This window comes from Euphorbia lathyris, chromosome 10 (genome assembly GCF_963576675.1).
Source record: "Euphorbia lathyris chromosome 10, ddEupLath1.1, whole genome shotgun sequence".
Taxonomy (NCBI): domain Eukaryota; kingdom Viridiplantae; phylum Streptophyta; class Magnoliopsida; order Malpighiales; family Euphorbiaceae; genus Euphorbia; species Euphorbia lathyris.
In genome coordinates, this window is record NC_088919.1 from 42,531,024 (window position 1) to 42,602,524 (window position 71,501).

Genomic DNA, 71,501 nt, shown 5'->3' on the forward strand with positions numbered 1-71,501 from the left:
CGACGACCCTCCTCGGCGGCAAGACGCCTCTCGGTCTCCACTCGCGTCATCTCCTCTGCGGCAAGGCGCCCCTCGGTCTCCACTCGCATCATCCCCGACCAATGAGCATCTCTCTCTCGATAGACATGCCTGACCCTAGCATCGGCATCCCGCTGCGACTCACTGAACCGCTGCTCGTTCGCATGAAGATCGCTCTGGAAAAAAAACATCAAAACGGACAACAACATAAGTCATACATACATATGTGCATCACACGCATACATTTCACTACACTAAAACAGAATAAGAATACTCACCAGGTGGCCGGCACAGCGCAGACTGAGCTGCTCTCTGAAATAACCAGACAATCCCATGTAATCAGTACACGTCTCCCTTGAAGTATGCAAGGCATCAGGAGGATCGAACAACATCCTCGAGGTGAAAACAGAAGGGGCGGTCTCAACGCTGGAGTAAGCTACGCCCGCCTCGCCATAATGAATCGTTGAGAAATCTCTCTCTGGGATCGGGAAGGGGGTGCCAAGGCGGAGCTGCTCTGGTCGGGCAGTGCCGAAGGACTCGCCCACATGATAAGAAGCCTCGCTCACGGATGGCCGGGCTCGGGTGCCATCGAAAAAGTCCGACGTCCGAACGCTCCTCAAGGAACCCTCCTGCAAATAAAGGGAAAATGAATACACCTAACTACCTCATAAACAAAGAATAAATAAGTCAGGCACTCACTGGAACCTCCTCTGATCCAAAGACTCCAGCAACGGCCGCTACCGAGAACACGTCATCCGTAGGGTCCACGTCCATCGCAACCTCGGGAGGATCCAACAGAGTCAACAATGTCGATAAATAATGGGCACGACCCCCCGCGTGGTCCCACACGTCCCGAGCCGCAAATCGACGAGTCATCTCACTGCGTATCTCCTGCAAGGACATGACCCTCACCGCAAACATGGACACATGAATCTCGCCGGGTGTCCAATGTGTGGCGCTAACCCCGGTAAAGCTTCGGCCGCCCAAATAGCATGCTCGCACGCACGGGCCAGTGAGAACACACTGCTGCCCCTGAATGCGGGTGACATAAGCATAATCGGGACCAAAGTTAAGGTCGTCCCATCTGAATGAAATCTGAAAAACAAAAGAAAAGTCAGACGAGATCAAACGAAAATCCAGCATAGCTATGAGACGTTCACCTGTCCCAAGCTCCGCGTGTCGATCCATGATAGGAGTCGTGCCACCGTCCGGCTCTTCTCGTCGCGCAGATTAAAGTCACTCCACCTCACCATAAGTGGAAGCCTAACCGCGCACGGCCTACTCCTGCGGGCGCTCGGAAGAATCCGCCTTTCATAGGCCCAAACCTGCTCGTAGAAACTGATGTCAGAAGCAGAAATCGTGAAAAGAATAAAGAGGCAAGCCAATGATAGAGGACGTACCAGGAGGGCAAAGGTGTAACTGCCGAAATCCTTGCGCTTCCGGCAAGTCAAGTCCAGGAACTTGTATAGAAAGGCCAAGCCAGCTCCCACCCAATCGTAGGACGACACGGCGTCCAAATCCCGGAAGGCCTGGATGAGACCTGCATGTATAGTTCCGCTCTTGGTGCGGAAGATCGTCTCACCTAAAGCATACAGAAGGAAGCTGCGAGTGGCCCGATCTGTGTCATCTCGGTCATAGAAATCCCTGCGGCTCAATAGCCCGAAGGTAGTAACAAAAATTTGCCGGGGTGGCCTTGACACCCGTGTAGGCTCCGGGTCCGATCAGATCAGATATCTCGGCACGGTCAACCCGAGGACGCACCATGTCAAAGCAAAGTGGGACCGAGGTGCCGCTACCCCGCAATCCGGTCAGCAGTGAGAAGTCGTGGGGCAAGATCGTCATCTCCCCAAACGAGAAGTGGAAGGTGTGGGTCGAGTCTACCCATCTCTCGCATAAGGCGCGCAAGCTGAACCGGTCACACACTCCGTTGGCGCGAGGCAACGCCAGGATGAAGGGCTCGAAGCCCAACTCTCGTACTCGGGCTTTAGCCGCCGGGCTAAGCATGACATGCCAAATATGAATATCCACGGTAGTCCCACTGATGCCAATAACCTGGAAGGAACAGTACGGGTAAGGCAAGAGGCCAAACTAAAGTCATTACTCCTCGAGAGCCTCACTTCTATGCGTATGTCTAATATAGAAATTTTGTTAACCTAGTTATTCTTTCGGTTATGTTTAAATCTAACATGGAAGTTCCTTTCAATTTGGATCGTTACTCTTTGAGATTTCATTCGTAGGATCATTTGTACAGGATTTGATTAATTCGTTATTCTTTGGTGTTCGACTCTCCCGCGTGCTTGCGAGGGGCTGAATCCAATTCTAACTTGGGTTAAAAGCGTTTAAGTTAATTATTTACGTTTTTTGTGCACTATTCACGTTTTTACTATTCACGTGCACTGTTCACATTTTTTGCGGTTAGCATGCATTATTCATGTTTCCTACTATTCACGTGCACTATTCACATTTTTACTATTCACGTTTTTTGCGGTTAGCATGCATTATTCATGTTTCCTACTATTCATGTGCACTATTCACGTTTTTACTATTCACGTGCACTATTCACGTTTTTACTGTGGGCATGCATTGTTCATATTTTTACTATTCACATGCATATAGTTTATATTCTTTCAACAAACAAAAAGCATAAAGCGTTGCTCACGTGCATAAAAATTCGCGTTTTCTAACTAAAAGTCTTCTAAGCAGCTTAAAGGTTAGCATGCAAATGACGTTCGAAGTGGGGCTGCTAAAGCCTAGAAGTCTTGTCAAAGGATAAAAAATAAGGGGGTACTTACCGGATGGATGTTGGTCCAGCTCAGATGAGAAGCAGGATTTTGAAAAGGAGCCACTCTAGTCAAGTCCTCAAAACCCGCCTCCATACCCTTCGTGCCATCGTATCTATCCGAACCCATCACGAGAATGCTCTAAGTTTAGTGCTAGAGAGAGAGAGAAGAGAGAGAAGGTGTGGGGTTGAAATTAAACCCCACCACTTTATATAGAAGAAGGGAATGACATTCCCGTAAATAGCGAAAAAGGTACGACGTGACATAAAGGTAAAAAGTAAATAATTAATTACCAGGTGCACAGATCTCCGATTTGCAGTCCGTTTCAGCCTGCGTTTCTTCCAGGCAATGACCAATACCCTAAGGATATGACTCCAAATGACAGTCGAAATTTTACAGAACAGTGGCGCCAGTCAAAATACAGACAACAGTCAACGGGAAAATAATTTTTAGTCTAAAATGTTCCCGATGAAGAGATAAGGATGTTCCTATCAACAAATCAAATACCCGAGACGATAGCTCCAGTCAAAATACAAACGACAGTGTTTTAAAATTTAGAACTGCTAGAGAGAGCCATTTTACCTACGGTCGATTTAGAGACCAGGGTTGCTATTGAGCCATTTTACCCACGGTCGTTGACCAGAGTTGCTATTGAGCCATTTTGCCTGCGGTCGATTTAGAGACCAGGGTCGCTTTTGAGCCATTTTACTCACGGTCGTTGACCAGAGTTACTATTGAGCCATTTTACCCGCGGTCGTGGACCAGGGTTGTTTTTGAGCCATTTTGCCTGCGGTCGATTTAGAGACCAGGGTTGCTTTTGAGCCATTTTACCCGCGGTCGTGGACCAGGGTTGCTTTTGAGCCATTTTGCCTGCGGTCGATTTAGAGACCATGGTTGCTTTTGAGCCATTTTACCCGCGGTCGTGGACCAGGGTTGCTATTGAGCCATTTTGCCTGCGGTCGATTTAGAGACCAGGGTTGCTTTTGAGCCATTTTACCCACGGTCGTGGACCAGGGTTGCTATTGAGCCATTTGGCCTGAGGTCGATTTAGAGACCAGAGTTGCTTTTGAGCCATTTTACCCGCGGTCGTGGACCAGGGTCGCTTTTGAGCCATTTTACCCGCGGTCGTGGACCAGGGTTGCTTTTGAGCCATTTTACCCGCGGTCGTAGACCAGGGTTGCTTTTGACCCATTTTTTCTGCGGTCGATTTAGAGACTAGGGTTGCTTTTGAGCCATTTTACCCGCGGTCGTGGACTAGGGTTGCTATTGACGGGACAGACAAGGCAAAGATCGAAGACAAGGCCGGAGCATGCGGCATGGAGATCAGGTATTCTTCCTCCTACTCTATACGTGTCTTTTACTTTAATATATTTACATTGCATGTGTTGCGTTAGCAAAAAACGTTTTCAAAACACACACATCACTGTCAAAATAGGAAAGTAGGGGCAACTATAGATACCGAGTCGGAGGACCTGCGACGAAAACCCATAACAAGACGGTTGAAGCGGTTGGTTCCGATAATTTAAAGAAAAAATAATAATAATAATCACGAGAGGATCTGCAGGGGTTGCGATCGTCAAGTGGACGGCTCGCGGGTGCTCAGCGGTATTAGGCGAGCGCCTAGCGGCAACCGGCGTGCGTCCGACGGCAGTTGGATGCGCGCCCGGCAGCGCGGGGCGCGCGCGCCCAACCTACGTTGGGCGAACACCCAACATTTGTTGGGCACACGCCCAACGTTAGTTGGGCGCGCGCCCAACAGAGGTTGGGCGTTCGCCCAACTGATGTTGGGCGTTCCCCCAACTGATGTTGGGCGTCCGCCCAACCATTTTGGGCGTAGGCCCAAAATTTTTGGGCGTAGCCCGACACCCGTCGGGCTATGCCCAAATTTTTTTTGGGATCCGTGCCTATAAAAAGGCATGGATCCCCATGCATTTAATGAGGGGAATTTTTGGAGACTCTCTCACTCTAAAACATTTTTTAGGGAGAGAAAGTAATTTTTTTGAGAAAAATATTTTTTTTCTTAAAAAATCCGAATTTCCTAAAAGTTAATTTTTTTACTAAAAACCCGAAAAACACAAAAAACGTAACTTGTGGAATCAACCGACTTCAGCTGTCAATACCGATCTTGAGCTATTATCCGAGGACTAGACTCGCTTTATGTATTTTATTTATTTATTTATTCATCATTTTAGTTATTTATTTAGTTAATTATTTATTTATCACATTTTATTTATTATTCCGTATTTATTTAATTTTCGTTTCATGTTAAACAAACGTTTGGTTTTGTTTTTGAAATAAAAAACCTCGTTTTAATATCCCAATACGAACCGTGCTCCGACTCAAAGGTAGTTCGGGATTAAAAAACGTTGTAATTATAAGTTTTGAATTTTTTTCTAAATAACGTTTAAAAATAAAACGTCGTTTTAGGAGTCTCCGTTATAGACTGTGATCCTATTTTGGTAGTTCGGATGTCCAAAATGATAGAATAGATCTAATCTAAAGCATTTGAATAAATCTGAAAAGTATAGGGACTGTTTCTGATATTCTGTCATTTCTGTCACTAACGGCAGATTAGCGACGGATTTTCCGTCGGTAATCTGATGAAATCCGAAAATCACCCTTTTAACCCACTTTTCTCAACTTTTTGATATTTATACTTGTGTACATATGTATTTAATTATGTAATATGTTTATAAAAATTATTTTTAAGTCCTATAATATTAATTATGTATTATATAGCTATTTATTTCATGTTGAAATTTAATTTGTTTGGATTTAATGTTATAAAGTAATATATGTGTATATATATATATAGTTTTTGGGTTGTTTGGGTTATATTAGCTATTATTAGGTGAAACCATTTTGGGATAAATGATATTCTCTTATTTTGGGATTTTTGCCCATTATTTTTACATAGCTTTAACTAGAATAAAAAATGTATTATATTTAGTATTCTTTCTCATTTTCTTTATTATATCATATAGTATTTCTTACTCATTTTTATCTATAGATATATCCTTATTTTTAGATAAAACTATGTATATATATGTATTTCTATTTTATTTTTGTATATATGTATATATTTTAAATATATTTGATTGGGTAAATTTGGCCTTGATTTGTTAATCATTGTAATGATGTTCAAGTAAGGGCTAATTGAGTGAAAAGGGGAAAATAAAAGACAAAAAAAAGATTTCAAGTTGTTTGTTTAAATTAAAGTTTTTCTAGATATTCTTCAAGTGCAAATAAAAGATTTTTGTCATTTTAAACCGCTTCCAAAATATCACGTGTTGAAAACTTAATTCGTTCCAACCGCGGATTAAGCGAACCTTGTAATTAAAATCGTCTTCTATTTGTAAATAATAGAGTTTTGAATCGTTTTCTTGTCTAAATGATTTTGTACAAAAATAAATGAACTTGTATGCTTAATCACGTTTTTTTTGTTAAAACTTCTTATCTCACATTTTCAAACGCTCGAGTCGTTCCAACGGCGATTCGGGTCGATGTCATGTAAATTAACAGGGTTTTGAAACGTACCTAAATCGTTCCAACGACGATTAAGGTACGAACCATGTAAACAAACTCGTTTTTGGGGAATGAGATTAGCTTTGAATTAGTGTATAGCCTAAAGCATAAAATCACACTGTGAATAAATCAATTCTTTCTTCTTCCCCTATCTCTCCTGTGTATTTTAAATTTATGCAAAATGGGTGATTCTTTACTAAAATGGCTTTTAATAACATGCTCAAAAATGGTTTTTAAAACGAGAAAGAAAAGGTTTCAAATGAATTTTAAACTTAAAGAAATATGCGATTAGTCCGTTAGCGCCTAACATGCTAAGTAGGAGGCCGGTGGTTCATAACCGGGCGATGTCGGGGTGCCTAGTAGCCTTTTTCCGGAAAGGAGCTAGCCTTCTCGGCTCGTACCTAAGTTTCCCGAACCCTTATCGGTCTCCCGCAAAGGATCGGTGTTCATTTCCCATTCGTGGGTGGCGACTCTTCCATACTCCAGGCTTCGGTCCTGCCGAGCAGCTTGATTCCGCGATTGGTTGCTTTCGGCGCCAATCACAGCATCTGTCATCAACGGTGTCCACCCCCCGGTCCGCTCGGGCGAGGCCGCGGCACCTACAACAGCCTTTTCATCTTTCTGGTAAACATAGCCATCTTTTCATCGTCTGTTGAGCTCCCATCAGTGGAGTCAGCTTTCATGACAAGAGACTTTTGCTTATTGTCTTCAGACTTTTCCTTCACCTCGAAATTCTTCATCGAGATCTCATGGGTCAGCAGTGAGCCAATGAGTTCATCATACTTATAGGTGGTTAAGTCTTGAGCTTCCTCAACAGCGGTCTTCTTTGCTTGCCAGCTTTTAGGAAGACTTCTAAGAATCTTCTTGACTTGTTCTTCCTCAGTGAAGATCTTTCCAAGTCTCTTGAGCTCGTTGATGATGTTTGTGAATCTTGCATTCATGTCTGAGATCCCTTCATCATCGTTCATTTTGAACAGCTCGTACAATCTCATATGCTGGTTCACCTTGGATTCTTTCACCTTGTTGGTTCCTTCGTAGGTGACCTCCAGCTTCTTCCAGATCTCCTACGCTGACTCACAACCTGAAATCTTGTTGTATTCTGCAGCATCTAGCGCACAGTGAAGCATGTTTATAGCCGAAGCATGATTTTGTAGCTTCTTGAGATCATCCTCTGTCCATCTGGTCTCAGATTTGACAACCGTTTGGCCATTAATAGTTTCAACAGGAACAAATGGACCTTGGACTATAGATAGCCATGCACTCATATTTGTAGCCTGAATGAAATCTTCATCCTATTCTTCCAGAAGGTATAGTTAGACCCGAAGAATAGGGGAGACCGAGTTATGGACAGACCCTCAGGTAGAATCTGAGTTGTCAGATTTCCTGAGAGAAACCGAGTGCTGTTTTCAGCCATAGTGGGGATCAGCTCAAGGTAGTTAAACCTTGCACAGTGAGCTTTTAGGCTCTGATACCACTTGTTGGTCCCTTATAACGTAACAAGTTAGTTCCAAGGGGGGGATAGGAACTATTTAAAATTTTGTACGTTGAGACTGACTTCTTTTTCTTAGAAAAAGGTTTACACAGCGCGCTGAGTGAACTTAAGACACTAGCTTAGTCAACTGGTGACTAAGTCAGCTTCTTTCTTTGAGTCAGGAGATAACACTTAAGTCTATTCCTGAACTCAGATACTCAATGCACACAACTCAGCGTGACCTCTTTACTTAGTCAGTTTTTAAGCAAGCAATATATATATCAAAGGAGTTTAAGGTTAGAAAGATGTTACTCAGCAGATTTATCCAGGTTCGGCCTCTATGCCTACGTCTTGTCCCCGGAACACGTTCCGAGCTTTCGAATTCTCTACTGAGCTCTTTAAAGGTAGAGCACCAAACCTTTTACAATTAGAAGCTGAGTATAACAAGAGTACCTTCCTCTATACCTGTACTCACTCCTATTCTACCGCTGAGTACTATAACCGAGTACTCAGCCTCTCCTTTCTATTTCTAGAATTGATAATAAGATTGTCCTAAACAACGATTGCTAAGACACTTTAGATGATTGGAAATCACTCTAGACTTTTACACAATAATCTGGAAATTGGTGTAAGGTATTTGCTTTGCTTTTCTCACAGAATCTTCGAGTGTGAATTTGGTCAGCGTAATGGTTAGTTGAAGATCTGCATCGAATGAAGCAACTGAAAGGCCTATTTATAGTGACACTTGAGGCATTTGGTGATTTCGAATTTCGAAATAACCGTTGGAGGGAAAACGGCTTCATTTCGTTGTCACTCAGTCTACTTCAGTCCCGTTGGCCAATCCGATTCTTGCATCTTCTATCTTTGGTCAGTGTAGAGCAGCTTTAGGTCAGTCCAGCAGAATGTCTCTCCTTTTATGGCAAAGTCAACCAGACAGCTTTCTGTGTCTTCTGAACTTTACCCTAAGTGGAAATACTTTGTCTGGAAGTTGCTCTTGCTCAGCTGCTGTCTTGTACTCTTTGTCGTTCAACTCAGCAGCTTCGTTCCGAAGTAGTCAAGGAAGGTCTTCTCGATCCTTCTCATGCTGAGCTGCGTTTTATCAACAACGACAGCTTTTTGCTTACACGGGCCGAGTGGTCTTGATCTGTTTTGACTTGGGCCTTTGAGTTTCTTTTGGGCCTTTAGCCTTTTAATATTTGTTACTTATAAACAAGTAACTTAACATTGAACAAACACATTAGTATAAAAAATCAAAGCATTTAAACTTAGTGTGTTTAGAATATTTTTTAATATACTTAAATAATTTTGTCAAATCAAAATCATGTGGAAAGGTGTTTCAACAGTAATCCTACTATTGAGTCTGTCTCCCTAGTCAGCGGACTCAAATATAACTTACTCAGCGTAGCTCAGCTATGTAACAATGGGAGAAAAGTTATATTTGATGACACTGGATGTAAAATATTCGAGGGTAAAACAAATGAGTTAATTTTAACTGCCCCTCGTATTGATAATGTCTTAATGCTGAACTTAGAAAAGAAGTTTTCAAAAACTGTATGCATAGTGTCAAAGGAAGAAAATTCCTGGCTATGGCACATGAGACTTGGTCATGTAAGCATGGACATCCTGGCCAAATTAGCAAGAAAGCAATTGGTTGAAGGTCTGCCTGAACTTAAATTTGAAAAAGATCAACTATGCCACGCTTGCCAAACTGGAAAACAAACCAAACAATCTTTTCATAGTAAAAACATTGTCTCAACTAAGCGTCCATTAGAGTTACTACACTTGGATCTCTTCGGTCCAGTCCAGCCGCTGAGCTTGGGTGGAAGAAGATTTTCCTTGGTCATTGTAGATGACTTTTCTCGGTACACTTGGATCATCTTGCTGAGTAGCAAGGATGAAACCTTTGAGACATTTTCAAATTTGGTAAGAAAACTTGAAAATGATAAAGACCTTAAGTTAGCTCACATCCGAAGTGATAATGGTGGAGAATTCAAGAACCAACAGTTTGTTGAATTCTGTGAAACCAACGACATTGACCATAATTTCTCTGCTCCTAGAACGCCTCAACAAAATGGGGTTGTTGAAAGGAAAAACAGAACCTTGGTTGAAATAGCCAGGACAATGCTGAGTGAGCATAGGCTTCCAAAGTACTTTTGGGGAGAAGCTGTCAACACAACGTGCTATATTCTTAATAGGGCTCTTGTTAGACCTATATTAAAGAAAACCCCATACGAACTTTGGAAAGGACGAAAGCCCAATATTGGATACTTTCGTGCCTTTGGCTGTAAATGTTTTATATTGAATACCAAAGATAGCCTAGCTAAGTTTGACTCAAAAGCTGATGAAGCTATCTTTTTAGGCTACTCAACAAATAGCAAAGCATACAGAGTTTTCAATAAACGAACTCAAGTTTTAGAAGAGTCAGTACATGTAGAGTTCGATGAAACTAACCCTGCAGGTAGATACCAGCCGCTGACCGAGGATGATCCACACTCAGCACCCGCTGACCAAGAAACAGCTACTGAGTTATTCCCTCAAGGGCTGACCAAAGGTAAAAGTGAAACTCAAATTACTTTCACTGACCAATCTACTCCTGTAGAGATTGTTGAAACACAGCCAGCGCAAAACATCAATCTACCAAAGGAGATTAGGATACCAAGAGGCCACTCAGAAAGTGCCATTGTTGATGCCGCTGGGAATACCCTAATGACAAGAAATCAACTCAGGAGATACCTCAGCAACGTAGCATTCGTCTCAATCCAAGAACCAAAGAATTTCGCTGAAGCTGAGTATGACGAATTCTGGATGAATGCAATGCAAGAAGAACTTGATCAGTTCAGACGAAATGAAGTATGGGATCTAGTGCCAAAACCAAGAAGCCAGAAGACCATAGGAACAAGATGGGTCTTCCGCAACAAGCTGGATGAACAAGGGAACGTGGTCAGAAACAAAGCAAGACTTGTAGCTCAGGGCTACAGTCAGCAAGAAGGTATTGACTACGGTGAGACCTTTCCCCAGTGGCAAGGCTAGAGGCTATTAGAATTTTATGTGCATATGCATCTTATATGAACTTTAAATTATTTCAAATGGATGTTAAGAGTGCATTTCTTAATGGAGTTATAAACGAGGAAGTCTATGTTAATCAGCCTCCAGGGTTTGAGGATCCTAAGTTCCCAAACCATGTTTATAAACTCAAAAAGGCTCTGTACGGCCTCAAGCAAGCACCACGTGCTTGGTATGAGAGGCTGACCAGTTTCCTGCTGACTAGAAATTACGTCAGAGGCAAAGCTGATACAACCTTATTCATTAAGAGGAAGGGTAAAGATACCCTGCTGGCTCAGATCTATGTGGATGACATTATTTTTGGTGCCACTAACGAGTCAATGTGCAAGGAATTTAGCAAGCAGATGCAAACTGAGTTTGAAATGTCAATGATGGGAGAACTCAATTTCTTCCTTGGACTTCAAATCAAACAAGGGAAAAATGGCATCTTCATAAGTCAAACTAAGTATGCAAATGAGATATTGAAGAAATATGAACTTGAAAATTATAAGCCAATATCTACTCCAATGGGCACTGACACTGTCCTCTGCGCTGATGAGAATGGTAAGTCGGTAGACAGCAGACTGTATCGAGGTATGATAGGCTCTCTACTTTACTTAACAGCAAGTAGACCGGACATTCAGTTCTCAGTATGTTATTGTGCTAGATATCAATCTAACCCTAAGGAATCTCATTACATAGCTGTAAAAAGAATCCTTAGATATTTGCAAGGCTCAGTGAATACAGGTTTATGGTATCCCAACACTTCAGATTTCACACTTCTTGGATACACTGACGTTGACTACGGACGAGACAAGCTTGAACGAAAAAGCACCTCAAGAGGATGCCACTTCCTTGGGAGCTGTCTTGTGTCCTGGTTCAGCAAGAAGCAGGCGTCGGTAGCCCTGTCAATCACTGAAGCTGAGTACATTGCTGCTGGAAGCTGTGTTGCTCAAGTCCTATGGATTAAGCAACAACTTGAAGATTATGGTGTTCAGACTAAAACAATTGAAGTCAAATGTGACAACAAAAGTGCAATTGATCTATCAAAGAACCCAATCCAGCACAGCAGGATGAAGCATGTCAGCATCAGACATCACTTCATTAGAGACCATGTACTCAAAGGTGAGATCAAGCTGGCCTATGTCCCAACTGATGAGCAGCTTGCTGATATCTTCACAAAGCCACTGGCTCGTGAGCAATTCAACATACTTAGAGAAGCCATTGGTATGTTTAATCCTCTTCAATAAATTCCAAGTATGATATGCATGCTGAGTGAGTTTCCATGATGAATGATTTGTGATATTGCATGCTGAGTAGATAAATATATATATGCTGAGTATTTACCTCAAGCTGAGCTTCTACACATTATATCTATTCCTCTGTATAACATTGACTACTCAGAATTTTAAACGCTTGAAATTCCTAACACTGAGTAAAGAGCCGTTGCAAAATTTAATGCAAAGCACACGAATTGAATAGCCACCTAGGATGATGTATAGGCTATAATTAGAAAACACACGCATCGTATATGTCATAAATGCCAGAATCCTTGTCGTTTGAGAATCTCGAGGTAAAACGAACAACCCAACGCCTTGGATTAACTCAACATCTCTATAAATAGTAGATGAATTCCCACTTTTAATTCTTTACGCTTAGAAATCTTTGGCATTTATACTCTCTCTCTCAAAAATTCCCAAAATTCCCAAAACTTCTCTGAGATTATGACAAGAGTTTCTCTAAACATCTCCGATGCCGGTGTTTCCCATAACCGCTCCGATGACAATCCCACGTCTCCTACCCAGCGAAGTCCCACTGGAGCTACTACGCCGAGCAAGAAAGCTCAAGCTGTCCCAGCTACCTCTTCCAAAGGGAAACATCAACAAAAGGATAAGGGTAAGCAAGTAGTATAGCGCAACTACACTCGGGTATTCACAAATGTAAGGGAGTGGAAGATTGACCACTCGAGGTGGTTCTCACAAGGATTTGTGGATGCCGAGCAGTCTTTCTGTGAGTGGATCAAGAACAATGGATGGACCGAGCTGTTCTCGGTACGGGATCCCACTTACCCTGAGTTGGTACGTGAATTTTACGCCAATCTGAAAGTCGCCACTGACAACAAGAACTACCTAGCAACTAATGTTCGAGGAAAGAACATCTCCATCACCCCAGCGTACCTAGCCTCACTGTTCAAGCTGAAAAACGAAGGGGCTATACTTCGTAAGTCAGGTGATCATGACAAAGTCACCTACGTTAAGACCTTCTGCAAACCTGGGGGTCATGTCGGTGAAATTTCAAGCACATCCATGGGTCAGCATCAAAAGATGGCCCATTACATACTGACAAATTTCCTCTACCCCAAAGTTAACTGCACCAACTCAGCAACCAACTTCGAGCAGTGCTTCATATGGCACATGCTGACCTACACGCCGAGTAACATGCCTGTTTTCATCATCGGTGGGTTTCTACGAAGTACCGGTACCTTTAGACTGGGCTCCTTCATCACGCGAATCCTTCTGGATCACAAAGTTGACACAGTTTCGGAAATTCGAGTTCAAGGAACCAAAATTACTGCTGCTGCCCTATTTGGATTGGCATACGTCTACCAATTGTGCCGAAGGAGGGAAAAGGGGAAGCTGTCCAGAACGCTGAAGGGACAGTGCCTAAGAAGGGCAGAACACAACGAAAGAGGAAAGTTGTGCAAAGCACCTCCAAAGGAGCTACCTCTACCCCGAAAAGGATCAAGGTTGTGTGTAAAGGAACAAACCCGCTAACTCAGCAAAGTCCGAGTGGATCTAAGTCAGCTTTGAAATGATCTAGGCAAGCTGTGCCTGAGACAGAGGAAAGAGAGGACATTGAAGAGCAACCTTTGAAGAAGAAGAATAAGAAGCTCAATTTTGAGTTAAGACATATTGAGGCCATGCCGACAGATATCGTTGTTCCTCCTAACTCACACTATGCACAGAGTTAAGGAATTGACGCTGAGCAACAGGCTGAGGAAGAACAAGATCAAGACCAAGTAGGTGGTCAGCTTGATGAGGAAGAGTTGGATGACCAGTTTGAAGAAGAAGAACTGGATGATAAGTTTGACGAAGAAGAAAGTGGTCAGGATGACACTGAGGACCCAACAGATGATGAGTATCTTAAACCAATCAACACTGAGTTGGTTGATGATGAAGAAGAACCTGAGCACCAAGAAAATGCTCCTGCTGTTCAAAGGGATGCCTCACCCACTGACTCCATTAAGTCCATTCCATTTGACCCTACTCCTCCGAAGCTTAGGAGATTGAGAAAGAAGAAAGCTTTCAAACCACCGGTCATTAACCTAATGGGAGACTCCCCGCTACGAGATGAAATCACTGACCTAACTGAGGTACATCTCAAATACTTCTCCAACCCTCCTGAGTCTGACCAAGGGCACTTAGAAAATCAAGCCTCTGTTTCTCCAAAGGAACATGCCGACTTAATGCCTCCGCAAATCCAAGCAATGCCGAGCAATTACTCGAAGATTCCGCTCCTCAAACTGTTGAGCAAGATAAGGAATTTCCTGCCCATGTGGATGCTGAACTTCCTCAAATTCCATCACCAAGTCAGCTTCAGCCTGACACCGTGCAAGGAACTCTTTCTGCCGATCATCCACTTCCCCAAGTAAATGTGCAGAATCAGCTTCAGTCAGCCTCAACTGACAATGTTGGGCCAACCAATGTCGAGCAGAACCAAACATTGCCCCTATTCGGTTCTACTCCACTTCCGGCATTTGGGCCAACACTGGACGGATCCTTTAATTACAACATTGCCTCTGAGTCTGGTAGACGAATTGTTGACTCAGCTCAAGCTCTCATCAAGGACCTCCGCTGAATCCAGTTTTGTTGAGACAACTTCATTCTCATCTATCACTCAGCTTCTCACCGAGATTAAAGGTATGAAGGACCTTCTGAGTGTTATAACTACACTGCAATCTCAACAGCCCCGGCAGGACTCTATACTGAAACTGGCCGAACTCCAGCTGACCATTGTAAACCATATGAATTCTCTACAACAGGAGTTTCATCAACTGTCAGCTGCGAACTCAGCATATGCCACTTCTGCCGAAGTCCAACATCTCTTTTGCCAACTTCACACTGAGCAAGAGAAAACAAATCACCAGCTTTCCACTTCCTCCCAATGCTCCATTGAGCAAATTTCTGAAGCTGTGCGTCTGCTGAACTTAAATAGGCAAGAGATGGCCACTGACGAGCTTAAAATGAACGAGATTCTGAAGTATTCTCGAGCAATCTACAGCGATGTGCGCAAAATCCAGGGTCAACGTGAGTATTATGATTCATCTCTGCTAAAAATGTTTCATCAAGCTTTTGCAGTACTCACTGACAACATGCACTGAATCGGCAAGTCTCAAGCCGCTGTTTTAAGCATGCTGAGTGCTACATCTATCGGTATTCCTCGAACCATTATCGATGATGGCGTTCCAATCTTCAACGGAATAAATGAAAGCATGAAAAAGCTAAAGGCATTTTCTCAGCGTCTTACTCAAGCTGCCAATGACTCAATCTTCATTCCCAAACCTGATGATGGCAAAACGGGGGAGAAAGAACAAGCCCCAAGAACTCAGCAAGCTTCAGTCAGTCAGCAACACAAGGGCAAGGGCAAACAAAAATAGCTTAACTTGTATCGTCTAGAATAGCTTTTGTTTTTTGAACCCTTTTTTTTATCTGTGTTCTTTTTGTATTGTGCTGACTTTAAACTTGAAACAAATTATATGCATCTTTATCATTTCACACTGACTACTCTTATGCGATGCCTACTTAAGTGTTTGATATAATTTGTTAAAACGCATCTTCATTAAATCAACTGTGCTTTACTGTCTATATCAATTGATGATATGTTTACTGTGTTGATCATGCATGTTGACCACTTCTTCTATGTCCATTTAACTAAAACTCATTGAACAAATTTTACTCAGCGCTCTCTGATATTTAAACATTCCGCGTAAAACTGAGTTAAATAGAATATGTTCCATGAGCTGACCTATCTCTGAAAACTGACCTTAGACTTACTCAATTAAACCTTGAAATGGTTAGAGTAAAACTAAGTCGGTAGCTCAACCCTTACGGGGGAGTTATTTGATAAAATAGGTCAACTATCATGGGGGAGCTCAACACTGAGTTCTTCGACTGAATATTTTTGCCAACATCAAAATGGGGGAGTTTGTTGAAACATCTTTCCACATGATTTTGATTTGACAAAATTATTTAAGTTATGATAAAAATATTTTAACACATTAAATTTATAATGCTTTGATTTATTTACACTAATGTGTTTGTTCAATGTTGAGTTTAATTGTGTATAAGACATTGAGATTAAAAAGCCCAAAGGCCCATAAAGTAGAAGTCAAGCCCAAGTCAACACATCAACACCATTCGGCTTAGAAGTTCAAAACGAAGCCGTATCAACTAAAATAACGACTCAACAAGAGAAGGATCGAGAAGCCTTCGTGGCAAAAGCTTCAAGACGAAGCTGCTGAGTTGGACGACAAAGTAGTCTGGACAGCGGCAGAGAATGTTCAACTTCCAGACAAAGTATTTCTACTTTGGGAAAGATTCAGAAGGCGCAGAAAGCTGTCCCGTGGACTTTTCCATAAATGGCGAAACATTCTGCCGAAGACTGACGAAGACAGAAGATGCAAGAATTCTATTGGCCAACGACGCTGAGCATGCCCAGAGTGATAACGATAGGAAGCCGTTTCCCTCCAACGGTTATTTCGAAATTCGAAATGACCAGGTGCCTTAAGTGTCACTATATAAAGGCCATCCATATGCTTTAATCAATACAGAACTTCAAGTTGTCAAAACGCTGACCAATTTTATACTCGAAGATTCTGTGAGAAAAGCAAAGCAAATACCTTACACCAATTTCCATATTTTGTGTAAAAGTCTAGAGTGATTTCCAATCATCTAAAGTGTCTTAGCAATCGTTGTTTAGGACAATCTTATTATCATTTCTAGAAGTATAGAAAGGAGAGGTTGAGTACTCGGTTATAGTACTCAGCAGTAGAATAGGAGTGAGTAGAGGTATAGAGGAAGGTACTCTTGTTATACTCGGCTTCTAATTGTAAAAGGTTTGGTGCTCTACCTTTAAAGAGCTCAGTAGAGAATTCGAAAGACCGGAACGTGTTCCGAGGATAGGACGTAGGCATAGAGGCCGAACCTGGATAAATCTGCTGAGTAATATCTTTCTAACCTTTAAACTCCTTTAATATATTTTGCTTGCTCGAAAACTGACTAAGTAAAGAGGTCACGCTGAGTTGTGTGCATTGAGTATCTGAGTTCAGGAATAGACTCAAGTGCTATCTCCTGACTCAAGGAAAGAAGCTGACTTAGTCACAAGTTGACTAAGCTAGTGTCTTAAATTCACTCAGCGCGCTGTGTAATCCTTTTCATTATAAAAGAAGTCAGCCTTAATGTACCAAAATTTTAAATAGTTCCTATCCCCCCCTTGGAACTAACTTGTTACGTTATAAGGGACCAACACGTTCATCCCCATTAATCATTTCAAGAGCATAACATTTTGCTCTGTAGCCCTTCATTCTCCCAACTGTCAACTGCATACTTCTTTGGACATGATCTATTAGTGCTTGAACCTTCCAGTCTTGGTCACTTCTAAAATCTTCCAAATATCTTTTGGCCAACCATTTTGATGTTAGGTGGAAGTTAGAATAGATCTTGCAGCATTCATGCACAAAATGCCCACTTTTCAGTAACATAGTGGGGTTGTCTGGGTCCTTGAAATCTACTTTTGATGCATATGCACGCCATGGATAGCTTACATCTGGACCGACTACACCCTTGCATACAACTTCAACCTTTTCACGCATGTTCTTTTTAAATATCAACTGGAATCTATTTCCAATGCCATGATTCCTGCAAGCATCCTTGAACTGTTTTGGATTATCGAACAACATCCCAATCTGGAATTGTGGATCATTCATATCCCTTTCAACATTAAACTCTGGATATTTTGGCCTTCCTCCCATATCTATCTCTGAATCACTATCAGTGTGCAATTCATCTGAATTTTCGTATTCTGTGTCCTTATCACCAATTTCAAAATCCATGGTATGATCTACTCCACTACTACCCACATAAACCCCAGTACCAAATGGTCTACCTCTAGTCTTAGGCCTCCCTGTCCTTGCATCATTAACTCCTTCAACTAAATCTTCATCATTTTCCTCCATCACATAATCAGGATCTACAAAGTCATCCTCATTATCCTGATTTGTAGGAGCTGCATTAACATCCCCTGCATTAACATCCCCTTCATTTACATCATTTTCATTAATATCCCCTTCATTAACACCCCCCTCATAAACACGTCCTTCGTAAGGGTTGTCATTGAATTCAACTCCAGCAACATTTGCAGTTTCACAAAATGCATGAAACCTGTGCACACCACCATGTTCACCTCCATCCCCAACCACATCTTCACCTCCAGGCCCACTATTCTCAACCTCAGCCCCAACCACATCTTCACCTCTAGGCCCACTATTCTCAACCTCAGCCCCGACCATATCTTCCTCAACTCTAGCCCCACCAGCCCCACCAGCCTCAAAACCAGCCCCACAAGCCTCATTATTAAATTCTAAGCGTTGGATACTCCCCCACATCTTAGGCTTACCCATTGCCTTCGTCTTCTTAAACCCTACAATTTCATTCCCTTCCCCAATCTCTTCTATCACTACACCACTCCTCCCAACATCCAATGCTTCTTCTATGTCTTCCATTGTCAGTGTCTTCACATATACATCAATTTCTGCACATTCAACTCCAGCCAATGCCATATGGTAGACATCCACGTCACTACCCAGGGGCTTCAACCACTCATCAGTAAATGGATCCGTATAACACTTCCAGAAATACTAGAGAGTTCCTTCACATCCCAAGCTCAACAATTTCGCATCTATTGCCACCAGGGATAGCCTATCCCAATGGCAATCTGTCCATAGGAAGGTGTCTTCATCCACATATGCGTATCCCTTCAACCTTCCATTATAATGGAGCATTATATCAAAGTACCCCTGTTCTGGGTCTACAATTATAGAAATAAATGAACATAGTTAACACAGTTGAAAAACAAAGCTTACATAAATGAAAACCAAAATAACAGAGCATACAATAACCAAAAAAACATGCATCTTCCATAAGTAATAACCAAGATAACAAAGCCTCCATGAATTAAAACCAACAACACAGGGCATCCATAACTAAACAAAGCTTCCCATTATAATAACTAAAAAAACAAAACATGATAAATAATAACCATAAAAACAAAGCTCCCATGAGTCGAAACCAACAAAACAGAGCATCAATGAACATTTCTTCTTAAAACAAAGCTCCCATTAATCGCAACCAAAAAAACAGAGCATCAATGAACAATAACCATAAAAACAAAGCTCCGATGAATCAAACCCACCAATGAACAATAACAAAAAAAAAAAAAAAACAGAGCCCCCTTATCAAAATACCCAACAAAACGAAGACTTTCAATCACATACAGTAAGATCAAAGCGTTAACTTACATGGGAAGTCCATATTTTCTTCAAACTTCACGAAATATACGATTCTGCATTTGATATCACGAAACGAATGAAAATCGCAACTTGAGCGAACAAACAATATAGCAAAAATGAACAACTAGAAAAATACAACCGATGAATACAAAAAGACCAGATAAAAAAAGCAAAAGCAAGTTAGGTCAGAAACTAAAATCGCAACTCCATCACCCATGCATACCTCTATCAATACGATCTTCCAAAAGTGTGTTCCTTCGTCATGCGCTTCACACCGCCTCTTTAATGGCTAATTTATGATATTCAGTACAAATTTTTACGAGTTTACATGGTGTTTGTGCTGGCCATATCAAATGGGTTTCGAATGGAAGAGAGCAAGAGAAGAAAGGAAGTTCGAATAGAAGAGAGAAAGAGAAGACTGTTGAATGACGTTTCGAGTGGACCGGGGAGAGAGAAGGTGCTCGAAATATGTGGGCAATTATGGAGGGAAATGAATAGGGGTGTTTTTGTCTTTTTACGTTCAACATATTAAGTGGGTCCCACTCTTTTTAAGTTAGTAATGGTCAAACAGACGTTGACCAGCGAAAACCGGCTAAACGCACATAATTGTCCAGTCACCCATACTTAGGGTATATTTTTGGGACGAAATGTAATCCAGGTACCAAAGTGTGAGTTGGGGTATAGTTCAGGTACGATTGGTGTAATTTACTCTTCTAAATTTAATAACATTTTAGGTATTGTTTGATTTTCCTCTCAATATATACATGTATTACATTACATTTATTCAGTATTGTTTATTGAATTGTTTTCTCAATGCATAAAAAATGTTTTCTCAATGCAAATATAAAGCTGAGATAGTAAAATCCAATCTAGACATCACAATAATGCATTGATGGAAGACACAAAATTTGTAGGCATGTATGTGCTTTTGAATGCTCTCCAGTCAGCATTAGGGCCGGTCGTGGATCTAGGTCCGGGTGCGTCGCCCTAGGGTCCAAAGCTAGAAGGGGTAAAAAAAAAATTTAACTTTATATTATATATGAAGTTTACTTTTTTTTTTTTTGATATAGAAAGTAATAAATATATAGAGCCTATTTTTTTAAAGCTCATTGATAAAAGAAATTAAAAGTCCTACTCAATTTTTAGACAGTAATTAGTAAATTTATTATAGACTTTTAGACTCTTAATTTTTTTTCCAAACGTTTGCTCTTCCTCCTGCTCGTGCAATCAGAACCACGATTTCTCCTTATTCTATTCCAACTCTTCCTTTTAGTTTCCGACAACCTGAATTCGCGAGTCGCTTGCTTTATCAATTCGTTTAGTTCGTTCATCAATTCGTTCAAACAAATTCCTTTCCTTTCCTGCTCATGCACAACACTCAGGTATTTCATTTTTTTTTCAATTATATATTGAGTATTTGATTTAGTTTTTATTATATTATTGCTTTTAGTTTTAGTTTTGATTGTATTTTTTTTGAATCAAATTTTATTACATACAAATTTTTTTATTATTAAAGGGGCCCTTTATTCTTTATTTTGCCTAGGACCCCTAAATTGTCAGGAGTGGCCTTGGTCAGCATTCAAGACAGGTTGCAAAAAACTCATATCGGTAGATAGTTGCTGGTTGAAAGGTTAGCATGAGGACAACTTTTATCTAGTATGATAATTGATCCAAATGATTGCATATTTCCCATAGCATATGCAATGGCGGAGACAAAAAGTAACAAAGTTTGGATTTGGTTTTTCGAACTACTAGTAGATGATTTAGAAATCAACAACATCAGCCAATGGACATTCATATCTGACAGACAAAAGGTAATTTATACATGATATTTATTAATGTTGTTTTATATTGTTTCTTAGTAGTTAATACATGATTTTTTGTGTCATTTTTGTTGCTTTCATAGGAATTGATTAGGATACTTGGCAATTAATTTGGAATGACTGAATAAGATACGAGAGATATCACTTGAATCCAATGAATGGTTAAGAAAGAGACCAAGTGAATATTGATCCAGGGCTTGTTTTTTTTTTATTGGGCTCAATGTGATATGCTACTGAACAACCTTTGTGAATGCTTCAACAAATACATACTTAATATAAGAGATAAAGGTATCATCACCTTGTTGGTAATTGTTAATTGCTAAATGTTATGTTACTGATCACTATAAGGATCAAACCAAAACAATTCAACTTCCAATGTTGCTAGAGTAGCACCAACTCAAGCCTCAAATGTTGCTGGAAATGTATCAACTCAAGCCTCAAATGTTGCTGGAAATTCTCAATGTAGTTATGCCACTAACAATGCACTAAGACGAAAACACAGGAATACTCGAGTAAGTAATGTGCATGGAAATACTCAAACAAGCAATGTGACTGATGGTGCACGAAGAAGAACATTCACAAGAAGTTCGCAAAGGCCATAACGTTGAGATTAGACTTGTTTTATGTGTACTTTTTGGGTTAGGAACATGTTTTTGTGCACCTTTTGGTGGTTATTAGATATACATTTTGGTTTACAGATTAGAACATTGGTATGCAGATTGTGCACATTTTGTGTGCTCTCTGTTGATTGTGCATGTGTTGTGTTGGGTTTTTTTGGTCTGTAAATCTTGACAACTTTTGCAACTATGAAATACAGAGCATATGTTCGAAATTACTCACTGTTATTCTTTTTTTTATTATGTTCCAATTTAGCACAAGTGTTGGTTTTATTTTATGTATGTTTAATATGTTTTTTTTTTTGTACATTTATATTGTTTGTAAATGTTGACATCTTTTGCAAACAAATGATGGTTTCATTTTGTGTACATTTCATAGAGATAAAGGTGATATAGATTACCTAAAGCCAAAAGCAATAGAAAACATATTTGGAAGCAACACAAAATATGTAGTAGATAACTTTTCTTTTGATTGAATATGTTGGAAATACTGATTACATAAAACTGGAATCAAATTTATCAAAACAATGATATGGCAAAACATACTTAAAGACAACTCATATTTTCTAACTCAATAAAATTTGGAAATACAATAACCAAGCACAACAAAACAGAATATTCTTAGCCAATTGCACAATCATCCTCCATTGCTTTCTTTGTCTTTGTTTTTTTTACAATGACCATTCCTTTTTTCTCTTTTTCTCTTTCGTTTTCCATTTCAAACTATGTACTTTCTCGTTCACACTCATCAATTTCTCACATTCTTTTTCAATTTTATCTACCTTCCTCAATAATCCAAGGATGACCATTTTTGCCATTTCATTCATAGGAGGGTCTATCCACTCAAAGAACTTGCATGCCTTTCGATTTTGGTACAGAGAGGAAAAAATTACAAAGAATTATAGACATAAGAAATCACTTACCTCATAGTGCCTACAGTTAAAATATCTTCTCTATGGGTTCGAATCACTCTAAGAATAGAGGTGTTTGAATTCTACAGTGGCAAATCCAATCTCCCCAAAGTTGTGGATATTTTACGTGGAAGAAGAAGAAGGCATCTTGCGTTTTTTTGGTTTTCGACCTCACGTTTCCGCAGTTCCTTTTTTTGATTTTTTAGATTAGGGTTTTCTAGGTTTTTTAGTTGTAGGGAAGATCGAATATGTAGAAGATGAAAGAAAAATAGAGGTGAGAGAAATATAAAGATGAAGCAGAAAATTTTGTATGAAAAATCGAATATCGTACACCAAAGTGTGAAATAGAATAAAAGTTGTACACTACGTATGTAATCAAATTGGATTTTGTAATTAAATACAAATTCAATGAACTGATTAATCACCACAACTTTTAATTTGTAAAAAATATGATGCCGAAACCATCTATAATAGGAGTGGTTCTGGCGGCCGGAGAATCTGTACCTTCCAAACCCACTCATATCTCTACCCTTGCTTTTCGTTGTCTAAATTCTTACCAGCTTTGTTTACATAACTTTATCATATGATAAAATTTTAAACTTTTATTAAAAAAAATAGTATCTAAAATATTAGAATTCGAGAACTAATTTAAGCGATTTGACACTTTTAACCATCCAAGCAAATCTAACCAATATTTAAGGGGATTTTATAGGGAGGTCAGGGTTTTCCAACTCTAAAAAATACCTTCCACTAAAAAACTGACACATGTATCCCACTTATCAGTTAAAAAACATTTTTATCTAATTAATTACAGGATCACAGCTCTCTTCTTCTTTCTTATTTCTTTGACGTACACCGGCGCCATTCTCCATCTCCTTCTTCAACTGAGCTCCGCCGCTGATCTTTGAGGTCGATTTTTGCCGCCGATCTCGAACATCATTAATGTGAAAGAATACAGCAAACATGGTGTCTCTATTATTGTCTCCCAAGCTTGAATACATAAACGAAATCATGATATTGATCAATGGCTTGTTTCATGATATTTTAAGCAATTAATATGTATTGGATATGGATCGTTCTTCACACCAATCATCAAGCTGTGCAAACTAAAAATAAACAAGAAGAACAAAGACTTGACGGCGGTGGAGATCAGATGCAGAAGAGCGTAGCAGGAAAAGAAATAACAAAGAAGAAGAGGGTTGTAATTCTGTAATTAATTAAATAAAAATGTTTGTATTCTTTCAAATTGATGCTGTCTGAGATCGGTGGCAAAATTCGACCTCAGAGATCAATGGCCAAGCTCGGTTGAAGAAGGGCGACAGGAGATGGAGAATGGCGCTGGCCGACGTCAAAGAAATAAGAAAGAAGAAGAGGGCTATGATCCTGTAATTAATTAAATAAAAATGTTTTTTAACTGATAAGTTGGATACATGTGTCAGTTTTTGAGTGGAAGGTATTTTTTAGAGTTGGAAGACCCCAACCTCAGTATAAAATCCCATATTTAAGACCCTTACTCAAGTTAAACTTAATTAAAAGATAAAAGAAAGTTGCCAACATTCTCACCTCCGCCTGAGTTGAATTGGATCCCATCAAGAATGACAATAACCGTCTCTCAAAAAAAATAAAAAAAAATAAAAAAAAATAAAAAAAATAAAATAAAAGAAGAAGACAATAATGCTTTCAGTAATGAAAATAAAAGAAAGTTAAGGAAGGAAGGTAAATACGTGGCATTTTAGAGAACATATTATCTTCTACGTCCACAAACTTCCACATGCCAAGCAGTTAGTGGTTGTTATGATCCACACATGCATACCCCTGATTCCACTTGGATAAGTTTGTGTTTCTCTCTGTATCCATTCCTTCTTCCTCCCACTATGAATCTTCACTTCTAATGGCAGTTTCAAGCTCCCCAGATTGGTCACTTGCTTCCATCCACTCTTACAAAAAGCCCCACAACTTCTTCACCAAATCATGGAAGTCCTTCCCTTTCTCCTCCTTCCCTTTCCCCACTCTTTCCCCTTTTCAGGCCGATTCTTCCACCAGCTGCACATCTCCAATTTTGGAAGATCATTCCACAAATTTTCCTCTCGTTCAATTGGATTTGAGAGTGGAAGATTCTCAACAATATCAGCAACCGGACTCCAAGCATTTGAACAAATTCTTATGTGGAATGCTTCAAGATCCAAGAACTGAAGCCATGGCTTATCAGTATTACAAGAAAGCTACTCAAAGGAAGGATTTTATACCAGAAAGTTCAATGTTAAAGCTGCTGCTTAGGTACCTTATAAAATCAAAGAATTGGGATATGATTTCATCAGTTTCTGATGATTTGCAGAACTACAATGTGTTTCCTGATAGTTTTACTTGTACAACACTTGTTAATTGTTGCATCAAAGCTAAGAAATTCAGAATTGTAGAATGTTTACTTGATAATGTCAAATCTAATAGTGAAATTGCTGTCCTGGCTTTTGAATCAGCAATGATAGGGTATAATAAGCTACATTTGTATGGTAGAACAATTTCTGTCTATGAGAAAATGAAATCAGCTGGTGTTTTAATGGATTCCCGGTGTTATTTCCAGATTATCAAGGCATACCAGAAAATTGGTGATGCAGATAAGGTTGTTGCATTGTTTGATGAATTTGAAAGGAGAAAATTCCAACATCCAACATCAATTTTAACCCAAATTTACAGGATATTATGTGAGTCACTAGGGAAATCAGGCCGAGCATTTGAAGCTCTTGAATACTTTGGTGACATGAGAAAGAAAGGGATTTCAGCGGATTCTCGAATTTACTCTTGTTTGATCTGCTCTTTTGCGAGCATTCGAGAGATAAAAATAGCTGAAGACCTATTAAAAGAAGCTGAAGGGAAGAAAATGTTGAGAGATCCCGAGATTTTCTTGAAGCTTGTGTTGATTTATGTGGATGAAGGGCAACTAGAGAAGACACTTGACATAGTTGAAGCAATGAAGAGAGTAAAACTGAAAGTATCTGACTGCATTTTCTGTGCTATTGTCAATGGCTTTTCGAGAAGGAGAGGGTTTCGCGCAGCAGTAAAGGTTTTCGAGGATTTGAGATTGCAGGGTTGTGAACCTGGACAGGTGACTTATGCATCAATTATAAATGCATATTATCGAACTGGATTGTACTCGAAAGCAGAAAACATGTTCTTAGAAATGCAAGAAAAAGGGTTTGATAAATGTGTGGTAGCATATTCTAGCATAATAGCAATGTATGGTAAAACGGGGAGACCGAAAGATGCAATGAGGCTAGTAGCAAAGATGAAAGTAAATGGATGTGAACCAAATGTGTGGATTTACAATGCTCTATTAGATATGCATGGAAGAGTGAAGAATTTGAGGCAAGTTGAGAAGTTATGGAAGGAAATGAAGAGAAGGAAAGTTGCAGCAGATAAGGTAACATATACTAGTGTAATTAACGCTTACAGTAAGGCGGAGGAGTTGGAGATTTGTGTGAAATACTATCATGAGTATAGAATGAATGGAGGTGAGATTGATAGAGCTATGGCAGGAATCATGGTCGGAGTTTTCTCGAAAATAGGTCGAGTTGATGAGTTGTTGAAACTTGTGCAGGATATGAAAACAGAAGGGACACAATTAGATCGAAGGCTCTACCATTCTGCTTACAATGCACTAAGGGATTCAGGGCTACAAATGCAAGCCAATTGGTTGCAGGAAAGCTTTGAGGCAATGTAATTCAACTCATTTTCTGCTGCTTTCAAGGTCAGATAAGTGTATATGTATCTGTTCTAACAATAGGTTTTCAATTCCGAATTCCACTGTTTAAGTAATTACTTGTCTGCTTTTCGCTCTTTTCTTATCCTCTCCTGCTAAAATTGGTTGGGGTTTTTCTTTTGGTCTTTCCTGAATGTAAATAAATGATATATGTACTATATGTGCATCAATAGTTACAGTATTATATGATGTATGAACTCCTTACAGATTATTAAGAATATGATGCAATGCTTGGGGCATTTTGACAATGAGGTTAGTGGCTAAATAGTGGTTGTCTATTCTGTTTATGGACAGAGAAAACTTCTAGGAGTGCCCAAAAATACGGGGCTGAAGTCTTTGAATCTGCAAACATTTTAATAAGCCTAAATCTAACGATTTGGTCATTCAAGACCTAGGTGAGCATTATTGATAAACAACAATACTTATGCTAGTTTCAGTGGAACATAGAGTGAGCTTCCTGATTATATCACAGAAACGGACACGGACACGAAATGCGAAAACGTTACTGAAGAGAGTTCCAGTGCAACATAGATAGAGAGTGAATGGAGTGAGATTCCTGATTATATCATGGAAAGAAAAAAGGCATCAGTGTATGCAATTTATGGATATCGATAGCTACGCAGAAAAGGATATTCCTCTGAATCACAGTAGGGATCAAGTGAGCTTCTTTGACATGTTTGAAGGTTACAAAAAAACTCTGTAAGATTATTAAGAAATATTACAATGCTGGGGGATTTTGATAATAAGGTTATATATTCTGCTTATAGACAGCCAAAAAATAAAATAAAAAACTTGTATGAGTGGTGAAAGATACCGGAGATATGGGCTAGAGATGTTGAACCCTTCCTTTGTTTCCATTGCTGAGACTCCCTCTCAAATGTGCTTCTTTGACATGTTTGAAGGCAAATTCTTCAACTTCAACAATAAAGGCTGGCTTCTGTTTCTTAAGGGTTTCGGATCTCAATCTACAGCGCCCAAATTGCATCTGCTAAATCCGATTACCGATCAAATTATTCCACTTCCTTCAATTACACCATCTGGTTTCTTCGAGTATGATTCTAGCGACTCTTTTCAAATCTTCATTGCGAATCTGCGTTGTCGATGAATCGCCATTCAAAAATTTCCGCGCATCGGGTATGATTTGGAGGGTGGGGGTTTATTAGCAATTTGCAAACCTGGAGACGTGGATTGCTGCTGCCATTCAAACCATAAACACCAATAAACACATAATAGAGAATTGATTGAATCAACCACAAAAGACAAATGAATAAAACAACAATATAATAAGCAACACTAATTAATAAGAGAGGTACCAGGAACTTCGATAGGAGGTGTATTCCGTGGTATAATCGAGAGGAAAAAAAAACATGAAAAATTCAAAAAATCCGACCTGCCGGATTCGAACCAGCGACCTAAGGATTACATCCAGGTTATACACCTACTACAGTCCTCCGCTCTACCAACTGAGCTAAGGTCGGTTGATGTGCTTCGTTCATTTATTCAACATTTAAACTAAAGTAATTAATTATTTTATGTTTTCTTGTCAATTGATAGGAGGAATGGCATGGATATATTACCTTACCTAAGAAAATAAAATAGTACTACTATTCTCATTTTTATCTGTTTATATTATTGTCTATTTTTACTGCTTTCCCTAATCTATACTATACTATGTATAATTACGGATGCAGAGAGAAATGAGAAGTAGTGTTTTAGAGGTCTTTTTGATGGGTTGTCAACGTAGTAAAAAATCAGATTAAAAATATTTAATTAATTAAAAATAAATATTTAATTAATTAAAAATAACAAATTTATATTTATAATATATTAAATAATTACTAGCCTATTAATTAAAATAATAAAAGAAAGCAAGAGTTACGGGAATATGAAAAAACACAAAGCAAAGGAAATCCAAAAGTTACAAATAAGCTTCTATATAAAGCATGATAGATAGTATTCCACCATTATATTCATTGGTCACGATAAATAATATTATATTTCTGAAGGTAAATATTTGATTTTTTTCATATGTTGTAGTTATTTTGTTCCCAATTATTTTGTTGTTTTATTTTTATTAAACAATAGTTGTTATAGTTTCATCTTTCAGATTCGTTTCTGTTGTTACCCAGGTTCTATATCTCTCGCTATCTTATCCATGTTTTCTTTTTTATTTGTCTTTTTTTTTCCAAATTGATAGCTTCAATTGAAGAAATCCGACAGAAATAGAAGATGCATGAACAACTAAAATCGGAAAACACAAAAGTATCAAAAATTACAAGAAATTCTTATGTTTTTCAAGGTAAATATTCGATTTTTTTCTCCATATGTTGTAGTTATTTTTGTTCTCAATTGTATTGTTGTTTTCTTTTTATTAAACAATAGTTGTTATAATTTCATTTTTTCAGAGATGAAATTTTATTTCTGTCGTTACCCAGGTTCCATACCTCTCGCTTCCTTATCCATGTTTTCTTTTTTATCTGTCTTTTTTTTTCAAAATGACTAAAATAAAGATTTTGTAAATTTGTATTCTTTTTTAGTATATGTTGCTAGGTGTTATCGTTTCGATTGCTAACTGTTAACTAAAATTTAGATTTTCGGCTTTATATGAACTCAATTTTTGGCTTTCTTAATTGTGCTGTTGTTTTATTTTTATTAAACAATTGTTGTTGTAGTTTTATCTTTCAGAGATGAAATTCCATTTCTATCGTTATCCAGATTCCATACCTCTCGCTACCTTATCCATATTTCTTTTTTATTTATTTATTTTTCAAAATAACTAAAATAAAGATTTTGTATATTTGCATTCTTTTTTAGTATATGTTCATAGGTGTTATCGTTTTGATTGTTAACTCTAACTAAAATTTAGATTTTTGGCTTTTTATGAACTCAATTTTTAGTTTTAATTGAAGTTAGATTAATTTTTCTAATTCAGAACATGTTGAAATCCACTCATTTTTTTAGTTTGAGTTTAGCTAATTGATATAGATTGTATTTGTTTTTTTATTTTTATGTATTTTGGTACAAATAGATATAAAGTTTTACACGATAGTTGTTCATTGAAGTTTGTTCATTGAAGTTTGAGACATATTAAATAAAATATTAAAGAGATATTGGGATATTATACTTACAATGAAGTTTATTTCAACTACAAGAAAAATAACAAATAATGACCAAAATTTAATGAGTGTCAAGAGAACCCATCATTAAAAGCTTATTTTTAATAGTTATAATGATAGAAAATATTTTTTGCTCAGTAAAACTGCAATATAAATTACCAAAATAAAAATTTAATAAATTTTAATAAAATTCCACTCATTAATTCTAAAATTTTGGGCGGTACTCTTCCCCCCAAAAACAAAATTGACAAATTGACTAAAAATAACACAGTGATTTTGAAATCTCACAAATCCCCGAGTTACTGGTCATATCTCCCTAACAAATTCCTCTCTCTGTTCCTTCTTGCTCAGTGATCGAGAGCGCGTGAGATATTAGCTTCAATGGCGATTTTTCTTCTGGGATTTTCTAGGCTTTTCATTTTCCTCAGACGGTGTCCTATCTCACACCTCGTTACTCCTCCGCCAAGGTTGTTGCTTCCTCTCCCGCAGGGATACGAGTGCGCACCATCAGTTGAGCCACCATTTCGTCTTAGGAGCAGCAACATCGACAGCCACCTGGAATCATGAAGCCCCATCTTATTTCCCCTGAAATGGCTGAACTTGTTCGTGCTTTTGAAATCCCTCATACCTAACCTCTAAAGCTCATTTGGTCCCATATCAAGTCCAATAATTTTCAGGTATCTTTCAATAATCAACATTTTTATATATTTTTTCCACGAATTGATTTTAGGTTTCATATTTTTTTATTGGGTTTTCAATATTTTCCTTCAATTTCTGGATAAGGCTATGTTTGCTCTACAGTGTATGAAATTGGGGATTCTACTAAATGTTTTTATGACCGGGCATTATCATCATCATGTGTGAGCTTAGTTATTGATTCTTGTTTTTCTATAGTTGCTTTATGTTAATTGGCTTCATTATTTTCAATTGGAATTTGGGTAAAATATTAGATACTGTAATAACCACATTTAGTAAAATATTACCAACTGACTCATCCTTAGAAGCTGGCTGATTTTGTTTGTCTTAAAATTTGAATGTGAACCATCATCTATACTAGTGCTTATACATATGAGAATCAGTACAAACTTTTTCTAGGTGTGGCTGCAATGCAAAGATGTGTGAAGAGCCTTTCAGACTTCTAGTTCTTTTCTTCACCCATAAAACAATCTTACTAGCATCATAGGCTTAGTGCTTGGGGAGTGATGGATTTTGTTTATTGCAACCCACATTGTGGATTCAGTATTTATGTTGCATATAACAACGTGACTGTCATCTAATTGGAATTTTGTGGTTAGCTAATCTTTTTTCCAGGGATTTGAAGCACCTGTTGCTTACACTTTGTGCTTAGAATTGCTCGACATTGTTCTCTACAAACCAAAAATATGATTAGCGCTTAAATGCTGGTGGAAGGTCATATGTTTTATGTAGTTTCAAAATAGATGATTCATTCTTGGTTGAAATTTACTTCACTAACAATTTTTTAGGAGTCTTTTGCTATGTTGCATCATTGTCCAAGCTGTATTGAAGATTCAGAAGTGAGGTTGGATTTTTATTCTTGAGTGTCCAACTTGTTTTAATGCCATCTATTACATACTTTATCGAGAAATAGAGTGCTTATGTTTTATTAAGAAATGAACCAATCGGATAGTAATCTTTCTTGTCGATACATGTAGCCGAGAATGAGCATTACATCCATATTGGAATTTTCAATTTAGCTTTCAACTGTTGTTTTTCAAATTGGGCATTTGCCTATCTTCTTTACAATTAAATTAGATGCAAATGCACCTAGCCTGGAAGTCATAATGTTAATTTATATTAAAGTTGAAATGAGGCATCAATTCCTTTTTGTCCTAAAGTGGAGGACAGAGTGAAAAGTCCTGTGTTTCCTGGGCTTCATGTTAATGATACCGAGTGAAGCATGTTCGCTGCTGCTTCACAAGTTTTGCATATACCATATCAGTCCCCCTGGACATGAGGTTGGTGGCTTGATTGCTTTATTGTATAATTTTGTACGTATTTTTGGTCAAGTGGTTTACAGACAAAAAACGTTGTCCTGCTTTGTTGATGCCTTGTCTTTATTATGAATGTTGCAACTCTCCTCTGTTTCTTATAAGCACTTTCTTCAAGAACTTTTGCAGTTAGGAGCTGCCACAATTAGCCTGGTGATCCTTTTCTTACCGTTGATGACTTAGCAACCAAATCCCTGAGAACCTCAACAATTTTGGGTAACAATGCTTCAACATATGTCCTCTGCTTTGTGCATATGTTATCATCTTATTTTCAATTCGTATGGGCTTTATGTTTGAAAAATGTGACAAGAATTACCAACTACCACTAATGGAAAAATGTTCATTTGCATCGCCTTATTTGCATCGGCCTCTATAACTCGCGATGCAAAAAATACATTTGCAGATGCAATTGCTATGAAATAGAGTATTTGCGGCCCCTAATAAAAACTGATGCAAATGCGTTTGTTATTTGCATCGGCCATTTATTACGGGCCGATGCAAATGTGAATTGATTTATTTGCGCCGGCCCCTTTAAAGGATGATCGTGAATTCTTTAACAAGGACTGGAACGTGTAAGTCACTTTCTGTCCATTGTTCAATTTTTTCCTGTCATTTGGACTTGATGCTATAGATTTTGCTTTAGCAAAGCTGCAGGTACCCAAGACTGATAACTTTTACTTAGCAAAGTAAGTTCTCAGATCTAATTTATCATTATATAATGCTATTTTATTCTATTATATTCAAATCTTAACTAGGGCATCTTAATTCAACGTTTCTTCTTGCTATTAGATCTACAATGCCGTCATGTTTAAGTTTTATTGGTTACTTTTACATTTGAGGAATTTCAGAGCATAATTTCCAGTTCTTTGGTTATTATTGTGTTTACATTACTTAGGCAGAGTTGTGATTGATTACTTCTACTGGTGGCTTTTTAGTACTTTTAGATGTTGAGCTTAGTACACAGATATTTTCTTTTAGGGTTCTTAATTTAATTACAGAACTTCTGTATCATGTTTATAGTTATACTTTTGTCTTTTTTGAGCTTTGGGTAATGTTGAATTTGTCTGATTTGTTCTTAATTTTAGTTAAAGTTTATATGATTATTGATGAAATGACATAGAAGATTGATGATTCTGACATTGTTCTAAAAGATAAGATAGATCCATCTGGAAGCGAGCAACGTGGTAATGGAGCTGTGCCGCATCGTGGAAAAGAATGTGCAACACTATGCGCAGTTGAACTTTGCAAATAGCCCCAATTTACGAAACGTGAGAAGCCATTGGTTAAGTTTGAGGAACAAATTCATTTTCATCGAAGTACGTTAAAGAAACTGCGATGCTTTCTTAATTGATGCTTAGATGCAGGGATTTTAGTTGATTTCAGTGAAATTGAATAGGGTATGCTTTTAATTTCATTGATTCTTGTTGTTTTTCTGCAGATTGTTATTGAAGTTATAGATGGAGAATCTAGCGGATATTCAGGTTTCAGCAGCTATAAATCTTTTAAGTGCAGTTATTTTCCTTATAGCTTTTGCAATTTTGAGATTGCAGCCCTTTAATGATAGGGTTTACTTCCCAAAATGGTATCTTAAGGGGTTGAGAAATAGTCCTACACACTCAGGTTTTGTGACCCCTGTTGTCAATTTAGACTTTAGATCTTATCTGAGATTTCTAAATTGGATGCCAGCAGCACTTAGAATGCCTGAACCTGAGCTTATTGAACATGCTGGGTTGGATTCTGCTCTTTACTTGCGAATTTACTTGATAGGGTAATGATATGATGAGTTAGTTCGTGTTTTTTCGGTTTACTTAATGTAGTTTTTCGGTTTGCTGCCTAGTTTTCCAGAGTTATTTGTTAATTGACGTTTATTGTATATAAACTCAAGGAATTGTCTTTCAAACTTGTGTTGGTATTGTAGTTACATACAAATTTTCTCGAATTAAGGGTCAAAAAGGTCCCTAAACTTGGCAGTCACGATCGATTTAACTCATATCAAAGTTTAGGTATCAACTCAGCCCTCAACTTGGCAAAATTTGAGAAATGGACCCGTATTTAATCAGATTTAATACCAAAAAATGTATAAAGTTAGGGCTAAATTGATCATGACTACCAAGTTTGAGGACCAATTTGACCCTTACTTCAAACTTCCTCTGTATATTTTTTCTTGTTGCAGCTTTTTTCACATCATTCTCGGTTTACGCATTAGTTTCTTCTTCTCCATGATTTCGCAACTTCATTCCTTTATTGTACTGTTATTAACTCATGCAGGAGTCGGTAATTGTTCCATGACTTTATTAGACTAAATTGTTGAAATCATGTTAATCTCTTGATTTCAGATTCTGGACGCATATAGTGATGGCATATGCCTTTACTTTCTGGACCTGCTTCGTGTTAATGAAGGAGTATGAGAAAGTTGCTAATCTGTTGTTGAACTTTCTTTCTTCGGAAAAACGTCGCCGAGATCAATTTACAGTACGACGAATAACCTGCATGTGGTGAATTTTGAATATTATGTTTTCCATTGTCTATTTGTCTGTTCCACATTCCACTGTTTCGGTTACGAAAATGTGATATTGAATGTTTCGACTGGATTCATGTTTCAGTCATTCCTTACTTGTCACAATGTCTTCAAGGTCCTCGTTAGGAACATTCCTCCAGATCCGGATGAATCTGTAACTGAGCTCGTGGAGCACTTTTTTATGGTTAATCATCTAGATCAGTATCTTACAGACAAAGTAATTTTCCTGCCCAAATTGGTTATCTGTCCCGCAGAATTTGAGATTTTTACAATGTATACATGATTTGAGTGTCTTTTTTTTTGGTATGCCATCATCATCCCTGTTATTTGGACAAAATATAAAAGAAATAAACTCATGTGTTTTCTTTTATCTTCCCAGACTTGGTGCAGTGATGTGTATGGGAGTTACAGCTGGAGCTTATGTTTTTACTCTATTTGTTGTATGTTCTATTGGCATGATTCACAATAATTTACCTTTTTAGTGGTTACTTTTTTTTTTTTTTTTCTGTTGATGCTTGAATTTATTTCTTGATTTTAAATTTGCTTTGCAACAGATGAAATATAGGCAACGAGTTCTCGGTTTAATACTTATTTCTCCCGTGTGCCAAGCACCCACGTGGACAGAATGGTTGTGCGATAAGGTACTTTTTCTAAACTGTTTTCTTTTAGTTGGTGATTGCCTGATTATTGTTCTTATTAATGATAATGAATATCTGCTGAAGCGGTATTTCAGCAAGGTATTCTCGTGATTCTAGTTTATTGAAGATTATGTGCTTCTGGGATTGGATTGATTAAAAATAACTGGATTCTAACTTGTGGCTCCAGGAAGCTCGTGGAAGTCCTCAAGTACTAGAATCAGATATAGTGCAGACCTGCAGAAGAGTTGATGGTGACAACTATCCTAGGATATTAACATCTCTATATTGTGTTAAACTGTTAACTGTATTAACATCTCCAATTTTTGTTTTCTTTTTAATTGTAAACATTATGGATCATAGAAAGGTAACACTAATTTGACTCTGTGACCTTGTACTTCAGCTGCTTGATGAGAGACAGAGCACAAACTTTCACGTTTTCTTGAAGCGATGAATAGGGATTGGAAAATGCAGTAGCAAATGTTTCCAGAGGCATAACTTCACATCTTCACATCCTTTATTGGTAATAGTAAACAGGTAGAAATAGAAAGAGGAAAAATACGTCGGATGTGGGGAGCTGCATTTCTCTGTTGGGTTTTACTCATGTTGCTAACACCTAAACTCCCTCTTTCCCATAAACATCATCTTTTCGCTGATGTACACAATTTTTTTTGGTATTTAACTCTATTCTTTGGAGATTTCTTTACTTTGACTACTTGATAGAATTCTGATATCATTTGGTAGGAGTTCTCAATACTTTGAATGTGATTATACCTTATTTGCTACAGTGTAAAAATTATATCTTCAATCTTTGATATGTGATGATTTCATTGGAATATATTTAATTTAGAGTAGCTCTCTTCAATCCAAAACATTATAAATATTTTTAATGAGACGATTTTTAATTATTATATATATTTTTAATAAACGTACTTTCAATCATTATAAATACTTATAATGAGTGTAGTTTTAATCATTACAAATACTTCTAATGAGTGTATTTTTAATCATTATATAGTTTCTAGTAAGGGTAAATATCCACTCACTGTAAGTTACTAATGAGCGGAATTATTCCGCTCATTAAAACTTTTAGTAAGAAGGGCTTCCTCAAGGGGAAAATTCCGCTTATTAAAAACCTTTAATGAGTGGAAGTAGACTTTTAATGATGGTTTTCCCCATCATTAAATCCCATTTTTCTTGTAAATTATGTTATATTATTATTATTATTATTATCAAGAAGTTATTTTTTCCTAATTTTCTAGACAAGGAGATTGTAAGCGTCTAATACGCTTGATAAGATTTTTATTTTTGAAGAATGTGGATTATGCTAGATACGAATTCAAAATGAAGGTAAATAAAAATAAATTTTGATGCTCAAAATCCTAAAAATGTACATTAATTATGGATATTGAGATAATTGCTTTTGCAACATTGGCTTATATAATTTTTAACTATTATATTATGGTTCGTACAAAATTGTTAGTATTTCAAGAGTTTTTAACAGATGAAAATGAAATATGATCATAGGACAAATTATTGAAAAATATTAATTAAGAAAATATTATTATTTGAATCTCTTCAAATTCTCAAATGTTGAGCATAATGATTCTAATTAATATAATTAATTTCACATATTAATTATAAAACATTTTTTTTTGTACTGAGTGGTTACAATTGCGATTTAATTCTATTTAACTAAAATTAATTTATGGACTTAATACTTCATTAAGAAAAAATAAAATGTTTAATTAATGGGCAAAAAATATTTTCACTCTCCTCTTTATATGCTTATGTCTCGACATTCTCTCTTATTTTAAAAAAAAAACCCAAGAGGAAGATGGTTCTCTCTTAATTATCTTTTTCGTCCTTTCATTTTTTTTCAATTCTTTTGTTTGTTTTTCTTACTTACAAAATTCAAGAATATATAATTATTAGAAAATATTAATAAAGTCAAATAAGTGATATCTGCGAGTATGACTGATATTCTATATAGTGAAAGAATGAAGAACAAATTGATCGAATGTCTTGATGAGATATTACGAGATGAAAATAGGAGAAATCATCATCTTAAATTGATTCAATTAGATATATTGGGTTATTGTAGCAGAATGAATAATTGAATTCGAATACTTGGTGATCATGAAATTCCATCAACCAAAATAATTATCATCAAGATGAATTTGTGACTAATTCTTACGAATTTTATTTTTTTATATGTAACATATTGAATTGATAAAGTTTCTTCCTATGCAACATTAGAAAAGTATTGATTGTAATAGTTTATAGAATAATATATTGATGTTGCTTCCATTTTAACATAGATTGTAATTCTTTTGTATCGTAGATATAATATTTAATTTTAATTGTAGTTTAATTCAACTTTTGTTTAACCTATATTGTAATTCTTTTGTATCGTAAATATAATATTTAATTTTAATTATAGTTTAATTCAATTTTTGGTTTTTTATTATATTCTAATATATTTCTTAATTAATCTGCTATTTTATTATTATTGTTTCACAGAATATTTGGAATATGAAAATGTATTAAAATTCCTAAAAAGTACAAATCATTAAATTTTGTAAAAATAAATAAATCATTCATCTTTAGTAAAAATTCTATAAAAAAGTAGTCAATTATTTTTAAAATTAATTTAATTTGAATTATCATTAAAAAATATATATTAATTTCAAATATACATAATATAAATTTTTTTCATAGCATGATATAAAATTATTTAAAAGTAAATATGTCAATTTATTTATCTAAATTATATAAAAGTTTCATACCCCGTGCATCGCACGGGTTTTCGACTAGTAAGCAATAAAATGAGGAATATCCTTACCTCATTCATCTTCATATTAATCATTAATTACAAAATTAATGGTTATGATTTCCTTATTAAATTTTAAATTTTAAAAATTAATTATTCTTTTATTAAATTATTAAATTTCATTTTAATTTTGTAGTTAACGATTTACGCATATTAAAACATAACACTTGAGAGTATCCAAATCCCCTCCGACATACCTCATAAGTTATAAAACTTGTGCAATCATATAACTTTAAGAGGTGGAAAAATAGTATAATTCATGAAAAATAAGAGTAATAATGCATTTTTGTAATTTTAATTATTGAACATCTGATAAAAAGGAAAAAGAAGAACAAAGAAAGAGACCTTTTCTCAGTCTGTGTTTCTTTCTCAGTAGCAAGGCAATCAATATGGTAATTAAGCAATCATACAAGCCAAGACATAGGCTGCCTGCCTTTTTTCCCCCTAACATGCATTCTTTCTTCTTAATTTCACCTTTTCAGCTTCATCTTTTACACTTTAAATCACATATATATATATATATACATTACAAAAGGAAGGTCTAGAAAATCAAGAAGAAATGGAAGGCCTAGAAAAAGCAGCATTTGTGATGTTGATCATGGCGCTGGTATCGGCATGCCAGGCAAGACTGACCTCTAATTTCTACGGAGAAACGTGTCCAGAAGCTCTCAGGACTATCCAAGCCTCGGTTGAGAGTGCAATTGCCCGAGAGCCACGCATGGCTGCCTCTCTCATTCGTCTGCATTTTCATGATTGCTTTGTCCAGGTTACTTTCTATACTTTGTCCTCAACTTCAATTGAACTTTCTACTTTTCTGTTTGGTTAATCCTGGCTTGATTGATGTATAAATTATAATTCAGGGTTGTGATGGGTCAATCTTGCTTGATGAGACTTCGTCTATAGACACCGAAAAGACTGCAGCTCCGAATAAGAATTCCACAAGAGGTTTTGAAGTAATTGAGAAAGTGAAGTCTCAGGTGGAGAAGATATGCCCTGCTGTTGTTTCCTGTGCTGATATCATCGCTGTTGCTGCAAGAGATGCTTCTGTATTTGTAAGTTCAAAATAAATTAATCTACCTTATTAATCATCTTAATTTCACTAATGGGCGGTAAATGGTTTTGGATCTTACTACACGGAAATAATTGACGTAAAAAAAAAGTATGCATATATGACATTATTAATTGATTTGTCGGATGTTTAGTAACTGAGTACTCTAACGCCCATCTTTTGCCGCAACGAGTCTTTTGCACTACAATTTGGTGTTTGTTGCTTTAGCGTTTTCTCTTGAGAAATGCTATTTTTCCAAAAAAAATAAAAGAAACTACTTTTCAGTTATAAAACACAAACAAAGATTATCTAATCAAACATCTAAAACTCTGATTTTTAAAATGAGAAAAGGAATAACCAAATACCTTGTACTTAATGAAATAGGGATAAGACTCCTACCATTTTTTTTGTAGTGCAGATTTACCTTTAACATAATAAATGATGCAATTTTTATCACTAATGTTATCAAGCAATAACAATTTTACCACTACCTATCAAAATATTTAAATAGAATGACTTGCTGTTATTTGACTCATTGCTAATTGTCCTCTCGGACAGTCTGAATTTTTTTACTCTGTTACTAATACAATTACAAATAATTTACAAAAATATAAGTTTTTCGGATACAAGTTAATCACACGTTCTTTAAAAAAAAAAGTTAATCACACGAAAAACTACATAAATATTTATTATGTTATTAAAATAGTTATAAATAACATTAAAGAAGACACAAAATTACTTCATTATGTTGATAGGAGTTAATTTAGATCACATTTTAAAGTCTAAAATATATAGCGTGACATTAAATTATTAGCTTGACGTATGTATAACCCGAACATGCTGGCCAAAAATAACAATATATATCAGGCGGGAGGTCCGTCTTGGAGAGTAAAGCTTGGAAGAAAGGATTCAAAAACTGCAAGTAGAAATCTAGCCAACACCGATCTTCCTAAGTTTACAGACAGCCTACAACAACTCATTTTTCGTTTTCAAACCAAAGGTCTATCTGTTAGAGACATGGTTGCTTTGTCAGGTAAATTTTTTACATTTAACAATCATAATTAATCATCATAATTTTCATTATTAATGAACAAATCTTTTTTTTTTTTTTTTCTTTCCAGGTTCTCATACACTTGGGCAAGCTCAATGTCTAACATTTCGTGATAGGATTTACAACGAAACTAACATTGATGCCGGATTCGCCTCTGCTCGCCACCAAAGTTGTCCTACTGCCGGAGGTGATCAGAATTTGGCTGCACTTGATTTGGTGACTCCTAATTCTTTTGATAACAAATATTTCAAGAATTTAATACAAAAGAAAGGACTTCTTCATTCCGATCAGGTTCTTTTCAGTGGTGGTTCTACTGATAATATTGTGTTGGAATATAGCAAAAATCGTCGGAAATTTTACTCGGATTTTGCATCTGCCATGCTCAAAATGGGAAATCTTATCAATCCTTCTCCGGGAGAGATAAGGAGAATTTGTAGCGTTGTGAATTAGTAATCTTTCCGATGTGTTACTGTTAGTTAAACTTTGTCATTCTTCTGCAGATTTCTTTGTCTCTGAACAATTAACTGTATAGAGATTTGTGAGCTTGTTTGATTTCATTGAATTATGTTATTCCTGAATTCTTTCTATTTAATCAAGTGTAAAATAAATGTTACAAGTGTTGTTTTATTTTTACTTTCTTCTAAGTAAAGGATTTATTTTCTCCTAAAATGATGAGAAATGAGGTTAGATTATAAGTAGTGGCGGAGGTAAAACAAATACTCCGAGAATCAATGCCCAGAAAATATATTAAAAGTAGAGAAAAGTTGGTCAGTAATCACTAGTAATGAATTTGATATTACTAGACAAATTCATTATAAATTGTGAGGTTACCAATGAAATTATATATGTAAGTACAAAAGAGGGAATCGAAATAACTTATCGGAATGAAAAAGTTGTGTCGTGGACAGAACCACTGTGTTGAAAACGATTACGGCAGACTCTGGTGCAATCTGGAAGTCCGATCGTCAACCAAGGTTTACACAGCGAGCGACGCACTAGTGCACTCTAGGGCGAAGCTTTGGAACAGCAAAATAATTAATTGCCCAGAGAAGAAAGCGTAATGAAGATGAAAATTGTAATCGGAAAGTTTTCTGTATCTCTGAACTCTGTAGAGTTCGTGTTTTATTTTGTGTAAAACGAACGTTGTAGTGGACAACGTTTTAGGAGAGAAAAACGTAATGGGTTGAGTAAAAACAGGGATAGTGGAGATAGGATTTTAACTTATTAAGAAATAGTAAAAAACGTAATGGGACGGGCGGGCGTCGCGCGAACGAACGAGCGAGCGCGCGCGTGTGGTTTATTTTGTAAAACCCACTAAACACAATTTAATAACTCCTCAAGCCCAACCCAATATAAACTCTTCAACTATCTCAAAAGTTTTCCATGTGGGATACTTAAAGTCACAAAAGACAAACAAAGGCTAAAGAGCCATTTTACCAAAATCTCCAACAATCCCCCACAAATGGCTTTATAGCAAAACAGTTTTAAAGACAATAATAAATCTTTTCTGGGCAATAAGTTACAGATTTTAAAAACTTAAGCATCAATATCTTTCGATTGAATTGATACATAGTGATATGAGGCAACATGTTATAGTTTTAGAAGTGAATTGCTCTTGAACTTCTACAACTCTAACTGAGACCCTCACAATACGTAAAGAAAACCTTTAAACGAAATTTTGCTGTTCCGCGATAAAAACACTAGCGCTTTTAATGGCCATGCGCATACCTTGGATCTCATGAGTGCTCTAGAAAGACAGCCCAATGTCTTTCATAGAAGGCGGCCCACCTTCACACACATGTAGGTGATCTCTATAAAAGACCATTAAGAGTTTCTCATAACTCAACCTCAACAGGAGCATCCATCAAGTTCATATAAATGAACCACCACACCACGGGCTATGGATTATACACACATTATCACAAGTCATAGGAATGGGTAAAATATAGTGTATAAAAAGGTAGTATGGTTTCGTTTGACCACGTATGGTATCCACCATATTTTCTTTAATCAGTGGGCTTTAGGCCCATTCCCCTCGACGTTTCTAAAACCATTCTTCTAGGTAACCCTTTGGTGAACGGATCAGCTAGATTCTTCTCTGATCTCACAAAATCTAAGGCAATTACCCCATGTTTCAAGAGTTGTCTTAATGCACTATGTCTAATGCGAATGTGTCTTTTCTTTCCGTTGTAGACACTGTTTTTTGCAGTACCCATGGCTGCCTGTGAATCACAATGAAGTGAGATAGGTGCATTAGATCTCCCCCACAATGGGACATCTGCCAATAAACTTCTCAACCAATCTGCTTATTGACTAGCTAGTTCTAGTGCTATAAATTCTGATTCCATGGTTGAGCATGCAATACAGGTTTGTTTGCATGATCTCCAACGGCACCACCACCCAAAACGAAAACATAACCATTAGTGGAACACACCAAATCATTTTTGGATGACCAGTTTGCATCACTATATCCCTCTAAAACAGCAGGAAATTTATTAAAATGCAAATTAAAGTTCATGGTACCTCTCAAGTATTTAAGTAAACGGCGAAGTGCATTCCAATGTTCATCATTTGGATTGTGAGTATATCTACTCAATCTATTTACAGCATATGCAATGCCAGGTCTAGTATGAGTCATTAAGAACATAACACTCCCAATAATCTTAGCATATTCTTCTTGTGAAACACTATTTCCTTTATTTTTAGTAAGACATATGCTAGGATCATAGGGTGTTCTAGCTGGCACTACATCAAAGCTATCAAACTTTTTTAATAACTTCTCAACATAATGTGATTGTCCTAAAGAAAAACCATTTTCAGTTTTTGTAATTTTGACACCAAGAATTACATCAGCTTTTCCCATGTCTTTCATGTCAAATTTTGATGATAAGAAAGCTTTGGTGTTATTCACTGCTTCTAAATTAGTGCCTAAGATAAGCATATCATCCATATAAAGACATACAATCACATAATTTGATCCAAATGATTTAGAATAAACGCATGTATCTGATCCATTAACTACGTACCCATCAGAAAGTAAAGTGGAGTTAAACTTTTCATACCATTGTTTGGGTGCCTGTTTCAGGCCGTACAATGACTTCCTCAGTTTGCATACCTTATCTTCCTGACCGGGTACAACATTTCCCTCAGGCTGTTGAACATAGATTTCTTTTTCTAAATCACCATTTAGAAAAGCTGTTTTTACATCCATCTGATGTACCACCAAATTATGTATTGCTGCAATTGCAATTAAGATTCTAATAGTAGAAATTTTAGTAACAGGAGAATAAGTATCAAAATAGTCAATTCCTTTCTTTTGACTATAGCCTACGGCAACTAATCTAACTTTGAACTTTTCAATGGATCCATCAGGTCTTCTTTTCCTTTTGAAGATCCATTTAAGTTTTATAGTTTTGGACCCTTTAGGCAAGGAGACTAGATCCCAAGTGTGATTGACCATAATAGAGTCTAATTCATTTTTTATTGCCTCTTTCCAAAAATTAGCATCTATAGAGGTCATGGCCTCCTTATATGTCTTAGGATCTTCTTCTATTAGATAGGCAGACATAAAAACATCATCTACTCTATCTGAATTTTCTAGCAGAAAAGAGGAAACAAAGTCGGGTCCAAAACTATTAGCTATTTTCCTTCTTTTACTTCTTCTAGGTTCATGTTCACATTCATCATGTTTTTCCAAAGAACTAGAAGCAAGAGAATCACTAGCAGATACAATATTAGAGGGACCAACATCATCACTCACAATATTTTTCTTTAAAGGAAAATCATTTTCGAAGAATTCTGCATCTCTAGATTCACATATGCTATAGTCATTTAGTGCCATGAATCTAAAGGCAGCACTATTAGAAGCACATCCAATAAAAACACAATCAAAGGTTTTTGGCCCTATGTTGGGTTTTCTAAAAGATGGAAAAGCAACTTTGGCAAGACAACCCCAAACCCTCAAGAAATTTAAATTAGGCGAATACCCCTTCCAAAGCTCATAGGGAGTTTTGTCTAATTTTTTATGAGGAACTCTATTTCAAATGTAGCATGCAGACAAAACAGCTTCCCCCCACATATTATCAGGCATACCAGAACTAATTAACATGACATTCATCATTTCCTTAAGCGTTCTATTTTTCCTTTCCGCTATACCGTTTTGTTGTGGTGTATATGGCGCACTAGTTTCATGTATAATGCCATTTTCCTCACAAAATGTTTTAAGGAAATTAGTTCCGTATTCTCCACCTCTATCAGATCTAAGCCTTTTTATTTTTCTATCTAGCTGATTTTCTACTTCCATTTTATATTTTAGAAACATACTTTCAGCCTCATCTTTTGATCTTAAAAGATATACTTTGGTGTATCTCGAAAAGTCATCAACAAAGGTCATATACCATCTTTTACCACCCCTACTTATGGAATTCTTAAAGTCAGCTAGATCAGAATGAATTAATTCAAGCAATTCAGTAGTTCTCTTAGTAACAGATGGAAAAGGCTTTTTGGCAAATTTAGCTTCTACACAAATAGAACATTTTCTTTCATGCTCAGAATTCACTTTATCAATAACATGCATATTTTTCAACCTTTTAATAGAAGCATAATTCACATGTCCTAATCTACCATGCCAAACGTCCAAAGACTCACATAAATAAGCAGAACCAGAAGAACTTGCATTAATTCCAACAGAGTTAACATCAACAGTGTTCATGATAAAAAGCCCATCACCTAGATACCCTTTCCCTACAAAGGTCCCATTTTTAGTAAGAATCACCTTATCAGCCTCAAAAGTAATTTTTAAACCAGCCTTATTTAATAAACTACCAGAAATAAGATTCCTACGAACTGAAGGCACATACAGAACATTATTCAATGATAAACTTTTTCCAGAAGTTAATTTGAGTAAGACTGTTCCTTTACCAACAACACCAGCAGTTGCGGTGTTACCCATGTAGACGCACTCTCCATCAGCAGCATCCTCAAAATGATAAAACAGCTCCCTGTTTGAACATAAGTGTCTGGTAGCTCCAGTATCCAACACCCAGTCAGTTTTGTTTTCCACCAAGTTCGACTCTACCACCACAGCAGCAATGATTTCATCGTTCTCCACCAAATTGGATTGTCCGGTAGGCTTTGTGTGAGCATTTTGATTTGAATTCTGTTGGTTCTTCCTTTGGAAACATTGAAATGCTTTGTGCCCGGGTTTTCCACACACAAAGCATTCAACCTTTCGCTTTTGGACCTTTCCATGCTTGAAAGACTTATTCTGTTTGAAGCCTTTTTGGGACTTGTTTGCATGCCCTTTTGATCTGTCTTTTGGAATCACAACAGATTCAACCACATTAGCATTAATAGAAACAGAAATAGAGGAAAGTTGCTTATCTTTCATTCTGTTTGCTTCTTCAGTTCGCATATGACTAACAAGCTCCTGCAGGCTGAAATCTTTCTTTTTGTGCTTCAGGTGGTTTCTGAAGTCACTCCAGGAAGGAGGGAACTTCTCCAGCAGAACATTGGCTTGAAGCATATCGCACATATTCATCCCCTCACTGAGAACTTCAGCAACAAGGTTCTCATATTCGTGAATCTGATCAATGATTGGTTTCTGATCAACCATCTGATAATGTAACCACCTGCCAACAACATATTTTCTTTTTCCAGCATCATCATACCCATATTTATCTTTTAAAGAGACCCAAATTTCTTTGTCAGACCTTTTGTTGACAAATATATCGAACACTGGGTTCGACATATGATTAAGGAGATGTCCTCTGACAGTTTTGTTATCTTTTTCATATTTAGCAGACTGATTATCGTATTGTTGAACGATAAGCGACATAGCAGGACCGTTTGGGTCGACAGGGGGATCAGACAGGACGACATAATCAAGGTCTAATTGTTCAAAAAATATAAGCATTTTCTGAGACCATCTTTTGTAGTTCAGACCGTCTAAGGGCTCTAATTTTGAGAGATCGGGAATATTTTTTGAGATTAGAGCAGACATGATGATGGACAAAAATAATCGTTTTCAAATTGTAAGTACAAAAGAGGGAATCGAAATAACTTATCGGAATGAAAAAGTTGTGTCGTGGACAGAACCATTGCGTTGAAAACGATTACGGCAGACTCTGGTGCAATCTGGAAGTCCGATCGTCAACCAAGGTTTACACAGCGAGCGACGCACTAGTGCACTCTAGGGCGAAGCTTTGGAACAGCAAAATAATTAATTGCCCAGAGAAGAAAGCGTAATGAAGATGAAAATTGTAATTGGAAAGTTTTCTGTATCTCTGAACTCTGTAGAGTTCGTGTTTTATTTTGTGTAAAACGAACGTTGTAGTGGACAACGTTTTAGGAGAGAAAAACGTAATGGGTTGAGTAAAAACAGGGATAGTGGAGATAGGATTTTAACTTATTAAGAAATAGTAAAAAAGGTTTAAAATATTTAATGGCCAAATAAAAATCGGGTCCAGTCCAGTCGGGACGGGCGGGCGAACGAACGAGCGAGCGCGCGCGTGTGGTTTATTTTGTAAAACCCACTAAACACAATTTAATAACTCCTCAAGCCCAACCCAATATAAACTCTTCAACTATCTCAAAAGTTTCCCATGTGGGATACTTAAAGTCACAAAAGACAAACAAAGGCTAAAGAGCCATTTTACCAAAATCTCCAACAATATATTTGGATCAAGTATTACGGACTGGATGCAGGACGGGTTAGTGAAACATGGGTCAATAAATCAAATTGAGTGGCCGTACTTTTTTCTAATGTACTTTGGTGGATCTGGAGATGGAGATGCTCGGCCATATTTGAGCCTGATATCTCGATCTGTCCCAATAAAATGGCGTTCATTTTTCAAAAAGCCACTGAAATTAATTACATTTTTCAACTCGAGCAACAGATGGACGGTCGGCTGGTTAGAGAAGTGTCCGTCGGTTGGAAGCCGCCTGAGGGCGAGTGGATCAAGCTAAATAGTGATGGTGCAAGTAAAGGTAACCTGGGGCAGGCTATGGCCTGGGGGGTTGCAAGGAACGGTTTAAGAGCTTGGCTAGGTGGGTTTGCAGTGAACCTGGGCATTTGCACGACAATTCTGGCAGAACTTTGGGGTTTATATTTTGCACGAAAATTTGCTTGGCATAGACGGTATAAGAAAGTGGTGTTTGAGATGGATTCTTTAGTGATTGTTCGGTTAATGCAGGAAGGAACTGATAATCGACACAATTATTATTGGCTGTTCTAGGAAGAAGCTTTTTCGACAGGATTGGGAAGTGAGGATTGTTCATGTTTTACGCGAAGGAAACAAAGCCGCGGACTGGATGGCGAACTACGCAGGGGTTTTGTCTCTAGGACTTCACGAGTGTGAGGTGCCTCCTGCAAGCATCCAAGATATTATTTTTTCTGACCAGTGCGGTACTTATCTCCCTAGGATGACTCGTACATGTTAGTTTTGTTTTTTTTTGTCGGAGTATAACCCCTCCATCTCATAAAAAAAAAGAGTGGAATTTCCGTCAGGAATTAAAATAAATAAAAATATATAGATAAAGTGGATTGCTAAATACCGTCTCCTAATTACTTATCACCGCCTTCATTTTGACGTTTTTGCCCTTTTCATTTTTTTATCAAATTTTTTCACTCTCTCTCTAATCTCTTCCAAAATCACAAACTCGAATGACAATCATGGTGGGAAATCACGATAAAGGAAAATGACTAATGTTCGCAAAGGTATGTTTTTTTGCTAAATTTTCATCGAAAACACAAGTTCCGTCTCTAGATTTGGAGACAGAACTCGTGTTGAAACACAATTTCCACATTAATTTTGATTATGACAAAAATATTAAATGAAATTAATATCTCCATAATTAATAAAACATTAAATTTAAATGTTGATTTATTTCTACTAATGTGTTTGTTGAAGTGTGTTGATGAATTAAGTTTAAGTTCAAAGAAATAAGAAAAGGCCTTAAGCCTTGAATCAAAGCCCATAAGACAAGGGCTTGTGGATCAAGCTCTAGCCCAACAGGCATAAGGATCCAGAAGCAAGCCTAGTTGTCTCAAAGATGAGACAAACTCGGAAGACAGATCAAGCCACACTGGACAAGATCAAGAGTTGACTCTGCGCAACTAACAAAGCCTCGCCATAAAAGGAAAGTTTCAGAAGCAACAAACAACTTGTCTCTTGGTCAACCTGAGAACTTTACCTGATTTGGTTAGACAACCAATCTGCTTCCGAGACTAAGCCTGAAGCACAACGCAACAGACAAATCAACGGTAAAAGATAGAAGACCATTGGCTATTGACACCGGCTTTTGAGGAGTGAAAGCGACAGAAGAGCGTTTCCCTCTCAACGGTTATTTCGAAATTTGAAATGACCCCAGCCCTCAGGTGGCAACTATAAAAGGCCCCTCATTTGCAACTTTGGAACTTGATCTTCAACGCCGAAATTCTGAGTGAATCATTTCCTGAAGTTCCAAGCAAAGTAAAGCATTTACACAAACGTCTTTATTCTTCTGTGTAATCATTTTCTAAGATCATTCATAGAGTTTTTATTAAGAACAACATTACCAATCTTTTAGATTAGTTTGGAAGCTCTGCTGTTTGTTCAGTATTCAGCAAACAGAGAGTTAGATAGTTTTGAGTGTAGGATTATAGAGGAAGGTTATCAAATGACCACGGACCGCTCGCCACCACTCTGTCCCGATCAATCACATGAAAATTTTTAAAAGAGAAACGATTGTTCTCCAGCTCAGCAATCGCTATGCCCCTCCCCGGCCTCCATAAGTTTGCGAGCTTGTTCTTCATGGCTATGAAATTAATATTCATGTCTGTTAAAAATCTGCTGATCATGGTTAAATTAGTTTTATGCTCGGCACTCTTCGACAGCTTCTCCAGGAAATCCAACTCGGCATGCTCATCCTCTCCAATTTCTAGACCTTCCATTGCCCTCTCCATCGTCTCTAAACCAGGTCAAGTAAAACAGCAAAACAATCTCACTTGTAGAATCACAAGATGACAAACCCTAATGAACTAGGGAAGGGGTTTTCCGCCCTTTATTGCACTGGCCGCTCAGCTGTGCTTATTATGGAGGGATTCTTTGGGTAATTATTATAATTTCCTAAGATTTTCTGGATTTATTCAAGCTTTTTATTTTTAAAAACAAGAATATTATTAATAAAAGTCTCATTTACTTCTCAAAAATTCCAAGAATGTACAAATGAATATTCTATGCTTGGATGAATATTTTGGAAATACTTGGATAATTACTATTATTTGCTAAGTTTTTCTAGCTTTTATTTCAAATAAAATAGAATTTTATTGATAAAAGCTCTATTTTCATTCTCAATAATTCTGAGAATATTCGAATGATTATTAGTCAATCCATAATTCAATTTGAGGATATCTAGGTAATTATCATGACTTTCTAGATTTTCATTAGCTTTATTAGTTTTTCATTATCGGGGATTCAAATAATATCAAATTCGATATTCTTTCCACTGGAAAACATCTCGAGAATACTAAGGTAATTATCATAATCTTTTAAATTTTCACCAGAATAAGCAGCAATATTTATGTAAGTAATTATCTCGTCCGCTGTATGATTTTCGGAACGAAGTAACAAACATACAAGGTTTTGGAACATTCCCTGGAATGTGGGGGTTGATTACTGCAAATACTTTGCGTCTTTTTTTTTTGGTAGGGGCAAATACTTTGCGTCTTACTTTCATTAAAAATAGAATATTATTGATAAAAGCTATATATATATTTTCATTCTTAATAATTCCAAGAATATTTGAATGAATATGCTTCAATTCAGAATGGGTATTGCTATATACCACAATATTTTTTCCACCCACCGCATTCTTTTGATATTTATGCCATTGTCATAATTTTTTTATCAAAAACCAAAACTTTTTTTTCCTCTCTTTTTCTCCCAAGCCTAAAAACCCGAATTGGAGGAAAATGGACCTGAGCATTCCCGAAGACCATGATTTCGAACACGAGGTAATCCTACGATATAAATTTAAATTAAAATTTCGTTTTTTGAATTTCGAATTTTTTTTTTGGCCTAAACGGGCAGCGCGCACCGTTCCACCGTACGGTGGAACGGATGCGCCGCTCGTTCCGCCGTAAGGCGGAACGAGCATGGCTCTCGTTCCACCGTACGGTGGAACAATTGCGCCTTTCGTTCCACCGTACGGTGGAACGAGAGCGCCGTTCGTTCCACCTTACGGTGGAACGAACGGCCGTGCCGTTTCCACCACGGGTGGAAGGGGCAGTTCGTCCGTTCCACCCGTGGTGGAAACGGCACGACGATTCCGTTTACCTTATATTCATATGGGTCCCGCTTCCGATTCGGAGGCGGAACCCGTGATTTTTGAGTAATTTAAAAAAAAAACTTAACAGAGATTTCATGAAGCCTTTACCCGCTCCTGGCTTTGGCGGCATGTTGTTTTAGGTCGGATTTTTTGAAAAACCAAAAAGCTAGAGAGGATTTGAGATTTTTGAATTTTTGAGTTTAAATTATGAGGAGGGCAAAATTGTCAAAAAAGTGCGGTAGGTGGAAAAAATATTGCGGTATATAGCAGCCCACATTCAGAATTCAGTTTGAGGATATCTAAGTAATTATCATGATATTCTAAGTTTTCATTAATCTTTTATTTCAATCAAAACAGAACTTCATCGATGAAAGTCCTACTTCCACTATCGGGGATTTCAAAAATATCAAATCCGATATTCTTTCCATTAGAATATACTTCGAGGGTACTTAGGTAATCATTACAATCTTCTGAGGTTTTCACTAGAATTAATGGTATAGGATTCTCAGAACGAAGTAACAAATGTACACGGTTCTAGAATATTTTTCGAAATATGGTGATAATTATTGTAAACATTATGTGTTTTAGACTAGTTTTCTCAAAACTACTTCTTCAACATTTTTATGATTTTGAATATCATTTTACTATTTCCTCAATTGAAGGTTTTAATACCAATTCCCTTAATTTTCATTCCTCGTACCCATGTTTTCAAATCAAAGCTAGGTTGTTCTATCATGATTGCAACTTGTTTGAACAAACCTAAGAATGGTGAACTACTGACTTCTCAAAATAATAACTATTATTTATCTATTGCTTTGGCATCGTAATAATTATTTAGGGTTGAAAGTGAAGTAGAATCTCATGAATGAACTTATTAAGAGATATTTAAGATATTATGAAATACTTAAAGTAGATATAGTAGTCAACGAACTCTATCTAATTAGGGGTATGGTACTCTCATTGCAGCATTTTCTGTATCGATTATTTCTCGATATATAGTAGAAAAAACTGAGTGGCGATTCTAATTACTCTTCGGGGATGGATATTTATCCCATTCATAACCGAAATCTCAAAAAACCAAATGTGGGGTATCGAAAGATTCCGCCCTTAAAAGCCACGTGACCCATTCCTGAGGAAATATGGAGTGCTAGGAATGGTGACCATGAGAAAAAATTGGAAAATCATCTCGTGCGATTCCTCGTCCACAAACTTATCCGACGCTCACACCTGTATTAACAGTCTCCTTAAGACAAACGTTTCCCAGGATATAATAGATTACATAACTGAACTATTATTGTGCATAAATTTGTTATCATCGGAGCAGAAAAAACAGGAATAATGTAAACATACAAAGAACATAAATTTTAAAGATAATTTTATTTTCAATGTAAAATTTGACAGTTCCATCGTGTGTAAACAGATTCGAATGAACATGTCTGTTCATGAATGAACACGACTGTTCATAAACGAACACGACTGTTCATGAACGAAGACGACTATTCATGAAAAGATGTGTCTATTGGAATTTAAACCAATGAGGTGTTTGTTTACTCCATTTTCTACTCATGTTTGCATTTTCACTTTAAAATTGAGAGTTTTAGGTGATTGATTAAGGATCTCCTGTTTAACTTTTATACATAAAAAGTAGCTTTTTTATAAAAACAGAGAATCCCTGCTTTTTCAAAAAACAATTTTTTCCAACAGCAAACAACAAACAACAGGTAAACTAAATGACCCTTAATTTCATTTATATATATATATATATATATATATATATATATATATATATATATTCCAACAATATGTTCTATTAACAAAGTAAAGTGTTTTAAATTACAATGTTAACTTCTGATGATGTGTACAGCTGATAAGCAATGATAATTTTATTTTAAAAAAATACATTTACATATCGACAAAACATAGCTCCACACAATTGAAACCATAGATCATATGATTAACATTTCACATTTTTTTTACTATTTGCATTTTATAAACTAAATTGATGTTTAAATTTATTTAACATAATTGCAATCCGATTTAGGAGACTGTTTGTCGATATGTAAATGTAATTTTTTTTAAAGACACAAATGTTCTTATAATTGTCGTCACAACTTAATTATGTAATTTCAAATACTGCGTTTTATTAATGGAACATACCACATACCTCTATTTACAAACTTTTAAACTAGGTTTAATACATCATTTGCCCCATGAACTTGTCCAAAAAGCTTGATTGGCCCCCTGAACTTTCAAAGTGTCTCGATAGCTCCCTGAACTTGTATAAAATGTTCAGTTAGCCCCCTGAACTTGCACAAAATGTAATCAATTGATCACTCAGTTGTAAAAAAGTAAGTTAAATGTGAAAGATGTATTGCATGAGCCTTAAAAATAGTAAAATGACCGAAATCGGGCTATACGGTTCTTAGATTAGAGAAGACAAGTTGTATAGTTCAGCAAGCAATAACTTCCTTTTTAATCTATTTTTGAATTATGTAATAACATTCTAAGATGCGTGTAATACATCTTCTGCATTTAACTTACTTTTTTTGCGACCGAGTTATCAATTGATTACATTTTATGCAAGTTCAGGGGGCTAACTAAACATTTTATGCAAATTCAAGGGGCTATTGAGATACTTTGAAAGTTCAGGGGGCCAATCAAGCTTTTTGGACAAGTTTAGGGAGCAAATGATGTATTAAGCCTTTAAACTATATGTATGTTTGTGTTGGACAAAAAAGCAAGGCACGTGAATTTCTTTTTCTCTAAAATTGTAATATGAAAATATTTTTGTATTTCTTTTTCTCAAAAATTATGATATGAATATATATAATTTTTTCTTTCTAAAATTAAATTAATGAATTGCTAAGACTTTTTTTTTTTTTTTTTTGAAACAAACAACAACAATTATTAACTTAAATCAGAAGATAACACATCAATAATAAACAGTGGTGGACAGACCCACTCACCACGAACATAACTAGAAGTAACAGCTTTAGCTAGGCTATGGGCTGCTAAATTCGCTGATCGTTTAATAAAAGAGATCGAACAGGAGTTCAAATCTCACAACACTCATTGGCTTTTTTGGAGCTGAATAGCCCGTACCACCATCAGACAGTCGGACTGAACTTCAACATGGCTTAAGTTATAATTCTTGATCCATGATAGCGCTTCGCGGATGGCCATTGCCTCAGCCAAAGGTGGATCTGTTATCTCAACAAGGTAACCCATGCTTGCCGCAAAGCATCGCCCCTGATAGTCGCGTAAAAGGAAACCAAAAGAGCAGAAATTATTTAACCCATTTACCCCTGCATCGACGTTACATATGTAGCAGCCTGCAACCGGTTTCTTCCATTTACACAAAGCACTCGTATATTGATTTTGTTGATCAGGGTGATGTCTTTGCGCTGCCTCCCAAGCCGTCAGTTCAGCAGTGGCGGTTTGAAATATTTCCTCAAGCGTTCGAATTTTATCATTCCAAACTTTTTCGTTTCGTGCCCTCCATAGTTACCAACAGATTATCGCAATAAGGTTACAATCCCTCGTCATATCACCAAGGATATTTGTAAACTAATGGATAAAATTCGTGATTAGATCCAACCGATTGTCTTTGAACAATAATTTCCATACCTGAGCAGCTCGAGGACACCCTATGAACACGTGAAACTCGTTTTCCCCGAAAGCTCCGCACACTGGACAGCAGTTAGATAGCGAGCTATGACGAATTGCAAGATTATTCAAAGACTTCTTTGAAACTTAATTAATAATTTAGAAGCAGTTGGATATGGGTTTAGTGTTGCAAAATCAATAATTATAATTTCCACATTGATGGCTGGAGAAATCATAGGATGGGTTGAATGCTCAACCAATCTAAATTTAAAACGTGGCGTTATACGACCAAACTCTTCTTCTGCAGCAAATTTCCGGTTTCCGTCCAAAGGAGTTGGTAACTAAATAATAATTAACACAAAACAAAGTTTCTATTACAATGATAATAATAATAATTAAAATGCAAATTGTGTCTAACCATTTAGATTCTCGGTAAATCACACCCCATGACCCTTAAATCTTTGTCTTACTTGTTTATATCCTTTGAAATTTAAATCTGGATATAAAAATTTCCAACCTTTTTTATTTACATAGTAAGTTTCTTAATACTTTCATAGCAAGTAACCATGAGTTTTAGAGCTTGTGAAAATGAAATTCTAATCAACATTTTAATTATTTAATCGTTAATTTTGAAGTTATTTAAGTGTTATTTAGTTAGAAGTGATAAATTGAATATTAAAGAGAAAAAATTTTAAAAACGTGATTTCATAAAATAATGTTGTTCTAATTAACTTGAAATTTTGAACTTCTTATTTTGATGTGTTTACATTTATAATAGGCTTTTATGTTAGTAAAAAGAAAAGTTCAAGTGTTTTTATCAAGTTTTAAAACCAAGGGCTACAAAGAAAGTAAGCAAAACTTGAGAGTCCATTGGGATAATTTCAAGAATGATGCATATATAGTTTCATTAACAGTAGTAGTAGGTGTAAATTGAAGTTTGATTAGAATTTAGAGATTGTAGGGTATCCCGAACCTAAAATTGTATATGAAAATTTTCATTAACTAAGTTTGATATTGAACCGTCTAGTAAAAGTTAGACTTAAAATTTTATTGTTTTATATGATAGATAGATAGATAGATGCTAATAATCAACTAAATTTACACTTTATCCTACAATAATATAGTTGTTAAGTGGTTCTCTACAAATTACTATAAAAAAGTAATTTTTATTTAGTTTTTCTTATTAATAAATAAATTTGTATTGATTAAATTTATTTATTTTTTAAAAATAAAGTATAAGAATTGTGTGCGCCTCAAAAATATTGTACCTTATCCCTATGTAATATAAATATAGCCATTCGAGAACTTCTATTATACTCTCGGTATAATATATCCGTCCAATTAAATAATATCACTTATATACATCTATTTCTTAACATCAATCATCTGGAATGTAGAGTATTACTCACGAGTGTATAGTAGTTGTTGGGTGAGAATAACACAGGTCAAAGAGACAGGCTTTCCCATACTCATCATTATTCTTTCCTTTATTTGGTAGCATGCATTTACAAACAATGTTCGTTAAAATATTCTCTTAGAATTAAAAGGCATAAACCTTTTCCTTATCTTATTATTGGAATTAAAATATATATGATCTAATCTCATGACTAGTCTTTATATGTCACAATCAATCATTTTCAAAACTCATGCATGCATTACCCATTTTGAATAGTTGCTGATCTGCCATTTTCTTCATCTATATAAGCTTTGATTCACCACACTTTACTTTTCATCTTCTCATATCTCTCTCACTATAGGAATCAAACAGTGAAATATATATATATGGCCAAAACAGCAGTCTTAATTTTGATATTGTTGCTGCTGAATATGGTGGCATGCCATGCTAAGCTGAGCTCTGATTATTACTCAAAATCATGTCCAAAAGCACTCACTACTATTCGAAATTCAATCAACACTGCAATTGCACGAGAACGAAGAATGGCTGCCTCTCTTATTCGTCTACATTTTCATGATTGCTTCGTTCAGGTTTATATATATACTTCTCCTAGACTCTCTATTAAATAATTGATCAACTACTTAATTTTATCTTCATTAATAAATATTCTGTTCCATAGGGTTGTGATGCCTCAGTTTTACTAGACGAGACATCATCAATACAGAGCGAAAAGACTGCAATTCAAAACTTGAATTCGGCCAGAGGTTTTGAAGTCATTTCAAAAGCCAAATCTGAAGTGGAGAAGATATGCCCTGGCGTTGTTTCTTGTTCTGATATTCTCGCCGTAGCGGCAAGAGATGCCTCCGTATATGTAAGTATATATTATAGGAGAGGGCTTGAGCACTCGCTGATCACTAGAAGTTTTAATTTTTTTAGGATAAAGAGTTACAAATATTTTTAGCTAAGCATTTGAAATTTTGATGAGCAGGTGGGAGGTCCATCTTGGAGTGTAAAGGTTGGAAGAAAGGATTCAACAACTGCAAGTAGAAATCTAGCCTCTGCCGATCTTCCTAAGTTTACAGACAGTGTAAGAGTACTCATTTTTCGTTTTGAAAGGAAAGGTCTTTCTGCTAGAGACATGGTTGCTTTGTCAGGTTCTCATACACTTGGCCAAGCTCAATGCGCAACATTTCGCGGTAGGATTTATAATGAAACCAACATTGATGCTGGATTTGCCTCCACTCGCCGACGTGGCTGTCCTTCTGTAGGAGGTGATTCAAATTTGGCTGCACTTGATTTGTTGACTCCAAATTCATTTGACAACAATTATTTTAAGAATTTAGTACAAAAGAAAGGACTTCTTCATTCTGATCAGGTTCTTTTCAGCGGTGGTTCTACTGATGATATGGTTCTCGAATACAGCAAAAATCGTGCCAAATTTAACTCCGATTTTGCCTCTGCCATAGTCAAGATGGGAAATCTTATTAATCCATCTGCTCGACAGATACGGAAAATCTGCAGTGCTGTTAACTAGTTGTCTATGTGCGTTAGGCGTACAGTATAGTTTTTCATACAATGTATATGTTACACTTCTCATCAATTGTAAAATGAATGTTACATGTTTTATCTCATTTTTATTTCATATCAATAAAGTAATTTTCAATGAATGTTCTTTAAATTCTGTTCAAAGGCCATTTGGACTCTAGTTGATGATTTTTAAGAAAGAAAAGAAAGAAAGAAAAGAAACCAAATGTAATAATGATTCTAAAGAAATTAAATGCAGCCAATTAAAAGGTATTTTTGCTCCTAAATACTTGAAAACAATTCCCTTAAAATGAATGAATCAATTATATAGGAATATTAACAAAGAATACTATTCTTAAATGGACTAGGATTTGATAAGGGGCGGTTTAGTCTTTCTAAACATATATATCATGCACCATAGATTGCATTTTGCAACGATGTTGTCCGTTGCATTTACACCAACAACTGTTATACCAAAATGGGTAAGGCAACGGTTTTGACCATTTTTTGGTCATCAATAATCCTATATGTCTAACTTACAATATATTCTTCAAACGCTCTAAAACTTAAATATTACACAAAGTAGTTCATGTTCTCTGAACAATTTTTACAAATGAATCTCATCAGCTCGCCTTATAGCTAATGAGTCTTGGAGTCTAGGCGCATGGCAAGCACTTTAGGAACACGAGGCACATAAAATAAAATAAAAAACATATACTCTTTTACTTTAGTTAAGTATAAATCAAAAAAACACACTTATGGTCATACAAAAAAAAAAAAAAAAAAAAAAACCCACGTAAAAACATAATACCAAATCACCAAATCATAAATATCAAAAACACCAAATTAAGTTCATACATCATAGAGACATTATACTTAACACCTTAACCTAATACCTAACTATAACTAATGCTACTAAACAGTTAATCATTCATTGTCAATAAAAAAAGAAATGCACATAAAAATTAATAATAATCATCCTCCAAATTAATATCGTCCTCTCCATAGTCTCATCCACTATCATTTTCACCTCCAATTTTCTCCTTTTAATGTTCATCATCCTCCTCCTCCTCATTTATAAGTTTGCATGGCTAAGCTCTCCCACGAGGAGTTGTTTTCACTTTTTCTGTTTCCTTAGCCTTAACACCTGAGGTGGAAGCAACAACTTTGCTTCAAGATGGATATCTTTCTTCCTCAATCCCACTAGCTCTAACAACTGCACCCCACGTTTTAAATCATCATTCTCAAACACCAAGGCATCATCTTCATCTACTTCTTCTCCTTCCACTCCACCTATCAACATTCATTCTCATATATCCTTCAAAGAGATGTAATCTCACATCTCATATCGATGTCTCAATGCTGATTATATTTCTCATGTGTCAAGCTTCAAGTGGAATCAGTAGGGCGGTCATAATAATGCATATTAGGGAGAAAACTAATAGAGTTTTAATCATAGAAAACATAGCAGAACAGTTTGTAATTAACTAGGAACTCATGTAACTTAAAAAGGGTATTGAAAATTTAATTAATGAACACCATGGAATGATAGTCGATCCCTTTGATTCGAGTTTGATGAGTTGAAAAGCGAATTCCTCTAGCATTTCATGCATATGGAAAACAACTGGATCATTTCAAGTGTTAGATCACTATGATCCTTTGGGAACCTTTATATAAAAAAATTCTCAGACTTTTCTTTCTCTGTATCTTTTCTTTTATTTTCAGTTTTCTAGTGCTAAAAAGAAAAACAACTTAGAGAGAGGGGGGGAGGGGAGGGGAGGGGGGAATGTATAGGAGGAAAGGGGGTTTGGTGGTTTTTTTTTCAAAATAACTCCCCATTATCCTTTTATTTTCTAAAAAAATGTCGCAAGATTTACAATAGATGTTGGGAAGTAAGATTAGTCCACACCCTTCATGAGGCGTGAGGGGAATATAGCGGATTGGATGGAGAACTACGCGGTTGTAGACACCGAGTCGGAGGACCTGTGACGAAAACCTGAAAACAAGACGGTTGAAGCGATTGATTCCGGAAGTTTCGAAAAAAATAAAATAAATAAGTTACAGTGGGTCGCTGTTGTGATATGCGTAGTGCGAGTGCTTAGCGGCAGCCGACGCGCGTTCGACGACGCAAAGCGCGCGCTCGACGCTCGTCGGACGCACGCATCCAACCACGAATAGCACGCGCTTGACGTCCGAGCAATGCACGAGCTTGGCAACGCGGGGCGCGCGCTCGTCGACCATGGGGCGTGTGCGCCCGACAGTGCGAAACACACGTTCGGCGGTCACAACGCGTGGGCGCCCGACGGCGCGGAACGCAAGCCCGGCGGTCACGACACGTGAACGCCCGACGGCGTGGAACATGAGCTCGACGGCCGCGGGGCATGCACGCCCGACGGTGCGAGACGCGTCCCGGCGGCCGTTGGGCGAGCGCCCAACAGCGTCTAGCGGACGCCCAACCTCGCGTTGGGCGCTCGCCCAACGTTGTTGGGCGACCGCCCAACAATCGTTGGGCGATCGCCCAACCATCGTTGGGCGGCCGCCCAACAATGTTGGGCGGTAGCCTAACGCGAGGTTGGGCGCCGCCCAACAATGGTGGGCGGTAGCCCAACGCAAGGTTGGGCGGCCGCCCAACATGCTTTGGGCGGCCGCCCAACCCTTTGGGCGACTCCCGATTTTACTCGGGCGTCGCCCATTGGTCCGGGGTCCCGTTTTCCTATAAAAGGCACGGATCCCCATGCATTAGGAAGAAGAGGGATTTTTGGAGCCTTTCTCACTCTAGAGATTTTTAGAGAGAGAAAGTGATTTTTTTTCTCAAAAATTCCGAATTTTCCAAAGTTAAATTTTTACTAAAAAAACACAAAAAACCGGAAAATCACGACTCGTGGAATCAATCGGCTTCGACTGTCAGATACCGAACTTGAGGTATTATCCGAGGACTAGACTCGTTTTATTTTATTTAATTTATTTCTTTTCCTTTATTTATTTTTATGTTATAATTTTATTTATTTTGTCGTTTATTTATTTATCACGTTTCATTTAATTTTTCGTATTTATTTAATTCCCGTCTCGTGTTAAATAAAATTCGGTTTTGCTTTAAAATAAAAAACCTCGTTTTGATATCCCAATACGAACCGTGATCCGATAAAAAGGTAGTTCGAGTGTTAAAAACATTGTAATTATAAGTTTTAATTTAAAAGAATCTCCGAATAATGTTTTAAAATAAAAACGTCGTTTTAGGAACTTCCGTTATTGACTATGATCCATTTTTGGTAGTTCGGAAATCCAAAACGATTGAATTAGACTTAATTTAAAGTTTTTGAATAAATCTGGAAACAATTGGAGTGCTGCTGTAATTTTCCGTTTCCGTCACTAATTGCTGTTTACCGACGGATTTTCCGTCGTAAATCTGCTGGAATGTAAAAAATGCTGTTTTGGTCCCTGTTTCTTAACTTTTAAGCTTTTGGTCCTTTGTATATATATGTATATTTATGTAAGGTATATTTTCAAACTATTTTTAGACATTTGGTCTATATAATTATTTGGGATGTTTATATATCATTTTTTATTTTATTTTAAATATAAGTTTATGTATATATATCTTTTCTTTTCCTTTTCCTTTACTTAAAGGGTAACGAATTTCATTTTAAAAGAATATTTACTTGGGTGTTTTGGGAGTGATTAATTAGTGGATGAATAGATATTATTTTGACATTTAAAATTACACTAGTTATGTATATATATAGTTTTGGGATATTTGGGCTATATTAGTTAGTATTAAATAAAACTATTTTGGGAGATAAATGTTATTTTCTTATCTAGGAGCTTTATTTACTATTTTTTACATATTTGAAGTAAAAATGTATTATACTTAGTATTTTCATTATTATTCTTTATATATGTATTATATAGTATCTTTTCACTTATCTTTATTTCATGTTTCCTTTTTTGGCTAAAATGTATATATACACCTATATTATTTTCTTTATTCTTTTGGGCCATTTAGGGGTCCATGTTTCAAATGGGCTTTATTTGGGAGTGAATTTTAGTTTACATATGTTTATTATTGTAGTTAAGGCAAGTAAAGAGTCCATTGAGTGAAAAGGGGAAAATAAATCACAAAAAGAGTTTTCAATTTAATTATTTGAACTAATGGATTTTTAGAGGTTCCTAATGTAAATAAATAGTGTTTTCTTGACATTTCTAATTGTTTCTTAAAATACCACGTTTTAAAACCTTAGTCCGTTCCAACGATGGATTAAGCGAACCTTGTAATTAAAATCGTTTTTATTATAAATAATAGAGTTTTGAATCGTTTTCTTAAATGATTTGTACAAAATAAATTGACTTGTATGCTTAACCACGTTTTCTTATTAAAGGTTTTTACCTTAATGTTTTCAAACACTTGAGTCGTTCCAACGGCGATTCAGGCGGACTTCATCAAACGGGGTTTTGAAACGTACCTAAATCGTTCCAACGGCGATTAAGGTACGAACCATGTAAATAAACTCGTTTTGGGGAAATGAGTTAGTATAGAATTGACACGCAACACGACATGTAAATCCCGTGGTAAATAAACCACTTCTTTCTTCCTCCCCTCTCTTTGTATGTATATCAAATTGATGTAAATGGGTGATTCTTTACTAAAGTGGCTTTTCAATAATATATGCTCAAAACGGTTTCCAAAAAGGGAAAGAAAAGGTTTCAAATGAATTTTAAACTTAAAGAAGTATACGATTAGTCCGTTATCGCCTAACATGCTGAGTAGGAGGCCGGTGGTTCATAACCGGGCGATGTCGGGGTGCCTAGTAGCCTTTCTCCGAAAAGGAGCTAGCCTTCTCGGCTCGTACCTAAGTTTCCCGATCCCACACTGGTCTCCCGCAAGGGATCGGTGTTCATTTTCCCATTCGTGGATGGCGACTCTTCCATATCTCCGAGCTCCGGTCCTGCCGAGCAGCTTGATTCCACGATTGGTTGCTTTCGGCGCCAATCACCGCTTACGTCGCCATGAGGTGTCCACCCCCCGGTCCGCCCGGGAGATTAGGCCGCGGCACCTCGTCTAACAAGTGGCGACTCTGCTGGGGAAGCGAGAAATTTGATTCCGGAAGGCGTGTATTAAGCCCTTAACAGGGACGGATCGTTTTACTTCTTTTCGTATGCATTCATGTGCATTATTGCAAACCCTTTGGGTAATTTCCGCGAAACCTCTAGCGAGAGTCCATTCGTCGCTCGAAAGAGGCTAGTGTAAGTTCCCCCTTACAGTAAGGCGCCAAAGGGTCCCCATCCATTCGTTAGGGGCGAATTTGTGCGGTCCTGTGAGGTCCCGCGGTCAGCCGTGTCAGCATATAGTAGCCTTAGAAGTTTCCATAGGATCACTCGTTACTATTTTTGATGTGATAAATGAATCAGTTCGTGTTTTCAAACCGCCATGATACGTGTCTAATCCTAAAGTATGTAAAGAAAATGAGACGATGCGTTAATATATACTCATGAATCGACATACTAATTACCCTAAAACATCGAAACGATTTGAACTAAAGACGACTTAGTTATCTCGTATGAATGAACATGTGCGACCCGCCTTGTCCCTTTCGGTGTCCCGACGATGGCACATGTTCAAGAAATGCGTTACGACGTAAGCACGTATTAGTATGAATCGGTTTGGTGTTGAGGATAGTTATACTTCGATTCAAAAGACTATATTAACAGTAGCCGTTATTCACATTCTTTAAATAAATTAGGATAAAACGAGATCACGACGAAACGAAAACGAAGAACATTTCTGTCTTGAACGACCCTGTCGTAACGTGAAAAGTTTCGCACAAGTAGCCCGTCCTTTCCTAATAAAAGACGAGCTTTTACGTTATGCCCCGTGTCGTTCTTAAGAGAAATGGACGTGTCCGCAGAAGTGACTAAGAAAAGAAAAGCGAAAAATAAACTAAATGACCAAAATCATTCCGAGTCTACGATATATGTCAATCTCAAGAGTAGTTAAAGAAAATAAACCAATGCCGTTGAATACGTGCCTCGAACGAGTGTATACCCTGTTTAAAACTTTGAAGCCGAATTAAGCCAAACCATATAATTGCGCCATATGGACGAGACTGCGGGTTTCGAATAACGACTCGATCATTTCGACCGTTACCAAAACTGCAAGAAATATGGCCCGATGTACGTGTTTGCTTAATTCGTGCCTAAAGGAAAGAAAACGGTGATGTCCTCGCTTTGAATAAGCATGCGATTCAACGAAACGTTGATTTTCTATAACCACACTAAGATGATATATCCCGTGGATTGGGAAGAACAACGAACTGTTGCTAGCCGAAAGGTTACCGTGCACTCAAATAAGACTCGCCGTCTTTTCGTGTAGCAAAATGAGCAAACGAATCCTCGACGCTAAGAACAAACACGTTACGTGATGAGTCCGTTCCCTAAAATAAAATCCAAAAGTGATTCCATCACTAAATAAACACGTGGTTACGTCTCTCGATAGATCCAAAAGATCCCGTTGTAATCCAAAATCGAGACACGAACCCACGCGAATAAAAGGGAACGAGTCATTGACAATAACGAACGATTGGACTAGAAGAATAACTCGTACCACGTCTAAAAACTGAGATGCGCTCAAAGGGAGTCAAAACCCGAATTAATGCATCTCGCGAAAGGACAAAAGACGAGTTATTCCGAAAGGACAATCCAACTTGGTCGATTTCTTAGTCACTGAACGCTGATGCGTCAAAAACGAACTGTGTTGTATGGTGAATGATTTATTTTTCCGCAATAATCGACGGCATCATGCGTCCCTTGGACCGCAATGTGAGCCCCAAACCAAAATCCTAGGAAAGAGACTTGGACCATCGAGTGTGTGGAGGAATAAGGGTGGAAAAGAGATGTTGTGATACGTGTAATTAGACTAACGTTTGTTCTTCTTATCTTATATATCCGTAAATAAATAAACGCACACACCACTAATCATGCATATAAAATCATGCATACATACTAATGGATACCGTTCGCGCAGACGTCATCATTAAGCGATTGTGGTACCGAGAGAGCAGTCGGCTAGTTAGGCAGTTTGACCAGTTACAAATTGACAGTTCTGAATCGGCAGTTGTGGCTTCGGAATCATCTTCGTCCGAGTATACTCAGTCTTAAGCCAGTATGTCTGCGACCGACGAAAAAGTGGCCGGATTGGAAAACTCTGTGAACAACATTAATGAGCAGTTAGCGGTGATAGCGGCCCAGTTAGCTAAGCTGGCCATGAGAGATGATAAAAATGGCAGTAAACACGCTGAGAATGAGGTGAACGATGGCCCTCGCTTTGGGAATGAGGAGGATTATCAGGATTATATCCGAAAACAGCTGGAAAAGGAGAAAGCTAAAGAAGAGGAGTGGAAGCAACACATCACACAGGAAGTGCAGGACTTGCGTGGAGGAAGTTCCGGAAGTCAAGACTTCTATAACTTGAAGAATTGTTTGTCGGCAACAGCTTTGCCTCTGAAATTTCGTCTCCCTGACATGAAAAAGTTCGATGGAACTGGAGATCCCACCGCTCACATGAATCAGTATGTTGCTGTCATGAAGCACACGATCTTGACTGAGGATCAGGTCCTAGGGCTGTTTAACACCTGCCTAGAGGGGGCTGCCCTCACATGGTTTCATGCATTGCCGATGGTAACAAAGAGGGATTGGAAGGAATTAGCGAAGTCATTCATCGCTCAGTATAGCTTTAACACCATGTTGGAGGTCACTTTGAAAGAGTTAGAGAGCACTAAGCAACAGGTTGGGGAATCCTTTTCCGATTTTGTGAAAAGATGGAGGGCTAAGGCCGCAGTGATGAAACAAAAGCCGCTTGAGCAAGATCAGATTCGAATGGTGGTTGGCAACACATTGCCGTATATCAAGAATGAGTTGCGGTATATGCCATTTACTGATTTCAATCAGATGTATAGTTGTGCCTTGACTGTTGAAGGGGATGGAGAGCCGAAGAAAGCTTATACCAAGTGGACGAAGTCGGGATATAGTGCCGGAGGGCCAAGTGCGAGTACGGAATCCGCAGCAGTGAAAGTGGTTGATCTTAATACTATTGAAAAGAGGCGGTTCGCCAAGTTCGATCAGACCTACGCGAAAGTTTTCGAGCGTCTGCAAAAAAAGGGATTGTTGAAAGCCCTTACCCCGTATAACAAAGCTCAACCTACTCCGCAGATACAGGCTAGAGGGTATTGTGAATTCCATAGCAGTTATGGGCATACAATTGAGAATTGCGAGAGGTTGAAACACGAAATCCAAGATTTAATCTAAGAGAAGAAGATAGCTGATCCTTCGTCAGCGAACCCTTCCATTAGGCGTAATCCATTGCCTAATCATAGGGTGAGTACGATCGGAGTTGGTTGGACAGAAACTGTAGTGATGGAATCCTTCGAGGAAAATATAGAGGAGTTGTTGGACTCCGATGAAAAGAGCAATGTAGGAAATGGTCTGTATGTGTCCTTCCTTGGTGAAGAACAAGAGGATGAACCGATGGGGGAGGGCTCGGATGTTGGAGCACCGTATGATGAGGATAGTTCTGAAGAGACCGGAGAAGGGTCGTCTCGGACTATTGTGCCAGATTTGGGTTTGTTTAGTGGAGGAAGAGATCCCGAGGTGCACTTGCGTGAATATATGCACGACATGTTTATTGAATCCTTCGGAGTAGATGAAATTGCTCAATGGTTCCACCACTCGCTGGTAGGCAAACCTTTGGAATGGTTCCATTCATTACCCGATTCTTGCAAGCATGATTGGGATCGGTTGTCGGATTTGTTTTTAGAAAAGTACCAAAGAACTGAAGACAGAACTGCGGAGCGCTTTGCAATGCAGATTGGACCTATCAAGCGTCTGTTGCCGAGGGTTAGCAGGTATAACGGCAATAAGGACCCTATGGAACACCTTCACTTCTACTTATCGGCCATGTCGCCCTTGGGTTTTAAAGAAGAAGAGATCACTAGCTTGTTTTGTAATTCGTTGATGGGTGAACCATTGATGTGGTATATGTCACTTCCGATGTATGTTAAGACCGATTGGGCGGCAATGACGAAGAGGTTTATCAAAGAGTATACGGTATGGATGTTGGCGGATCAAACCCCGGACTCCCCCTCTTATGAAACGCCCGAGGCAGTGTTGGCAATGCCTAGGTATGGTGGATACCAGGATCCTGTTGAGCATGCGAGGTTATTCCGCAACCATATGTACGACGCCGGATTCCCGCAATGTGAATTACATGAACATTTCCCGGAAACTTTAATGGGAGAAGCCTTGTTATGGCACCAGGGCCTATCAGAAGAAGAAATGGGTCATTGGATACCTCTTAGGAATGCTTTTGTGGCGAGATATGAGATGTATGTTCCATGGATGGGATCCCTGGAAGATCTGGATAGGATCAGGCAATTCCCCGGGGAACCATTCGTGGATTATGCTAGGAGGTGGAGGCACCGGTATGAACAGTGTAACGAAACAATGAGCAATAAGGTGCAGCTTATGTGCATACAACGAGGTGCTATTCCGTTGGCCGCAAGAAGGATGAGCAGAGTGTCCCTCCGTGACTATGATGAGTTGATAGGTTGGGCTTTGTATGGATCGGCGGATCCCTTTTACTTGAATCCGAATGTTCTTCACGTCATGGATTTAATGGTCGTGGACATTTGGGAGAGTTCTTCGGACGAGGAAGATGCCAATCAGAGGATTCCTATTAACATTTGGGACGAATCGGATGATGAGCCGGAAATCGCGGTAATGACGAGATCAGGTCGTGTGGCCGAGGGAAAGGCACCTATGATAGAAACTGAGATTGGAAAGGGGTCGGCTCCTAAGCCCGATGACCAAGTTCTGGAGCAGTTGAAGAAGACACAAGCTAAGTCCACAGTCTGGGAAGTTCTATGCCATTCTAAGTACCATCGTGAGAACTTGATGAAAGAATTGCAGAATCTGGTTATCTCCACCGATACTGAGCCGGCAGCGCTAGTAGGGGCAATTATGGCCCGAAAGAAGACTGAGATCACATTTACTGACGAGGATCTCCCAGAAGAGGGGAAGGCTCACAATAAGCCTTTGTATATCCGAGCGGAAATTAACGGAAAGAAGACTAGTTGCGTGATGGTCGATGATGGATCGGCCATTAACGTTTGTCCTTTGAAACTCTTATCGAAGTTGGGAGTGGAGAGAGGAGACCTGACAGCCTCTCAAACTGTGAATAGAGCGTATGATGACAGCCGTAGGCACATTGAGGGAGTCTTCAAGGCCAAGTTGAAAGTAGGGCCGCATGAAGAAGAAACTGAGTTCATCGTGCTGGATATACCGGTAACCTTTGCTGTACTGTTGGGACGCCCTTGGTTCCATAAGTTGGGAGGTGTGCCCTCCACGCTCCACCAAATGATTAAATTCCCCTTCAGGGAGGAGATAGTGACAATCAGAGCTGAGAAATTGAGCTTGGTGGCGGCATTGGGACTTGAGCCTCAACTTTTCTCCGGATTCCAAGTCTCCGGGATTTATGAGTCCAGCATGACCACCGATGTGGTGAAGATGATGAAGGGAGGTTTCATCCTAGGAATGGGCTTAGGAGCACACCATCAGGGGTTGCCAGAATTTCCGAACTTTAAGAGTCAGAAAACCCGGAGGGGTTTGGGATATGAGCAGGGAGGTCCATCCAACGCAAGTGGCGAAGGAAAAGTGGGCCTAAGGAAGTACTTCGTGAACGAGGGGCATGGAAAGGCGTATTCAGGGACCCCCGAGGCATGGACTAGCACAGAAGGAAAGATTCTGCCGGGGTTCGAAATCTTCAATGATGTTGCCGACTGGGGCAAAGGAAAAGCGAGCTGCTTTGTCGAGGAGATTATGATGCTGGATTTGAATGCCGAGGAACAAGTCATCACCATTGAAGCAACTGCAGGAGCGGGAGATGAGCCTAGTACCTCCAAAATCCATGAGAAGTCCGAAGACCCTGATGATGAAAATTGTATTACTGCTTTGTTTGAATCAGATGATGTAATCACCCATACTAGAAAATCATCAAACTGTGACGGAAAATTTCGTCACAAATCGCTCAATTCCGTCACTAAATCGTCTTAGTGACGGAATTTAAGACGAAACGAAACCGTGGTTATATTGATCGTCGCAAATTTCACGTACTTTTTTTATGACGGAATTTCATGATGGACTGGTGACGGAATTCCGTCAGCAGTGGAGACGAAATTCAAGACGGAAATAAACGTTAGGACATCCTTACGTTATTCAGTGACGTTTTTCCGTTACAAACTTAAGACGAATTACAAAGACAGAAATAAACGTTAGAATCTTAATTCCGCCACAAATAAAAATTGCAAACGGAATTCCGTCACAGTATAATGTTTATGTTTTTTTAATACCAAATAATACATTTAAATGAATATTCGTTTTATCATTCATTCATATATATATATACTAAAATATGAATATAATTTAAACTAAAATATGTTAATATAAATAAAATATATAAGATCATATATATAATTACAAAACTAGACTAATTACTTGCATAATATTCAAATAATCTAAAAAGACTTTTGGATCCTATACAAAATTAACCTCCAAAATATGCACCATGCATACCAAACATCTGATTGCACTTCTTCAAAATGATTAGACATCCATGCATTTGTTCCATACTGGCGTGATATAGTATTTGTATCGTCCCTTTGCAAAGCAGAAGACCTGAAGAGAAGGGAAATAAATAAGTGAACTTTACATAAGGAAGATATAGACAGTCAAGTATATTTAAGGATTCAATTTTAATGGTTATAATAGTTTAGGATGAGTAATGCATTTAATTTGATTCTTGTTATCTAATTAGTTGATAAGGAAGCTTTTATCAGTTATTACACTAGGGTGAGATAATACATTCTAACCACATCAAAGTAAAGATGAGTTTTAGCAATAACTCCTGCATTCAACTAATAAGTGGAGAGAAGGTCAAAGCCAATCATAAACAAAAATTAAATGATTAATTCCAGCTTAGTTTTATGGTTCAATCATTAATCATAGTCAAACAAATTATGAGAATACAAAAACCACATTAATCTAACGCATTAACTAGATAATTAAGAATAATTATATGAAATTTTAGTTAGTCTAATCTCATGATCATATGTATATAATTTTAGCATACCACTATTGTTTGTGATCCAACTGCACCTCTTGATATCCCCAACATTAGACTCGTCCTGGCAGTGCGATTGATTAACAATACCGCCGGAGTTTCTCTTCTTTGGGGCGGATCAGATGAAGAGCCAAAGATATCTTCTGCTCAAGTGGAGTATTAGAATAATCTGTAAGTGAAGAATTATTAGAATTCTGTGACAAAGACAAAGCTAAAGATAAAGATGATAGAGATAGTGAAGAATTGCTTTTGAGTATTAGAATATTTATGGTGTGTTTAAAATCATGATCAATGTCTACTCTTTAATAATGAAATTTTCACAAAGATCACTCGGATGAAAAAACAAAGATTCTTGGAGGGAGGCATCTATCCAATTAAGCTTTTCCAATAATTTTAAAGTCCCATTGAAACATACTCTCTTTTCTAAATCAAACAGACACTAAATTAAGATTATTACCAACAAATAAAAATTCACAAAAAGCGTAACCCTAAATAAATCTGAATTTTTTAATACATTAACAAAACTATATATTGGAAGGATGAAAATGATAAGATAAATATATTGTTATATGTAAAGATAGAGAAGTAGATAAGTTGCAGAAATATTGAAAAATGACATTAATGGTGTACAGGGCTTCCCATATCCATATATGGAAGCTTTCCAACTGGTATTCTCTTATCTATATTCTCTTCAAACCCTTATAAAACCACACCCAGTTTTGACACAACTCCTCACCCTTGCAGATTCAACTATAACTCACAATGTCTATAACTAACAACCTGCCAACTCCATATCACAATCTGTTCAAATTCTGAAATCTATAGATGCAGAAAGAGTGAAGCTATACAATTCCAATCCTGCTACTGGTCAAATTATATATACAATAGATATTAAATGTTAATGTTTTTCTATAAATAATGTATAGATAATTTTAATGTCAAATTATTATATTTATATTATAAAACGGTGTGTTTATAGAAAGTTATAAAACTATTTTTTTATTGTGGACGGAATTGATAAAAACGTCACTAAAAACGTCAACATACTATGACGGAATAATTTCCGTCTCGCATTCCGTCACACATGATCGCGGGAATTCTCCCGCCAGTTCATTATGACGGAAAATTTCATTCCGTCTCAAATTTCCGTCTCAAGCTTCAACGGAACACTGAGTGACGGAAATACGTCTGAATTTTGTGACGGAAATAATTCCGTCACAGTTTGGCAATTTTCTAGTAGTGTTAGTCCTATTGTTATTGGGGGAGAGCAAATTTAGCCTATACTTACAAAATAATATAATTTTAAGCCTAACATATAACAGACGATGCAATTTCAAACCCCGTTATGAGTCTTTTTCATTTATAGATGTGTAATTTCAAGATTTAATGAGTGATCAGAACTCTGGAGATTGGAGGGTATCCATAACATAAAATTGCACATTAAAAAAACTCATCTTTCATTAATAAAGCTTGAAATCGTCCCGTTCAATAAACGTTAGGAAATATGTTATTTGGCGGCTGACTGGCTGGCGAACTACGCAAGTTCTTGTTCTTTGGGTCATCATGAGTTTGGTGTGCCTCCTACAGGCCTCCAGGAAATCCTTGCTGATGAAAATAGAGGTTCAGCTTTGAGCAGAGTTGTGTTGTTTGTTTTTAGTTTTTTAGCTTTCCTTTTTTCTTCTTCTTTTTTCTGTCCGGGCCTGCGTGCCTTCCAATTCTACCAAAAAAAAAATAAAAATAAATGTTAGGTTTAAGATTGCACTATTTTATACGTGGAGATTAAATATGTTATTCTCAAATAACCATATGTATATATATAATATAATTTATACATTATTCAACAGTAATATATAGTTGTTAATAACCCTATGTATATATAGCCACACACACCATTGTTGAAGTTTTTGAGTTTGTTTGGTGAGAATAACACAAGTCAAAGAGACAGGCTTCCTCTACTCATCATTATTCTTTGTTTATTTGGTAGCATGCATTCATAAATAACATACGTTAAAATAATCTCTTCGAAATAATAGGCAGAAACCTTCTCCTTATCTTTTTTTTTTTTTTGAAGAATTCTCCTTATCTTATTAAAATAACATCTTGGTATTAAAATATATTGATAATATCATCTCATGACTAGTCTTTAATTAAGCATGCATGCATTAACCAAAATTGAATAGTTCATCTCTTCCCTTTTATTCTTCTATATAAGCTTTGATTCACCACACTTATTTCTCATCTTCTCATATATCTCTAATTAGCAATCAAACAGTGACATATATAAACATGTCTAAAACAGCTGTGCTAATGTTGATATTGTTGCTACTCAACATGGCAGCATGCCATGCTAAGCTGAGCTCTGATTATTACTCAAAATCATGCCCAAAAGCACTCACTACTATTCGAAATTCAATCAACACAGCGATTGCACGAGAACGGAGAATGGCTGCCTCTCTCATTCGTTTACATTTCCATGATTGCTTTGTTCAGGTTTATATATATATATATATATACTTCTCCTAGACTCTCTATTAAATAATTGATCAACTACTTAATTTCATCTTAATTAATCAACATTTGATTCCATAGGGTTGTGACGCCTCAGTTTTACTAGACGAGACATCATCAATACAGAGCGAAAAAACTGCAATTCAAAACTTGAATTCGGCCAGAGGTTTTGAAGTGATTAAAAAAGCCAAATCTGAAGTGGAGAAAATATGCCCTGGTGTTGTTTCTTGTGCTGATATTCTCTCTGTCGCGGCAAGAGATGCCTCTGTATAT

At 37.2% G+C, this 71,501-nt stretch overlaps 5 protein-coding genes, 1 long non-coding RNA gene and 1 other non-coding gene across 20 annotated transcripts in view; 5 read left to right on the plus strand and 2 right to left on the minus strand.

Moving 5' to 3' along the window:
* Positions 1 to 24,464: 24,464 nt before the first annotated feature.
* Positions 24,465 to 26,758, plus strand: LOC136208883 (pentatricopeptide repeat-containing protein At5g13770, chloroplastic). Its single transcript, XM_066000168.1, has one exon. It carries the CDS (start codon positions 24,645 to 24,647, stop codon positions 26,469 to 26,471), a length of 1,827 nt encoding a protein of 608 aa, XP_065856240.1. The 5' UTR covers positions 24,465 to 24,644; the 3' UTR covers positions 26,472 to 26,758.
* A 400-nt stretch (positions 26,759 to 27,158) lies between these two features.
* Positions 27,159 to 27,952, minus strand: LOC136208884 (uncharacterized). 2 transcript variants are annotated; one of them, XR_010677318.1, is made up of 2 exons: positions 27,824 to 27,952; positions 27,159 to 27,701 (listed from the first exon to the last, which is right to left on the minus strand). It is a non-coding gene; the product is annotated as an uncharacterized lncRNA (long non-coding RNA). The 2 variants fall into 2 exon arrangements; XR_010677319.1 differs by having other exon boundaries at positions 27,159 to 27,704; positions 27,824 to 27,944.
* Positions 27,895 to 27,988, minus strand: TRNAY-GUA (transfer RNA tyrosine (anticodon GUA)). The gene is made up of 2 exons: positions 27,952 to 27,988; positions 27,895 to 27,930 (listed from the first exon to the last, which is right to left on the minus strand). It is a non-coding gene; the product is annotated as a tRNA-Tyr (tRNA).
* Positions 27,989 to 29,911: 1,923 nt separating this feature from the next.
* Positions 29,912 to 35,563, plus strand: LOC136208306 (protein OSCA1-like). 13 transcript variants are annotated; one of them, XM_065999120.1, is made up of 10 exons: positions 29,912 to 30,303; positions 31,754 to 32,321; positions 32,787 to 32,951; positions 33,074 to 33,116; positions 33,972 to 34,107; positions 34,239 to 34,370; positions 34,533 to 34,593; positions 34,708 to 34,794; positions 34,979 to 35,042; positions 35,192 to 35,563. In XM_065999120.1, the coding sequence occupies exons 5-8, from the start codon at positions 33,991 to 33,993 to the stop codon at positions 34,716 to 34,718; spliced, it is 321 nt and encodes a 106-aa protein (XP_065855192.1). In that variant the 5' UTR covers positions 29,912 to 30,303; positions 31,754 to 32,321; positions 32,787 to 32,951; positions 33,074 to 33,116; positions 33,972 to 33,990; the 3' UTR covers positions 34,719 to 34,794; positions 34,979 to 35,042; positions 35,192 to 35,563. The 13 variants fall into 13 exon arrangements, 3 of the variants coding, with proteins under 3 accessions (XP_065855192.1, XP_065855191.1, XP_065855193.1); XM_065999119.1 differs by having other exon boundaries at positions 34,979 to 35,563; XM_065999121.1 differs by having other exon boundaries at positions 34,269 to 34,370; positions 34,979 to 35,563.
* Positions 35,564 to 38,083: 2,520 nt separating this feature from the next.
* Positions 38,084 to 40,336, plus strand: LOC136209127 (lignin-forming anionic peroxidase-like). Its single transcript, XM_066000506.1, has 4 exons — positions 38,084 to 38,387; positions 38,482 to 38,673; positions 39,537 to 39,702; positions 39,791 to 40,336. The coding sequence occupies exons 1-4, from the start codon at positions 38,181 to 38,183 to the stop codon at positions 40,168 to 40,170; spliced, it is 945 nt and encodes a 314-aa protein (XP_065856578.1). The 5' UTR covers positions 38,084 to 38,180; the 3' UTR covers positions 40,171 to 40,336.
* A 15,050-nt stretch (positions 40,337 to 55,386) lies between these two features.
* Positions 55,387 to 56,671, plus strand: LOC136209350 (lignin-forming anionic peroxidase-like). The gene is made up of 3 exons (XM_066000793.1): positions 55,387 to 55,620; positions 55,710 to 55,901; positions 56,019 to 56,671. The coding sequence occupies exons 1-3, from the start codon at positions 55,417 to 55,419 to the stop codon at positions 56,562 to 56,564; spliced, it is 942 nt and encodes a 313-aa protein (XP_065856865.1). The 5' UTR covers positions 55,387 to 55,416; the 3' UTR covers positions 56,565 to 56,671.
* Positions 56,672 to 71,015: 14,344 nt separating this feature from the next.
* The window catches only part of LOC136209429 (lignin-forming anionic peroxidase-like), a 1,402-nt gene continuing 916 nt past the window's right edge, over positions 71,016 to 71,501 (plus strand). The window contains exons 1-2 of the mRNA XM_066000889.1: positions 71,016 to 71,210; positions 71,310 to 71,501. Of these exons, the coding sequence (XP_065856961.1) occupies positions 71,028 to 71,210; positions 71,310 to 71,501 (375 nt within the window). The 5' untranslated portion in view covers positions 71,016 to 71,027. The remainder of the gene's footprint in view (positions 71,211 to 71,309) is intronic.

Bases quoted from the DNA above. Each gene is read 5' to 3' on its own strand.
- LOC136208883 (XM_066000168.1), top strand. From the start codon at position 24,645: ATGGCAGTTTCAAGCTCCCCAGATTGGTCACTTGCTTCCATCCACTCT.
- LOC136208306 (XM_065999119.1), top strand. From the start codon at position 33,991: ATGGCATATGCCTTTACTTTCTGGACCTGCTTCGTGTTAATGAAGGAG. The intron at 34,108-34,238 runs GTACGACGAATA...TTCATGTTTCAG, and splicing joins GTCGCCGAGATCAATTTACA to TCATTCCTTACTTGTCACAA. The intron at 34,371-34,532 runs GTAATTTTCCTG...TTATCTTCCCAG, and splicing joins ATCAGTATCTTACAGACAAA to ACTTGGTGCAGTGATGTGTA.
- LOC136209350 (XM_066000793.1), top strand. From the start codon at position 55,417: ATGGCCAAAACAGCAGTCTTAATTTTGATATTGTTGCTGCTGAATATG. The intron at 55,621-55,709 runs GTTTATATATAT...TCTGTTCCATAG, and splicing joins TTCATGATTGCTTCGTTCAG to GGTTGTGATGCCTCAGTTTT. The intron at 55,902-56,018 runs GTAAGTATATAT...TTTGATGAGCAG, and splicing joins CAAGAGATGCCTCCGTATAT to GTGGGAGGTCCATCTTGGAG.
- LOC136209127 (XM_066000506.1), top strand. From the start codon at position 38,181: ATGGAAGGCCTAGAAAAAGCAGCATTTGTGATGTTGATCATGGCGCTG. The intron at 38,674-39,536 runs GTAAGTTCAAAA...AATATATATCAG, and splicing joins CAAGAGATGCTTCTGTATTT to GCGGGAGGTCCGTCTTGGAG. The intron at 39,703-39,790 runs GTAAATTTTTTA...TTTTCTTTCCAG, and splicing joins AGACATGGTTGCTTTGTCAG to GTTCTCATACACTTGGGCAA.